Consider the following 72,089-nt stretch of genomic DNA (forward strand, 5'->3'; position numbering starts at 1 on the left):
AACTATTTGTACAGCATCTCTAACTATAAAAAGTATCATCATACATAGTAATTTGCTACCTACAGAGACCAGGCTAATGCCTCTATAATCACCACACACACTCTAATCACCATTCTCAAACAGTGGTTAAATTAGAGTTTTCCTAAAGTCGCTAGGTGCTTCTCCTTTTTCAAGTCATATTCATAATCTTCAGTAACTTATTTCTAACCTCATAACCACCATATTTAAAAAAATTCATTCACCACACTATCAGCACCTGGGGACTTAGCATTTTTTAATCCTTTTAGTACTGTCACTAATTCTTCATCACAAAACTAATCTTCCTTCACATCCAAGATACCACAAAACTTTTTCACTTTCCTGTACATCTTTTCCTGTAACTCTATACCGGTTTAGCACATTCTTAAAATGTTCTGCCCATATTTCTTTAATTCTCCTCTTATCACTATTTGTGGCTCCATTACTATATTTAATTAGGACAAGTTCAGATTGACTACCCCCTCTCAATTTATTATCATACCAGTACAATATTTTACTATTATGCCGTCTAGGTGCATCTTCCAGATCCCCGACAATTTTATCCATGGCCTGAACTTCACACCTCCTTAGTTCATATTTTAATGCTTTCTCCACTTTCTTTACATTCCACTTATTTTCACATGATCTATCACTCAGATATTTCTTGTACAAGCCACTTCTCTTCTCTATTAAACATAAAGCATTTTCGCTAATATTCTTAGCTGCGTTCATAACTTTCTTCCTTAAAACACCATCAACAACTTCACATATTCTTTTCATAAAATTATTCCATTCATTTCTACATTGTCAAATTTTAAACTCTCCAATTTAGTTTTCAAGTATTCCTGGAAAGTTTCTATCAAATTTTCATTCTGGAGTCTACCAACGTCATACTTAATATACTCCTGAATCGTTATTCAGTTAATGAGCAAAGATAATATTATACTAGACATTTTTACAAAAAAAAGCTAATTTTAACACACATCAGGTACTTCTGAAGAAAGAAAATAAGACCAAATTTGATTAGAAATCTTCGCCATTAAATTTGATCTGACAGTCCTTGAGAGCTTCGCGTAACTGTCTTAGTGTCTTCTCCTTTTCCACGACGCCAGGCAAACCATACACCAAAAGCTTTTGAAGGCTCCTATAATTAACGAGAATTAAAAGATAAAATCAAAAGTAATAACAACGGTGAAAAATTGAAAGGTGTAGGGTAGAACAGGTGAGTAGCTTTCCCCCAAAAAGACCAGTAATAATTTTAAAGCAATATTTTGTATAAGTCTGACATTCTAGCAACACAAGCTGCCAAAACCTTTGACCTCCCTCGAAAAACTTCACCATAAGCCATTGTTAATATAAAAAGGTATATTAGCTAAAATGGTTCACACGTTTTAAGGAAAGTTTGATATAATATACAAAATCGAAAATTGTCGAAAGCTCCACCTTATTGGTTTACTGAGCTTAACTCGCCTACAATCACACGCAAAATAGATGCAACAAGTCTAGATCCTTGTCGGAAGGAGAGACCCAGATGATTTTTCTGGGGAACTGTCATAGTATAATCCTTTAGAGCTGAGTTATGGCTTTTATTCATTTGAGTATAAGCTTGTTAGTAGAACCGTTCTTAATAGTGAGACTGTGGAGGCCTAAGGCCTACACCACAAACAAAATTAGAACCACATTATCAGGGTTCTTGCCCCCCCCCCCCCAGAAAATTTTCATCACATGCAAATTAAGCAGCCAAAGAGAAATTTAGACAAAAAAAAGGATAATTGAAATTCTATCTAAGTTATAAAATATATGCAGATTATACAGTGTAGATCAGACAGTTCATGATAACGAACTGTAAGTAAGGAGCGATTTGAGCCACTAGTAAAAGAACTTTAAAAATTGGATAAAAATCAAAACATCAAATGATATGGCCATTTATGCTTCTTCTAAATACATACAACTCAGTAGCCTTAAAGTTACACATCACAGGCCATGAGCTCAGAAAATTTGCCTGAAAAATGGGGAAAACACTCCCAGAAAGGCAAATGATCGTAATGAGAATTAGACCAGTCGATTCAGCATATTAGAAAACCTAAATGAAGAGGTTTCAAGCTCATTTCTAGAAAAATGTGTTATCTCTGTGCACTTTCTTTAAACTTTATGTTGCCCTGCTATGATGATTCAATCCCCAAAACTCGAAAAACGCATTTATTTGATTAAAAACGTAAAAATAAAGTCTATAGGATATTATACACCATACAATCTGCCTATATTTTAGAGTATAAGCAGAATATTCCAGAATTCCTTCTGTTCTTCAATATTTTATTTATCACACTTTCTGTTTCGCTGCTCAATTTTGAATCTCAGGGGAACTTTCCACGGAGAGAAATTTTCCAGATTAATTTTGTTCGGTTTATTCTTGACTTGATTGTCCATTCTAATTTTTATTTGCCCAAAATTGACTCGTTCATTCAAATTTACTTCCGTCCATTTTAAGTCCCATCCCATTTGCATTTATTTCTGCTTGGTTTGGTACTACCCTGCGCTTTAATTTTCTTCGAAACTCTTTAAGCTTGCTTTTTTTAGTGTAAAAGGCTGTAATATATATATATATATATATATATATATATATATATATATATATATATATATATATATATATATATATATATATATATATATATATATACATATATATATATATTTAAATGCATATATAACCGACCCTAACCAAAGATAGGCCTGTATTTAAAAAAAAAGGGAGAAGAGCTTTTCAGCTTCTTCTTTTTTATTATTCAAATAAACATATAGATAGATACATGAAAATTCTAAAATAGTAATCTATTTTTTTAACTTGCACGAATAAGCTGGTTTACAGTCCTTTCTTCTTTGACAAATGTAGCATTGCTTATTTCAGGTTTGCTTTATAGTTCAAATATGAGGGCTATCCAGCAATCAGATTACGTTTCGGAGTTAAAAGTAAACAAGGTACACGATAAAAATATACAACTTACAGTTGAAATCTACGCTTACATACTACTTTTCAACATAGTCACGACTCAAATTTAACCACTTATCATAGCGATGAATGAGCTAGGCAATTCCTCCCTTGAAAAATTCTTCTGTTTGGGTCTTGATTTTTTGTGGGTTTCTGTTAAGATTTTTGGTACCCATCTTGCACAAAACTTATGGTAACCGAGCTTATCAGTGATGACTTCGTGCAACGAACTTTGTGAATTTTGTGGAAAACTAAGCGATAGTACTGTTATTGTGAGGCTTCAGTCTCCTTGGACTTTGGGACAAAGTTGGCAGTCAGTATGCTGGGTCTTCCACTTCACTGTACATCATGAACATTTGCTCAGCCGTTTTTAAACTAAATTGACGTAACGCATACCATTGACGTAATTCACCTTCACTGGGAATGTTGTCCCCATAACTTCACAAAGCTGCCGATAGATTTCTTTCCGTTTATTTACAGACAGAAACCTTAGCACTGCACTGCACTCACCTCAAAGTTCGCGGCATTCACAAATAGGCAGATATTTCAAAATGTCACTGTAGCTCAATGGATACAACACAAACTTGTCACTAGCACGGCTAGATGTCGACTGAACGGTGAAACGCCCAGGCTCCAAGGTGGCCAAGCCAGACCTGCTCCTGAAGGGTGGATACGAAAATGTAATCTACTTTCTGGATAGCCCTTGTATAAGCTAAACGTAACACCAAGTAGGAACATAAAACAAATTTATTTTCACCTTCATACATTGCAAAAGAAAAAAGTAACATATAAAGTCAAATGAGGTCTATTACACCTCATCCTACAATTAACTCTACATCTTCTTATCTGTTAAAGATAAAATTACATTATTAAGTTTATTTTCAATCTTATGAGGTAGACTAAGAAATACATGAAATTTAATTTTATAAAATCTGTTTGTTTGTTTTTTTTTTTAAGAAAAGCTCTAATTATGAAAAAAAATCCAACTGCCCCAAATGAAAAAAAAAAAATAAAGCGCTAATTATGGAAAAAAAAAAAATCCAACTGCCCCGAATGAAAAAAATAAGTTTTCAGCAAAATTATACCTAATGGACAATATCTAATCAGTTATTAAAATCAGCCGAATAAGTTCTATCAAGATCTAACATTAAGGATACAAAAAGTACAAGTTTGTTGATTGGTTTTCAGCTATTTTTCACAAAGCCCCATTCAACAGCCAGTTGGCATGTTAAATCCCTAAAAGTCATCAACTGAAGCAGGATAAAAGATAGTTGAATGCTCTAGCATAATGTCAGGTTTATTACTGGTGCCACAAATCTTAGATAAATAGAGGGTTGGTTACTTACTTCAACTCTTTCAGATACAAAAGTCCAGCATCGGTTATACTACCGTTTTCTGACACCTGTAGTACTTCCAGAGTTTCTTTCACGCACTTCAGCTGGTATAAGCATGCGTCGTCAACATAGGGTGCTTTATTGAGGACAATCTTCTTCAGATGCTTTAAACCTTCTGGAACAAAAATTCACAATAAAATGTACCAATACAACAATAAAGGCCGAAGGGTAAAGAGTTTTTGAAAATATTAAGTATACAATGAACAAAGATTATCTGCACGAACGTAGGTAGACAATAAAACTAAAACTAGCAGCCAATGCACTGGTCCCTAAAAAGCATAATGAAGAGCTAGCTTGAAAAAAAGAGAAAAAATTAAATGAAAAGAATAACATTAAAAAACGACTTGGCTGCACACAAATAAGACTTCAATAATTCTTAAATTATTATTTAGTATTATTTTTTTATTGTTTATAAATACATTGAAGACGGGAATACCGTCGCCTTCTCTTAGGCTAAAGAATTTTCAAATGCAAAAAAAGAGAAATGAGGAGAAACAAGCTAGGAATCATTGCAATCACAAGGACATACTGCCAAAATATTAAAAATTAAAAGAATTTGATTTTTTTTTCCCCCAAGGAGTCTTAGGTAAGACACCAGAAAGTTTGTGTATAAATACAAAGATTTTCAAAAAATCCATGAAACAAGAAGTCCTTAAAAGACCAATTAGAGGAGGCTGAATCTTTCCAGATAAAATTGTATGGCAAGTCCAGAGCCCGGAGCACCAAATGCAGCTAATTAGTCAACAAACAATAGAAATTTAAATTGAAAGTAAAGTCGACTCTCGATAATTTAAACGTCGATAATTATAACTTTTTTCGCACTCCCTTGAGAAATACTTGAGAAATTGAAAAAAGAAACATCTTGATAATTTGAATTAGCAACGATGGCATGTTGCTAGGCAATACATTATAGAAATATATAGTTTCTGCTGGATAGCATTGTAAAAGTAAAATGTCAAAAAATAAGAGTTTTGACCTCTGTAGTTAAGATCAATAAGACCTGGAAAAATGTTAAATCTACCACCCTACATAACTACTTAAAAAAAGGAGTTTACTAGGGAAACAGAAAACCGTGTACAGTTATCAGAGTCACAAGATTTAATGGGAATCATCCCCCTAGACACAGAGTGAGGACTTCTACCCAACTGTGATAAGCTTACCTTTGGGGATTTCGTTCACGTGGACGATGAAATTGTTGTCCATCCTCCATGGTGCAATAATCGATGGCGAATTGTTGACTTTTCAAGTTAAGGAGGAGGATAAAAAGGAAAAACACTTACTCCAATCACATTAATCAAGGCAAGATTATTCATCAATTACCTACGTTCCTAGCTCTCAGAACAGAAATAAGTGATAATTTCTTTACAGCTCTCATCATCATTGAAAATGAATGCAAGATGGAAGTCGTTTCATCAAAAAAAATTATAGATTACTTTGTAAAATTGTTTTTTTGCTCGCGTGGTTTTTAACATACTCGATTTACATTTGTCATTAAGAAGTTGAATAAAAGAGTTTATATGGTATGTATGTTCATATTCGTGTTATGCATTTTCAATAAAGCACTTGTTTATTTACAATTCTTCCTTGTTCCTTCTTGATTATTAAAACTTCTTTTTCTTTTGAACATCTCAGTCATTTGAACTTTTCCTCTGGTCCCTTGAGTTTCATATTATCAAGAGCTCTTCGAATGAGCATATAATGATCCAACTAAGGAAATTAAAAAAGGCATAGCTACTGAAAATTTCCATAGCACAATTTGATAAGAAATATGAGTCATGGCCATCAAACAAGCCAATATTTAACTTCAATTCTGGTTTTTCTAATTTGAAATTATAGCATGAATACACTTTTTGACTTTTAACTTTGCAAATTCATTCCTTAAAGTACTAAAGATAGTAAAAGTGAAATCTGATTCTTTAGGAAAACCCAGTAACTAAAATTTTAATGAAAAAGACTTCCATATCCAGTTATGTAGTTTTAGCACTTAGAGGGGACCAAGTCAAAAAAAAAAAAAAAAAAAAAAATACGGAATGTGTGTGAAAAATTAGCTGAAAGTGAGCAAAAAAAAAACGAAACTACAGAAAGTGTAACTTTTCTGATTGCTGTAGCAAAAGACAAACATTACCATTAATATCCAATAAACAGGGTTAAAAAAACAGTAATTGATGGGAGATAAAATAATTTTACAAATAAAACCCTGGTAATTGTAACCAAAAAGGAATTAAAAAGAAATGTACACATCATTGAACAGCAAGAATCATAGCTATGCATTAATATGGACGTTGTTAAAATTATTTATGGTTAAACGCCTCAAATTACTTAAATAATTGATTTACCTACAAGAACATCTTTTTGGAAAGATCATTTGTCTTGTTTTGATATATTTATCCCTTTAGCATTTCAACTTTATTCACATATCGATACAATTCGTATTTTCTTCTTATTCTGAAAATATGACTTTTATAATTTAATCTTTATTACAGAAAATTTACGTTCTCAAATTTAGGCTACTAAATTAGTTTGCGTTTATTTCTTTTTATGGTTCAGTGCCCGTGGTGAAACTAAGTGCAATGCTTGTAAATTTTCACATTTTCATACCAACCAAAAGAAAAAATCAAAGAGAATCATGGTTCTTTAGCATAATTGGACCTAAAATTGAGGCGGGGGGCAGACAAATTTTCATTTGATGTCCTTGATACTTCAAAGATGTGGAATGATACACTAGGATAAGAAAAAATAACTTTGACCCCTTTTTTTTTTAATAATTCGTTTATATGTCAGATAGAATAACTCTCAAATGCACAGAGAAGAACAACCGTTTCAGCTTTTTCCACTCAAGGATTCGTAAGAAATAATACATCAAAACCATTTATGTGTCAGATTAGCAGGAAGTCTTCATTAAATATTTCAGAGAAGAACGGGCTAGCCAACAAGATGGTTTATTTGAAAATGACAATATAACCTACTTAAGTGTGGGAAACCTCTGTGCATTATACATGAATTGGTTGCATCAATTTCTTCAACATAAGTCTTGGTGCCTTCAGCTGGTAAATGATTGTAATCATGCAAGAATGTAGTTTGATTAGTCCATCTGACTGCAGCTCCACAACGAAGAAGCCATTCAGAACAAGCTCTATCAGGCCCAACTGCCTTCACTCTATCTGGATCATATCTAAAAGTTTCAATCAAAATCAGCACAATTGCTCATTCTTGAATAAGACGTGCAGTACTAATAGAGAAAACAACTGCTCTTAAATATACATATATGCTTGGAACAAGCCACTCAGAACATTAAGACAAAGGTCTATCAGGTCCAACTTCTCTTACTCTATCTACATCATCAAACATATTTAGTTCAAAATAAATTATGACAGTTGGTCATTCTTCAATTTGCAACTTTTTTTTTTTACATTCAAATAGAAAGAAAAAACTGATAAAAGAGTTTTAAGCAAAAAAAAGAGGGTAGACTGTCTTCACAGAAGATTTAAAGCCTCGCAATAGAGAAAGTGTTGGAGATATGAGCTTAAAAACCCTTTGTGTGCCCTAATTTGTGCCATTCTTCAAGGTTTATTTAAATAGCTCACTAGCTTTCCAAATTGGCGAAAAGCCATTAAACAGCAAAAAAAAATGTTACAGGACAGGAGATGACAGTCTTATCTAATCTTCTATTCCGGTAACAATATTTTTACAATAGACAACATTATTGTTCATGCACAAAACATACACATGATAACTAATAACTAATAATATGATAACTTTGTCCGGTTGATATTTCTGAATTGATGCCTAATGACTCTCTTACAGTTTTCCATTTGAATTGTCGGGGACTGCAAAGCAGTGCAACATATTTAAATGAACTTTGTATGTTTTCTGGAATTCAAATATTAGCTCTAACTGAAACTTGGTTACAGAATCAAAATTCTAGTTTATAAGAAATAGGTAATTATCGATTGTGTCTTAAGAATATGGAGACTCGTCAGCATGGTGGACTGGGTGCTTACGTTAGAAAAGACTTGCTAGTCAAACAGTTCGTGGTAACGAACTGTAGTAAGGAGCGACCCGGCTCAATAGTAACCAAAACTCTAAAAAATGGAATTTTGGTAACAATAGCTACATCAAAAGAACCGCATTTTAATGCTGATTTTAAATATACAAGTTTCATCAAGTTTAGTCTTACCCATCAAAAGTTACGAGCCTGGGAAAATTTGCGATATTTTAGAAAATAGGGGGGAACACCCCCTAAAAGTCATAGAATCTTAACGAAAATCACACCATCAGATTCAGCGCATCAGAGAACCCTACTGTAGAAGTTTCAAGCTCCTATCTACAAAACTGTGGAATTTTATATTTTTTGCCAGAAGGCATATCACGGATGCGTGTTTATTTGTTTGTTTTTTTTTTTACCCAGAGGTGATCGTATCGACCCAGTTGTCCTAGAATGTTGCGAGAGGGCTCATTCTAACGGAAATGAAAAGTTCTAGTGCCCTTTTTCAGTGACCGAAAAAATTGGAGGGCACCTAGGCCCCCTCCCACGCTAACTATTTTCCCAAAGTCAACGGATCAAAATTCTGAGATAGCCATTCTATTCAGCATAGTCAAAAAACCTTATAACTATGTCTTTGGGGACGACTTACTCCCAAACAGTCCCCGTGGGAGGAGTTACAAGTTCAAAACTTTGACCTAGTTACAAGTTCAAAACCTTACTACATATAGTAATGGTTATTGGGAAGTGTACAGGCGTTTTCAGGAGGATTTTTTGGTTGGAGGCAGGGGTTGAGAAGAGGGGGATATGCTAGGGGAACTTTCCATCGAGGAATTTGTCATGGAAGAAGAAAATTTCCATGAAGGGAGCGCAGGATTTACCAGCATTACTTAAAAAAAAACAATGAAAAAATAAATATGAAAAAGTTTTTTTTCAGCTGGAAGTAAGCAGCAGCATTAAAACTTAAAACGAACAGAAATTATTACCCCTATGAGGGGCTCACCTCCTCCTAATACCTCGCTCTTTACGCTAAAGTATTTTTAGTAATTTCAACTATTTATTCTGCGGCTTTTGTGATTCAGGGGTCATTCTTAATGAATTGGGACAAAATTTAAGCTTTAGTGTAAAGAGCAAGGTACTGACGAGGGGGCAAACCCTCTCATATATGTAATAAAAACATGAGAATACAAAAGTTCTTTACGTAAGCTAATTTATAAGTTACGTATATCTTTTACTTATAAAAAGATTCGTAAAAAATTAGAAGTTCTAGTTGCCTTTTTAATTAACCAAAAATCGGAGAGCAACTAGGCTTCCTCCCCCGCTCTTCTTTTCTCAAAATCATTCGATCAAAATTGTGAGAAAGCCATTTAGCCAAAAAAAAATAAATATACAAATTTCGTTTGAATTATTCCTCTGCGGAGAGCCAACATCAAAACATACATTGATCCAAAAACGTTCAGAAATTAAATATAAAAAAAACAAGTTTTTTTAAATGAAAGTAAGGAGCGACATTAAAACTTAAAACGAACAGAAATTACTCCGTACATGAAAGGGGCTTTTCCTTCTCAACCCCCCGCTCTTTACGCTAAATTTTTTTACTGTTTTAAAATGTAGAATTAAGAGAAAGAGTCAAACTTTAGCGTAAAGAGCGGGGGGTTGAGAAGGAAAAGCCCCTTTCATATACAGAGTAATTTCTGTTCGTTTTAAGTTTTAATGTCGCTCCTTACTTTCATTTAAAAAACTTGTTTTTTTAATTTAATTATAGAAAGAGATGATTTAAGGGTTAATAGAGAAATGGTATTTGAGAGTTTGGTATTAGAGGTTAGCAAGGAAACTAAGGTGTTTTATTTGGTTGTTGTTTATAGACCTCCGTCGAGTAATATTAATGAATTTCTTATGTTACTAGAAAAACAGTTGGACATGATTAGGAGTAGAAACTTACCTATATTTGTGTGTGGTGATTTCAATATTGACCTAATGAATTTGTTTATTAATACAGAAGTTAGCCAGTTTTTAAATATTATGCTGAGTTATGGGTTGAAGCCTACGATTACAGTCCCAACTAGGGTTACTATGAATTCAGAATCGTTGATTGATAATATTTTTGCTAATGTCAGTTATCATAATGCAAGTGTGATAATAAATGAAGTATCTGACCATTTTGGGATATTTTTGAGTGTTCAAAATTTTTTAGTAAAGGTACTAGGCTTAACTCAAATTCACAAAATAGATACAAAAAAGTGATCATTGATAATAATGTGCTCATTCTTTATAAAGTAATGTTAGAGAAATGTAATTTTGAATTTTTAAAAGTAATGAACTAGATATTAATGCTAAGTTTCAAAATTGGTATTCAATTATAAATAGTTTATTGATTGATTGTAGTATTTGTAAAAATGCAACTCGTCGTAGAGAAACTCCAAAGAAACCATGGATCACCCGAGCTCTTTTAAAGGCTATTATTAGAAGAAGATATTGTTCAAAATGTGTGCGGCTAGTAATAGTGTAAGTGATAAAACAGAATACAAGATTTATAGTAACCAGTTAAATACACTACTTCGTAAAGCCAAAGCTGATTACTATCGTAATAAATTTAAATCTTATGAAGGTATTCCTAGAAAAACATGGCAAATTATAAAATCCGTCGTAAGTCCTAATAATGATGGTATATTTCCTGACGGTATACATAATGATAGTACAATTGCTGATAGAATGTGCCGTCATTTTGCTAATGTGGGGAAGGATTTGGTCCAAAGTATAGTTATTTCTGAGCATGAAGGTAGTTTTAAGAAATATTTATCGAATGCAAGTGATGTTTCAGCATATTTGAAGCCAATCGACGCTTCTGAGCTTTCTGAAACATTGAAAAAATTAAAAATTGGAGCTTCAGGCTCTGATTTTGTAACAGTTAAAACTTTGAAGTATATTTACCCTGTTATTTCCGGTCATTTAGTGTATTTATTTAATGAATCTTTAAGGACTGGAGTGTTTCCAAGTTGTTTTAAAATTGCAAAAGTTATTCCTGTCTATAAAGGTGGAGATAAAAATGTACTAGGAAATTATAGGCCCATTTCTTTATTACCAGTAGTATCTAGATTGTTTGAGAAATTGATAGTTAAAAGAATGGTTGAATTTTCGGAGAGTAAGTCATTTTTTAATCCAAATCAATTTGGTTTTCGGAGGGGTTTATCTACTGAGCATGCTCCTTCTTCTTATGTTTATGAGGTCTGTGGATCATTATGATGTCCATTCACCTCTTAGACGTTACAGGAAAAACTCCACTGATTATTGAAAGCTTCTGGCAATATTCCTAGAAAAAAATCTGCCGGTTGACAACAAGCAACGTGTTGCTAGTAATAATGGCGTCTTTCTAGGATTGATATCATAAACCTACAAATAATAGCTTCTAATTCATGTGACAGGGAGCAATTGATGAGAGCATCAAAAGTTAAGGGGATCTTTAATTGATGGCAGTAATTCCTCAGTCTCCTGGAATCATTATCTCCTGGGATGCAATCACATAGCATATGTTGAGCGTCTGTTTCCACCGTCTGACAGCATTTTCTACATAGTGGGGTGTGGTGGATTCCCCATTTAAAAAGGTCAGCGTTAAGTAAAACTGTTCCAGTTTTTAACTTATAGTAGATCATATTAAAATCCTTAGACTTGAAAGGAGGGTACAAAAATCGCTGGTAAGTAATATTTGTTCTAGCTCTAACCACATCTCTGTAATTCTTTGTTCTCAAATTTCTTGCCGGAGGGATCTCAGCGGCCTTATTTGCCAAATTATCTGCCATTTCATTATATTTGATTTCTTTATGACTAGGAATGTGAAGGAATGAAATACCACATCCCATCGAGAACAGATATCCAATCTTTTGGCGTATATTTTTCAGGTCATAATCATCAGCTTGATAATTTATCTTGCTGAGAAGATGAATTGATGAAAGGGAATCTGACATGAACAAGACATTTCTTGAAGAGGTCCCAAGCTCACTTAAAGCATCTAATGCGAGTCGAACTGCAAATACTTCAGCCGAAAGTACTGATGAATTAATTGGAAGGGGGGCAAAAATATTCAGGTTTAGATCAGGGATACAGGCAGCTGCCCCAGCTTTAGAATCTTTAACAGAACCATCAGTGTAAACATGCATATAATTGGGAAAATGTGCATTCACATAATTTTTAAAAATTATCTCGACTTCCTTCGCTGAATAGCAGGATTTATTCTTTTAGCATACTCATGTGACACTCAATATGGGCCATCTCACATGGTGGGGAATCCACAAAGGGAAAAGTATCCATCCACTGAGAAGACCACTCTGGAAACTCCTTTACAAAAGTATTCCAGGTAGATGATACCGAAATCATAGAGGGTGTGTTATGAAAGACTTTCTGGTATACATAATGTTGATTACCATATGCTTGTATTCTGGTGAAATATCTTCTTCTCTGAAGCAAAGCTCTTTCTTCCAAAGAGGTGATCCCCGACAGGTTTCTCATTTTAATTATTGGAGTATGCTTATGAAATCCCATAGCAATACGGATTGCAGAATTTTGCAGTGACTCCAACAAGTTAAAAATCTGTGGCAAGCTATTAGCAAAAAATTGAATACCATATTCCATTTTTGCCCTTATATAAACTTTATAAAAATCTATCATTGTTTTAGGTGATGAACCCCATTTTGAATTAGCGAGTCGTTTAAGTAGGGTAAGTTTCTGGATTATATCCTTCTTGAGTGATTTGATGTGATCATGCCATCTAAGTTTGGAATCAAAAACAATTTCCAATAACTTCACTGAAGATTTATAGTTTATAGTAGAGTTATTCACGACTATATTTGGTATGGTTGAATGTCTCTGTCTGGTAAATAGGATTGCTTTGGTTTTGGAAGTGGAGATAGACAAACCTAATGCTTCTGAGAAGCAAGAGATTATGTGGATATCTTGTAGAAGATCTTTGACTAAATCAGTGACGTTTCTGCCTGATTTCCAGATTACTAGGTCATCTGCATAGAGCCCAAATGATGCATGTTTTAATTGAAACTCAGATATATATATAGTAGACAGTATAGGACTAAGGATGACTCCCTGGGGTAAGCCTTCTTTAATAGGGTGATTGTGGCTCCTACAATTACCAATTTGGACAACAAATGTTCTATTATTTAGAAAATCATAGATTAGGTTAGCAATGCCAATAGGAAAGTCAATATTCATTAATACCTCCAGCAATTTTTGGTGAATGACATTTCCATATGCATCAGCCCAATCAAAAAGTATGGCGATGGTTGAATGTCTTTGGTTAAATGAGTTGGATACATCATTTTCAAGGCAAGCAACATTGTCCAATGAGCAGTGCCCTTTTCTGAATCCTGTTTGTTCAGGGGGGTAGAGGTTGTTAACTCCTACAATTCATTCAATCCTATTTAAAATCAGTCGTTCCAGGATTTTTCCTAGTGTTGTTAACATTGAAATTGGCCCGTAGGATTTAATATTGTTTGAAGGCTGGCCAGGCTTGAGAATGGGATTGACTATAGCTATTTTCCAAGATCTAGGAATTTTGTGATGGGCCCATATATGATTGTCAATGTGCAAAAGTGCATATTTAAATAAATCTGGCGTTTTTGTAATCCAATTTATATGGATATCATCGTGTCCAGGAGTTGATTTTGGATTGCTAAGGCTGATGGCTTGTTTCATTTCTTCAAACAGGAAGGGTTTTTCAAGAGAAAGTTTATATGAGCATGATTTTGGCAGAACACAAAAGGGAGGTCGTCTTAGGGACTGTCTTACGATGTCTTTTTTATAATGCTCTGCAAACAGTTCAGTTTTCTCTTTGTCACTAAGAATATATCTGTTATTAACACATACATCATATTTCCCATCATCAATGGGTTTATTGTAACCATTCAGTTGGCTGATATAATTGTGGACTTTTGTTAAGGCTGTTTGGGAGTCAATCTGGGAGCAAAACCTATCCCATGCTATCTTTTTGGACTTTCTGCATATTCTTTTGAGCTTTGCTATTGCATGTTTATACTCAAGATGTGTGGTAGGTGAGGGAATTTTCTGAAAATGCTTTCTGGCTTTTTTTCTAGTTTGTTTTGCTAATTCACAGTCATCATCCCACCATGTCTTAGGCAGCCACTTAAGATTTAGCTTTTTCTTATTACAATATTTTGGAATGGCAGCATCAGTAGCAGCAACTAACCATGATGATAATTTCTCAACTTTTTTATCTATATCTAGTAGGTTATATACCTGTGAGTAATCAAAAGATACAAGTATATCTTGGAAAAGTGGCCAGTTTGCTTTTTTGGTATTATACTTTGGCTTGGGATTTGTCGACATAACTTGTGTGTTGCTTAATGAAGTAAGAATGGCTATATGATCTGTTCGCAGTTCAGGGACCTTTGTAATATTAATCATTGCATAAAGATATGTCGGGCCAATCTGGAGATCAATTGTGGACAAACTATTATACGAGAATCAAATCTGGTCTGGAAGTTATAAGGAGTAAACAAAGAGAGATTAGTATCATTTATCAGAAGTTGTTCTATACTTTTTCCAGCCTTATTTTCATAGGTAGTTACTTCCCATAATGGACTGTGAGCATTAAAATCACCAAGTATAAGAGTTTTTCCTCCAACTGTTTCTTTCTCAAGAAAAATCAAGGATATCTCTTTCACCTCGTGGGTTATAAAAGGATTTAATTTTTATATTATATATTTACCATTATTTAATTTGATAGATACTCCAATCACATCTATTTCAAAATCGTAGTAAACTGTAGGCAAAGGGAAATGGATAATATTACTATCTATAAAAATTGCTACACCACCGCCTTTCCTTTTTGTACTTTACGACAGCACTTATAACCAGGCAGGGTAATCTTTTTTAGTCTATGTAGATTAGTTTCTTGAAGACACACAATATTAACATTGTTCTGTGTTATGTAATCAGATAAGTCCACTAGTTTCATTGTATTAATTAATGCACAATTCCACTGGAGTATCTTTAAAGGGACAGAAATATCATTAGTCATGTATTTTTGTGAGATAATGGAGAGCCTGACATTGGTTGAGGATACTAATAACCTCACTATCTGTTTCTTCATCAACAGATTTAGAAAAATAGTGTACAGCTGTTTCTCTCAGAATGGTGGCCTTCAGATGTTTTGGTATATCTATTTGGGAAATAAAGGTGACTGAGATCAGGTACTGTATCAGCTTGGATAGAGCAATATGATCCTTTGCAGATATTGCAGAATTGGGCAGTACACTAGGCATGGGGGCATTGTTACTTTTTTGAGGCTTGGAGTCATTATTTTTAGATTTGTTACTTCTTCCTGAAGGGGTGAAATTTAAATCAGCCAGAAGAGATTTAGGGCTAGTCAATGGAGATACAACACTACTTGTTGAGTATCTTTGCTGTGGTGTACTAATTATACTAGGGGCCCACTTCCATGGAATAGTCTTAGTACTTTCCTTTAAAGTAGGAATGTTTTCCTTGAGAATACTGCTGTATGATTTTGCAACTATTCCCACTGGTAGGTTTTCTTTCCTGGCAATTTTCAAAACTTGATGCCTTTCCAAATATTTGGGGCATGCTCTTTTGTCAAATGAGTTGTGATCTCCTTTACAATTGGCGCACTTAGGCTTAGAACTGCAGGATTGGCGTGAGTGCTCTTCAAGACAAATATTACATTGGGTCTTGGTGGACTTGCAGTTTTTAGAGACATGACCTAACTTCATGCATTTGGTGCACTGTATAGGCTTTTCTTGGTATAATCTAAATGGCTTTGGCTGGCCAAAGAGGAAAATTTTTTCTACCATTGTTGACAGAGGTAAAATAAACAAGACACTTTTGCTCGATATAAGTCCAGCTTCATTTGGCCTACCCAGTCGGAAGGCCTCTAGCACTGGTATTTCTTCACCTTTGGAGTTCATTAGCCCTTCTTTAAGATCTGCTAGTGGGATTTCAGGGGGGACATTGTAAATCACAATTTTCTGTTGTTGTCCTGTTTGTAATGTTGATTTTAAACTAGCTGTCACATATATGTTATTGATGCAGCTAATTTCTAGGGCTTTTTCGGCGTCTTTACCGTCCAGTAACAAAACATCTAGGACTCCATCTCTTGTAATATTTGCAATAAAGTTGCATTTCAATATTTTGTAAAGGTGCATCCTGATCTTTAAAATATCTTTAGTTGTGAACATCTCTGATTTGTTAGTTGGGGTGAAATGCACAAGAGGTTTGGGTAGAGGGGATCTTGTAGCTTGTTTCAGGTTGATTCTCAGTCCTTCTGGCTTAGGGGTAATTTCAGGAGGGGTATTGGAGATTTTCTTTCTCTTTCTGCTTTCAACTAGCTGAAAATCATCATTGGAGTCTGATTGACTACTAGTACAAGGTGAAACATCTTCAACAGCTAATATCGTGGCTGTACTATCATCATGACTGGCTTCATCATCATCAGAGGGATGTACATCCCCCCAGGGCTGGCCCCCTTCCAGAAGGGGGCCAGGCACATCTAGTTTTGACATTCAGTCAAGGAAGGCAAAAGGAGAGTAAACTATGTACGAGGCACTATAACTTATATATATATAGAGCTAGAAAATACTCGACCAAAAAGGATATTTAGTCAGCTTCTTCCTCCCTGTACTACAAGATTTATGAAATTTCTCTAGTACAATGATTGGAAGCACGTGCTGAAAATTTGAATTCAAAGTGTCACGATACCCATGCTGTTTTATTTTTGACAACTTTTGTGAATGATGCGTTGGATAATGGTATGAAAGTCACTTCTGTTTTTCTTGATATTGTAAAAGCTTTTGACTGCGTTGGCCATTTTATGCTCATTGCCAAATTAGAAAATTACAGTTTTAGAGGACCATTTCTTGAATTACTGTCCTCGTTTTTAAACGAGAGAACTCAATATGTACAACTAGGAGATAATGTTTCTTCAGTCAGTAGTGTTGAATTTGGAGTACCTCAAGGATCTGTTCTTGGTCCCCTGTTATTTCTAATTTTTATAATATGATTTCGTATGATCTCGACATTGGATGTGACGGGGAAAAAGTAATTGTTCCCAGCTTTGCGGATGACACTCATATAACTGTGGCTGCACAAACAGGAATTCAGCTGTTGAGTCGTATTAGTTCTTGTCTGGAGTTTGTACAAAATTGGATGAAGCTTAATAAGTTAAACTTGAATTATAGTAAATCTTACTTTTTATTGTATGGTAGGAGCTCAAATTATTACCCTTGGATAGACAGACTTAATATTACTGATGAGTATTTTAAGAATAAATTGTACAAAATATCTAGGAGTTTTAACTGATGAATGTCTCAGCTTTAGAGAACATATAGATTATATTAGTCTTAAACTCGCTAGGAACGTTGGTATTTTAAGAAAGTTGCAGTATATTTTCCCAAGAGATATTTTAAGAACACTGTATTATTCCTTAATCCACCCTTATCTGCTATATTGTTGTAATGTTTGGGGTAGTACATTTCCTTCTCATCTCCATCATGTTCGGGTTTTGCAGAAAAAAGCGCTTCGAGTGTTATGTGGTGTAGGTTTTAAAGACTCGGTACAAAAGAGGTATATAGAATGCGAAATCTTGCCTTTAGCAGGACTTATTACTTTTTATCGAAGCCTGTTTATATATAAATATTTTCAAAATTGTTTACCAATATGTTTTAAAAGTATGTTTGAATTAGGAAGTGATATTCATACACATTCTACGAGACAGTCCGATATAATTCGTCGTCCGCTTGCTATTACCTATAGATCTCAATTTTCTATTCGGCATCTAGGACCCCATGCATGGAATTGTTTACCTACGACTTTGAGAAACATGGATAGTTTTCTTGAATTTCGGCTGGAATTAAAGCTATGTTGCCTTAATATTTATGGTTTTGATAGTTGAGTGGACCTCAAGTGGAGCCAAGATATTGGTTTTGTTTTTGGCGATACTGGTCAAGTGGTTTTAGTTTCTTTTTGTTTTGTCTCTTTTGAAGTGTAATTCCGTTTCGATTGAAATGCAGGGTAATTAATTTTTTCTTCTTCTTTTTTCTTTTCCTTTCCTTTTCTTTTCTTTTTTATTTTTTCTTCTTTTTTGTATTGTTTTTATTTGTATGTGTATTGGGGTTGTAAGCCCAAACAAGCTTTGCTTCGGGCCATTTGCTTGTTTTGTTATTTATATTAATAAACCCATCTTTCTCTCTCTCTCTCTCTCTCTTTCTCTCTCTCTCTCTCTCTCTTTCTCTCTCTCTCTCTCTCTCTAAGCATTTGCAAGAAAAAATCCTTGAAGCCTTGAAGGCCATTCTAATTTCTTATTTCAACTGGAATTATATCCCATACACAGGAGTCAAAATTTCTAATTACAAACGAAGCTCTGGTCATTTTTATAGATAGGTCTAGCAGATTTGATGCTCATTGTATATCACGACGATGGAGATTATTATAAATGGAAAAAAAATTGAAAGAAGAGGGAAGTAGATTCTTGAGACCCTTATACATGTAAATAATAACTTGATCGATCGTCACTAGTTTTGAAATATCAAGAAGTTGATTCTTATCGTAAAGTTCATTAATATATGGATAATCAAGGTTTTAGGTGACACAAAATTACTTGTCCATATAGAGCAACCATTTGCAATTAAAAAATTACAAAATAAAGCAAACGAAGAATTTTCTGTGAGATTAGGTTTTTAACTCAACAAAGCACTCCCAGACATCTTGACAATTTTGAAATTACAGTGTTTTGAACATATTTTCTGGAACAAAACCACAGCCCATAGTAACCAAAAATAAAAACATGTTAAAAAAATGGCAACTGAGAAAAAGTTGTCTTCCTAGCTGATTAAGGAATGGTAACCACTATCTAAATTAGTCTTCATAGTAAAATCTCATTTGAAAACAAATTTAAGGGAATTTTGAAAAATAGTTTAAAACACTGAAAATGGCATCAAGATGTACAGTCCCCTAGCTTGAGCAACAAGGGAAATATCTTTTTGCATAGGTAGCAATGATGTTAAAAGCTGTTTAAAGGCTCATTACTCATAAAAACTACATAAACAGTACCCTTACTTTTTTTTTATTTGACTTTCATTTACTATCAGTTACATTAGTTTCAATACTGGGTGTCCAAGAAAATAAAGTGTAATTGGTTTTAGCATAATCTAATGTCAAAAGATATGTCTGTTTACGCAACAATCCCAACTAGTTCCTTTCTCATTAATTAAAAAAAAAAAAAAAAAAAAAAAAAAAAAAAAAAAAAAATTGGTGGCCCAGCTACAAGTAAATAATATCACCTTCACAATGTATTATGCAAAGTCAAATGTACAGTAGCAGTGATAACCTCAATGATTTGAGATAATCAACCTATTAATTCTTTTATAAGAAAACTAAATTAAAACACTTTTTTCTGTATGTGCATAGTGTCTTTTTAGAATTTAGAAGTCCTTAGAATACTGCAAACTAGCAATATGATATTGAACAATTTCTTGACACTTCTTTGAGGGCGCTTGATGCATATTATTTCACTATACCAAGATTCCATACCCTTTTGACAATACAATTGGTCTTTCATTTTTGGTCATGGCTGTATTGTAGCCACAAATGTAATAGCTTTGAACTGCTGCCAAGCTAAATTATAAAATAGCATTATTTATATGATGCAATACTACTTCAGCCTAAAGGGTGTGGGTACCTTACAAGAGTGGGAACTGATGCTGGTGTTGACAAAAAAACTCAATGCTATCTTGCATTTGGTGACAATTAGCTTTTTTTGTGTAACAATAAGAATAATCAATTTAATTTGTGATTCCTGACAGAAAAACACTTATAAAGCTATAAAAAATAGAAAGTGTTGCCAAAACCTAGATGGCGCTTATGTTGCTTTTTTTGCTATCACTAGCACCAGTTTAACCTCTTGTGCGTTATTCTTTGCTTCAGCCAATGATATAAACATGTTTCATACAAAGAATAGTCTTCTCATCAAATGTCATAAACCAGATAAGGATTAGGTAAGAATTGAAATGAAAATTTTGAATGTAGGACAAAGCTTCAGAGGAAATACTAGTATTTTATTGTTAATCTGGAACAAGGACCAAGTGCAAACTGAAACCATTTGAGGTCATGATCTGCTTTTTCAAGTCTAACCCTTTGCTCTCTTTACACAAACATGTCACCAGATACCCACTATTTGCTAATCAAACAGTTCGTGGTAACAAACTGTAGTAAGGAGCGACCCGGCTCAATAGTAAACAAAACTCTAAAAAACGGAACTTCGATGCTAAAAGATATATCAAAAGAATCAGATTTTTATGCTGATTTTAAATATATAAGTTTCATCAAATTTAGTCTTTGTCATCAAAAGTTACGAGCCTGAGAAAATCTGCCTTATTTTGGAAAATAGGGAGAAAAACCCCCTAAAAGTCAAAGGATCTTAACGAAAACCATACCATCGCATTCAGCGTATCAGAGAACCCTATAGAAAAAATTTTAAGGTCCAATCTACAAAAATGTAGAATTTCGTATTTTAGCCAGAAGACAGATCACGGGTGCATGTTTATTTGAGTTTTTTTTTCCCCAGGGGTCATCGTATCGACCAAGTGGTCCTAGAGTGTTGCAAGAGGGCTCATTCTAACGGAAGTGAAACGTTCTAGTGCCCTTTTTAAATGACCAAAAAAATTGAGGGCACCCAGCCCTCCTCCCATGCTCAATTGTTTCCCAAAGTCAACAGATCAAAATTTTGAGATAGCCATTTTGTTCCACATAGTCAAAAACCATAATAAATACGTCTTTGGGGATGACTTACTCCCCCACAGTCCCTGGGGGAGGGGCTGCAAGTTATAAACTTTGACCAATGATAAACATACAGTAATGGTTATTGGGAAGTGTATCGACGTTTTCAGGGGGATTTTTTTTTGTTTGGATGTGGGGTTGAGGGGAGGGGGCTATATGGGAGGATCCTTGGAGGAATATTTCATAGGGGAAGAGAAATTCAATGAAAAGGGCGCTGATTTCCTAGCATTACTATTACAAAAAACAATGAAAAAGTTTTTTTTCAATTGAAAGTAAGGAGTAGCATTAAAACTTAAAACGAACAGAGATTATTATGCATATGAGGGGTTCTAAAAATACTTTAGCATAAAGAGCAAGGTATTTAGGAGGAGATAAATACTTTGCTCTATATGCTGAAGTACTTTTAGTAATCTCAACTATTTATTCTATGGCCTTTCTGATTCAGGGGTCACTCTCAAAGAATTGGGACAAAACTTAACATTTAGTGTGAGGAGCGAGGTATTAACGAGGGGACAAATCCCCTCATATATATATAATCAAAAATATAAGAATATAAAAGTTTGTTACGTAAGTTAAATCTTAAGTTACGTATATTTTTAAAATATACGTAATAAAAACGTTCGTTAAAAATTAAAAGTTCTAGTTGCCTTTTAAAATAACCGAAAAATTGGAGGGCAACTAGGCCTCCTTCCCCGCCCCTTATTTCTCAAAATCGTCTGATCAAAACTAATAGAAAGCCATTTAACCAAAAAAGAATTAATGTGCAAATTTCATTTTAATAATTTATGTACGGAGAGCCAAAATCAAACATGCATTAATTCAAAAACGTTCACAAACTAAATAAAAAAAAACTATTTTTTTAACTGAAAGTAAGGAGCGACATTAAAACTTAAAACGAACAGAAATTACTCCGTATATGAAATGGGTTGTCCCCTTCGCAATCCCTTGCTCTTTACACTAAAGTTTGACTCTTTGCCAAAACAATTAAAAACCTTAGCGTAAAGAGCGAGGGATTGCAGAGGGGACAACCCATTTCATATACGGAGTAATTTCTGTTCGTTTTAAGTTTTAATGTTGCTCCTTACTTTCAGTTAAAAAAACTAGTTTTCTTATTTAATATCAGATGTAAAGCCAGGCCTGTTTTGCCAGGCATATTTAAAGTGAGACAATTTGTGTTTATTTGATTAACTTCCCAGATCAAAGATCTTTGGGGAATCCCCATCTCAAACAAAGTAATTGCTGCTACTGCTTTGGGAAAAAAATTTGTTGGAATTAAAAAAAGAGCTTGGTGACGTTGGGTAGAGTTTGGTAATTGATGAAATGGATCCGTATCAATCCTTAGATAACTTTTATAATATATTGACTGAAAAGCTTGATCAATTTTGCCAGTATAGACATAAAAAAGGAAAGAGGCATACACCAAGAAAACCATGGGTAAATGCATCACTTTTGAGGTCCAATAATGAAAAAAAAATCGTTTATACAAAATCAAAATTAAGTATCCCACTGAAATATAAATAATACGTTTTGAAAACTGTAAGAATCTGTAAGTAAGTATTCTTAGAGAGAATGAAAGTGTTTATTATGAAAATTCATTTAAAAATTCTGATTTTCCCCGAAAAATTTGGAATTTAATTAAGGATAAAATTGGAGAAAATAAAAAGTTATCACATCCTAATGTATTATCTAATACAAATGGTGTAGAATTTAGAGGATTGCAAGATGTTGCTAATATGTTTAGTGATCATTTTGCTGGTGTCGGGCAATCAAATGTTTCAGCAGGAATAGATTGGTCCCCTTGCAGGTCACATAAACAATATTTACCTCCCACTGAAAGTACAAGCATATTTTTGGCCCCTGCTAGTTTTGCAGAATTCCAAAAGATCATTAAAAATATAAAAAGTGGCAATTCAGTGGGACATGATGAACTATCAACCAATTTGTTAAAGAGCATTGCCAGAGTTATTTCTGAACCACTTATCCAGATTTTCAATTTTAGTATCAATTCAAGTATATTTCCTAGTAGATGGAAAATTGCCCGAATAATTCGATTGCATAAACAAGGTGATAAATTTGGTGTAACTAATTGTTGTCCAATTGCAATTCTTTCGCTATTATCTAAAGTGTTTGAAAAAATTTTAAAAGAAGGGATTTCTAGCTATTTATATAAAATAAATTTCTTTACCAAATATCAATTTGGATTTAAGGCAAACTGTTCAAAAGAACATGCAGTTGCAGCTCTTTTATTAGAAATAAATGATTGTTTAGATGATGATTTCCATGTGGCTACCTTTTCTGTGATATAAAAAATCATTTGACACTTACCATGAAATTCTTCTTGACAAAATGATAAATTCCAGCATAAGAGGGAAAGGATAACAAATTATTAAATAATACCTGTGTGACGTAAAATCACAGTAGATGTTGGTGTCCCCCAGGTCTCAGTATTAGGTCCACTTTTATTTTTGACTTATATAATGATCTTCCATGAGTTTTGCAGGAAAATATTAGCCATGCAATTCTATTTGCAGATGACACAGCTATACCATTAGAGCATACCATTAAAGCATTAAAGCTAGGGATCAACATTGACCAAAAACTTGATTGCAAATGTTACCTCAGTTTATTGATGGTTTGTTTCCAATAATCTAGAACTGAATTTTACAAAAACTTCCATTTTCCATATTAAAAATAATCTACCACTCTTTAATTTCTTCTTATTTGAATTACTGCTCATTGTTTATCTTAATACCCTGTGGAAGCATACAAAACCCTTACAGGTACTACAAAATAGGGCAATAAGAATACTTGTAAATTTCTTACATTGACTTCAAAACATGAAAATGTTTTAGAAACTAATATGTTATTCTTTTTCTTAAATTTGTTAGTTTTAAAACATAAAAAGTATTAAATGTTTCCATAATATTCAAATCCATTTTCAAATCCAAAATTTTAATAATTATTTCTATGATAAATCTCTGTTAATTCTACTTCCTCGTTTGGATTGTCAGTGGGCTAGGATGTAGCAAATTCCTTTTATAATTTCTGAAAGGTCAAGGTTTTTGATTGGGTACCAAACAACCTTCATTGCTAACAATTATAAGCTGAATGACATGATTTTGTTTGATCCATCCCAACAATCTCAGCTAAATTAAAAAACAAAAAATTAAAATTTGTTTGCTAATGTTTGATGGAATATTAAACTATTTGATATTTTCTTTCTGTGTCCCTTTGTTTGGGATGGCCTCCCACGCCCCTCCTTCCTCATACTTAGTTATTTATTTATCCTTGTTACTTTTCTTTTATGTTTTTTTCTATTTTGTTTGGTTTTTTTTTCCATGTTAATTTTTGGAATTATTAGTATGATGAGATGTTGGTGTTTTTTCTAAGTCTTTGTACTGTCCCAGACTTATGAGCTCTGCTCTCTGTTGGGGCATAATATTGTTTTTGTATTTTTAAGTTGAATAAAGAAAAACAGCAAACAGTAAAAACATTAAACTGCAAATTGTATTTTGAACCCTTTATGTGACATTTAAACCAACCAGACATTCTCCTCATCTGAACCTTCTTCCAAGTCTACCTCAGACAGCTCTAACCTTCATGATTCTGGACAATGAAGGCTCTGATCCAAGAGGGTATAGATTTGTAAACTAGATTAATAAAATGATGAAGGAGCCCTTTTAGCTAAAAGCTTTGAGAGAACCAGAAACTAGAACTGGATTGCTTTGGGACTATAAGCCCATTATCCTAAACTTCTTGAAAGAAGCCTTGGAAGGTGAAGGACTCTGGAAGACCCCCTTCATACACATAATAGCTTCGATTTGTTTTAATTTTTAGTGTTGCTCTTTACTTTTGTTGAAAAAGCCTGTTCTTTTTTTATTTGTTTAAGGTTTCTGTTCCCTATATGAGTTTTTGTACATTATTTTCTTGTAGTCCTACAGTCTTAGTGCACCAGATTAAAATGAAATGTTGCTATAATTTTATAGCTGAGATTCAGCTTTATTCATCTACCAAATTACTTTTTTTTAAACTTGCCTTGAGTTTTCTTTTAGACTGAAAAATAAGTTAATAAATCCTTGAAAAGAGGAAACTTTTTTCCTATTTTTGACTCAAGTTTAGTTCATTATCAAAGAAAAACTATTGAATGTCACACTCCTGGCATGGTGAATGCATAGATCTGAGACCAATGATACAAGTATCTGGACCTTTTGGAGCAATTTATAGCTTTAGACTAGATGCAAAATCGCGCATTTCACAGGGTATATAAATCTCAGTTAAAATTAGAGCCAACACTCTAGTATGGTTAATAATAAAGGGTCACATGCCTTCCAATATTTTTTTTCCACTCAACTACTTTTTACAGAAGGGATGGCTGTAGACTATAGAGGGTGCTCATTTGATTAAAGACTGAAAGTTTTAATGCCCTCTATAAGAGTCAAAATTGACTCAAGAGCAGCCAGCCCCCTTCTGCACCTTTTTGGCTTCCTGGCCCTCTGTCACCTTCCAAGGCTTAAAATCAAAATTTTGAGATAACAATTGATTAAAAATAGTTTAAAGGCTCAATAAACATGCTTCTGTAGATGGTATGACCCTAGCAGCACCTGGAGCAAGGGCAGTAAATGATACAAGTCTATTGTTTACACACAGGTGTAAAAATGAAAAAATGTTTTTTTTTTGGATGTCCCATATATAAATGGCCCAAACTTTCTGGGATTAGTCTCTAGGTCATATGGATAAAACAGTTTATTACGATGGGGGAGTAGGGGGCCAAAAATGGGTAAAATACCTTAGTGTCTCTGATCAATCTTAAAATTAGAGCCACCAGTTCTTGGACCAAAAGGGACTTAATGCACAAAAGATGTCCTGGGCCATGGTCCCCCTCCTTTCCCTTAAAAAATTATGTTGTTTTTCCAGGTGGCACAACTTATATATTTGATTCCTTTGGGGGACCTCAATTCAAAAAGACAAATAGAAAAAAAACTATTTCTCTTCCCCCCTTCCAGAGCCAAATGTCTTTTTCCTTTCCACTTTGTATGGAAAAAATGGTATTTGAAACTTAAAAGGAGGCTTATTCAATTGAAAGTTCTAGCACCATTTCTAACTGCCAAAAGTGATTTAAAGGCAACAAGTCTCCTTCTGCTGCTCTTATCTGTTAACACCCCTCCTAAACATGTATCAATGATGTTGAACCAAAATTTTGAAATATTTTTTTTCTAGAAATTTTTGTTCAGCCCCAGGGTGATAGCCATAAATTATGAAAATCATCCAATGTTCATAGATAATATTTGGTAGAAAAGGCTGCCGTGTTGGCTCATGGTTGTCCAGTCACCTAGAAGCTGTTCAACATTTTTTGCTAGGCCAAATTCACAGAATTTTCCAAGGGTATAGACTGACTGTGGGAACAACAAAGGTACCTATGTAAATCAAAATACGCTATGTGCTCTCAGGTTCAGGGAAATCAATTAAAAAATTGTGGGAGGGGGACAAGGTTTTTATTTTTTTTTAATAAAGATACAAAAACATATTTAGGTGGAGTTGGGGATCAAGTTGTTGTTTTTTTTTCTTTCTTTTTTCAACAAAATGCTGAATAAGTGTTTTCCAAAATCTAGAGAGAGGAGGGCAAACAAATTTGGAGGTTACTTGCCTCTCCTCTGACAGTTGATGTCCTTTTCTAGTTTATTATAAAGCATATCTGCAATATCTCAGAAATAGCTTGTTGAGTAGAATTGAGACTGTCAAAAAGGATAACAGAGGAAAGAGTTAGGGGGACATGAGGACTTTAAATTCTGTAATGTGGGTGGGGGAGTAGCTAACATAGTATGTCTCCAGTCTGCCTAAATATTTTGCACTATATGCCCCTATGGGAATCAGAATTCACATCTCAGTAGTAAGTTAAATTAAAGTACATCATGGGGTACAAAACCATCAATCTAGCATATTTGTGACATCTTTGGAAGGGCTTGAGGTGTCAAGTTGAAAATTTGATGAAGTCTACAAGGGGCAGGGGGAGGGCAAGCAGTCCTCAAGTTTGTTTTGTTTGGGAAGTAAGCAGGTTCTCCAATGCACCTAAGCATTTTTGCAGCATAAGCATCTATGAGACCTATGATCTATTCATATTTAAGCTGTAAGGTAAATAAAAAGACACCATGCATTTTTGGGTGATCAGAAGATTGTATCTGCAATTTTCTGCGAACAGCTTTATAGATCACATTTAAAGTCTCAGAGAGTGTTTTATGGAGACAAGGATGACAAGTTAACATCAAATTTTAAAATGGGGTAGAAGTTCAAGGGATAGGGTCAAAAGTTTTAGTCTCCAATCTATCTGAAATTTCTGGCACTACAAGCATCTGTTGCAACTACAATTTTCCTGGGTAGATAATGATGCATACTCAAAGAAACCACATGGTCCAAGTTTGTCACAATACTGTATCTTCATTATCTCAGGAACAGCCTGTAGGACCTAGTTGAAATTTACAGTGGGTGTTTGAGGGCCAAGTAGACCTCTAGTTTCTACTTGGGGAGAGGGGTTGAGGTAAATTCTTAGAAACTATGCATCCTGGTTAGTAGAATAGCATATCTGCAACATCACAGGAACAAAAGGTGGGGTTTTATCTGAAACTTTTGCAGTGTAGGAGGGAGGCAAGAGGACTTACTTTGCCTTAACAGGGAGGAGAAGAGGACCAAAAGGTGGGCATTTTCAATTCATCCAAAGGTTTTGCCACAGTTAGCCACAGTAAAACTTTGAACTTATTCACATTGAAGTTTTAATAAATGCTAAACTAAAAATAGTTCCAAGAAAATATAAAATAAAAGATTCTTTAAAAAAATTGGTGGATTAAGAAACAAATAAATTCAGGAATGTCTACAGGATGGAAATACAGGTAACTACAGAAATTTTTTTCCTGAATAATAAAAACTCTGTCTAACTTTGAATTATAATTAGCCTACACATTTTAATTCTTAATCAATTAGCTCTCAATATTCCCATTTGGCAACACATCATCTTATTTTGCACACAAGGAAGTAGTTTGGGCAAGTTTTATGTTCACTATAAAAATCTACTGCTAACCAGCAACTTTCTCAAATTTGCTATGCCTTGAATTGGAATCAGATGTTTCTGGGATTTTCTGAAGAATTAACCAAAAAGTCAGTTTTTGGGAACCAACAGTTTTGGACAAAATAGCAGCAAAGGTGAGTGTTCTAATAATCTTGGTTTGGTGTTTTAGAACACCAAACAAGTAAATATGTGCTATGTATGTGAAATATGTATTTAAATATCCACAAAGTAAGGATACACAAGATGTCTTACAAATCTGTAACTATTGGCATATTTTATTGTGTAGATGGCTCCTGGAAGGTGTGTATCTATGAAAGAAGCTGTTTCTACACTATACAAACTAATTAATAACAAGAAAGAAATTGCTATGCCTGTAATTTCCCTATTTGTAAAAAAAAGCCTGCAAATAATATAAAACTTTAAAAGAAAAAAATCTGGAAATGATAACCAAATTTTTACTTTTGACTATAATATACAGTCTTTTATGAATTTTGTTCTGGGATTGCTTTAATTTTAATCAACTATTTTCTGAATTTGAATATTATATATAGCTTAATTTTGCCTTATTAAGAGATGCAGAGGGTATGCCTTTACAGTAAGAAGGTTATATTTAGGAAAAGTTCTGAATGATAAATCTGATTTTTTTACAGTTTTTTTTTATTATTTTGTTTTATCTCAGGATTAATAACTGCTCAAACATTAGAAGTTGTGGAGGTAGGCCTAGCTATTAAAAAAAAAATTCCAATGCCCTAATTTGAGCAGAATATCAATTCTGTAAAATTTCATTCACTTACTTAACAACTTTGATAGACCATAATAAGAGGTCAATGTTCCTATTATCTGAACAATTGTTTAGGGTCATGAAACTATTGTTAATAGATGCATTTTGACTTTTGGAACATCTTTTCTCTCTTGCCAAACTACGACAAATTCACCATTATAGAGTTATTCTAGCCCAAATATCCTGTATTTACCCATATAGAATTACAATAATTTTGGTTTTCATTGATTAGATATTTGAAATTGCAAATCTGTAATAGTTTAGAAACAAATTTGGGCTATATATTTGCACATCATGGGGGTGGTGTAAAGCATAGCATATATTAAATATGTAAACTAACCATTGCTGTATTTTATATATGGTATGCTTTACCCCCCCCCCCCCCAATGTGCAAATATATAATAACTCCATAATGGTGAGTTTTCTGTAATTTTGCAAGAGAGAAAAGTTGTTCCAAAAGTCAAAATGCATCTATTAACAAGTTTCATGACCCTAAACAATTGTTCAGGTAATAGGAACACTGACCTAATAAGATGCTAGACTGGAGTTGAACCACCCAAACATGGATGCCTGCTGAAAATATTGAAGGGTGAGGGCACAAGAGTAGCAGTTGTAAGGGGAGAAGTAGTGGAATATATTTGAAGATAAAAAGTTATATGCAAAATAAACTTCTCAGGGTAGAAAGAAAAGCACTAAATTTTTACATACCAAATGAAGCAAACTTCAACAAATTTTGAAATGGTGAAGATTCCTGGCAAAAAGATCAATGCCTTTAATTGGTACTTATGTATTATACCACCATCACTCAGGAAGTGAAGTTAGGTTAATACATATGAAAATTTAATACTTAAGAAACATATTTGGGATATATATACTTGCACATTACAGGGGGGGGGGGGGTTAGCCTGACCTTAATTAACCTAACTGTCACCTCTAGTTTGCAAATATACACCCCAAATTATATGATTCTAATGTATTCTATATCCTGAAACTTGTTTTCCATTGAATGTAAGCTGATTGTTTCTTCATATAGACACATAAAACTGGTTTGTAGGCCTAGTTGTAGCAAATATATTTGTAACTAGTCAATATAGCCTAATTTCAACTGGACTCCCCCAGCATGAATTAGCCAGTTAGAACCTCACAGGTTGACTCTAGTTTGGCATTGTGGAGTGACATGCATGAGAGGTGTAACATAAGTGGGAGATGGTAACAATGGCAATGAAGGGGGTAAAATGAACCATGACTTGATGCCCATTTAATTGGACTATCTGCCTTGGCTTTTTCTACAATTAGCCATGACTTGACTGGCCAACACTACAACTATTCTATTTTTAATTCAAAAATCAATGATTTGAATTTTGAATTAAAAATGGAATAGTTGTAGTGTTGGCTAGTCAAGTCATGGCTAATTGTAGAAAAAGCCAAGACAGATAGTCCAATTAAGTGGGGATCAAGTCATGGTTCATTTTACCTATTTGAGCTTTACATAGTGTAAACTTGAGTGTTAGTGGTATAATGCACAGGTACCCATTAATCTGCATGAAAAATGTGCTAACTATAATTATTCTGCATATTATAACAAAAAAAAATGTTTTTTTTAGCATGTTTCATTCTCAAGAGCCCCTGTTTTAGGCTTGCACCATATATAACATAGACTAGCCCAAATTCTATATTATTCCATGTGTTTTTCATTTCCTGATTCAGTCAGCAGCCTATTGATTGAACTCTTGGGTACGTGGGTTGAAACAAGAGTGATGTATTGTAAGAAGAAGGGAAATAACCAATGTAATTTGGGCTATACATTTGAATATTAGGGAAGAGGGGGAAGTAAAGTGGAATTAGCATACTTTCAAACTTGTTAATTGTAATATTTCAGGATAGAGTAAGTATTTTAACATTTTCTCATGCTTCCTTATCAGGAACTTTTTAATTTTGTAGTGTTTCCTTCTCAACAGCCCTAACTGTACACAGATACCATATTTTAAAAGACCATAGGCAGAAATGTCATCTTGGAAATTAGGCTAATATAAAAACAATGAACATACCCAAAGCAGTCTATGCCTAGGTGCTATATTACTTTTTCAATTAAATTAGCATTATGTTACTTGTTAAAGACAACATTCAGCCACCCAAAAATCGATCGTCTGGAGGTAATTTCTAGGCTTAAAATATTTTTTATAGAGAGCATTTTTCATCTTTTTCTTCGATGGCGTCTGCGCAATTATTAGGCTACTTCCTTGCCGAATAAGGCAAATTGTAAATTAGAAATGATGTGTTGAAAACGCGCATAGGCTTTGCAGAATAAGTATAAATGTAATGCAAAAATAATTGAAATCGCCATTGTCCTGATCACTTATTTCCAAGATATTCCAAGTCACTCAGGTATAATTGGTAACCATTAGGCAGTTGAAATTGCGAAAGATGCTTCAAATATTGACCAGACAAGTGGGAGAACAATCCCCATTAGAGATATTTACCACTGGGGACTACCAGAGGTACTGCTAAATAAGAATAATCCAACCCTATCAACTTTCCCCAATAAGCCCCTTTCTAAGATTTATTATAGAATTCGGTTTGGCTCAAATAGGCTAAATTTTCAGGCGTTTTCATATCAGTTTCCGAATTCATGTGGCAAAGTTCTCTCTTCCCTCCTTTGCAGGTCTTGTAATCTTAAAACCACTGTAATCTTGTACCATTGCCTATTTGAATGTAATAGCTGACGTCTGCACAGTATACCCTGCAATATAAAATGTTAGAATGCTTTAAACACCACAAACTCTCACTATCAGCCAAGAGTCTAGCTGACCATACCTGCACAAAGAAAACAGAACTCAATGTATATCCTCTTATAATTCAACTCCTAGAATCTAAAGATTTACTGCGAGAAATCTTAGCAGATTCAAGATAAATAAGGACAAACCACCTCAGCAGCTCTGTCCATCTCACAGAGTGAGTGAAAAGGAAAAGGATTGAATAGTCTCGACTGAAAAGCCCGCGTCTGCTGAAAAAGAAGAAGAATTCCAGCCAATCAGAGTTTAAAAGAAACTCTTGAAAGTCGTTATTAAAATTTCGTGAGAGGCTATGGATATGGAATTTGATAGAGCGACAAAACTAACACTAGAGGAGCTAAAGTTTATTCTTAAAAGAAGGGTCTAAGAACAAATGGAAAGAACCGTGCTAAATTAACCAGACACTCAGAAAACTTTAGGTTCTATCACTATCTTAGCTCTATGACTATCTAACTTGGTTCTACTGCCCTAGGAATGACGCATGGACGGATAATAGATAGACATATCTAGTAACAAATGAACAAACATCCTTTTTATACAATCCTAATAAGGGGTGATTAATGCCAGAACTGCCTCTTACACAATTGGACTATCTGTCTTGGCTTTTTCTGCAATTACACGTGACTTGTGCCCACAACTATTCCATTTTAATTCAAATTGGGAATGTGCTACATATCAGACTGATAAAATTAGATTGTTTTTCGAACATTATTTTCGTTAAAAATATCTTGACCATCTGGTCAGGTAAGACGGTTACGGCGGGAGTCTTACATTTATGGTAATTTCTTTCCGTTTCAAGTTTAATGTATTTATTCATTTTAATCTCTGTTCGATTAAGGATTAAATAGATATTCACAGCAGTATTTAATATCTTCTCATTCAATGAGATTATTCATTTTCATTTCTGTTTGTGTTTTGGTTTCATTTGTTTAATCCGGATAATTACTATTCGTTTTAAGTTGGATTAATTTTAAAACTATGGAATGGAACCATTACATATGGAACCATGTGTAATGGAACTTATCAACAGCAGCAACTTTCAGGAGTCAGTGAAAGCTCTCCTGAAAATGGAAGTTATTAAAATGTTCTTTGGTCCTGACATTTCCACCTCTGCAAATAATATGTTTCAAGAGATGACCTCAAAAGCAAGGAACTTGGATTCAAACCCATCCATAAGCAGTAAAAAAAGTTTCAGTGACTCCACAAGCAAAATGGCTCAGAATAATGACCAATTAAGCAATCACCCCACCACTTCCAAGCCCTCAACAAGATGGCAGTCAATAAGCCTGCTGTCAAAGATTCAAAGTCTAAAAAAACCCTAACAGTTCTTCAATGGAACACGATTTCAGCAGATAAAAAGAAAATATCTCAACTGACACAAGTTTCAATAAAAGAAGGGTGGATATAATCTGCCTGCAAGAAACAAATCTAAAAGAAGCCAAAAGATTGGAAATGCAAGGGTATAAAATTTGCAGGAAAGATAGGAGCTCTTTAAGAAGGGGAGGAGTTGCTATTCTTATCAGAGAACACCTCAAACATAGTAGCCTTATTAATATTAATCTCACCCAAGATAATGATGTTGTTGGTATACTTGTAGAAAGATATGATGGAAAAAGAATAAAAATATACTCGTATTATAACCCAGATGGAAATTTAGACATTTTTAGTATTATTGAAAAGCTAGTTACTTCAGAAGATGAGCTATTAATCATTGGGGATTTTAATGGTCATAGCAAACTTTGGAGTGAAAAAAAAGCCAAATAAAACAGGAAAGAGCATAGAAAAAATTATTGAAGAGGGAGCAAATGTAATGGTATATACCCCAAAGAATTTAAACACATATTCTTGCCCAAGAAGTAAAACCATTTCCACTATTGATCCCCAGATTGGAAGCACCTCCATAGGAGATACTATTACAATTAAAAGAATTGATAAATTATTCGCGAACCACTACGGGGTATTAACATCCATTTATGGGATAGATAGCATTTTAGAAGAAAGCCCCCCTCAATTCCAAAACAGAAAAGCAAATTGGCCAAGGTTCCAGAATTTTCTGGGGATGGATAATTACAATTACCATTAACAATAACCATTCTGAAAGCAGCTGACTTTTCTATACCTAAGACCAAAGGATTCAGAAAGACAATAGAAAACCATCCACCAAAGCCTTGGTGGAACAAGGATTGCGAAGTGGCAGTCAGACAAAAAAGAGTGGCGCTAAGGAAACAGAACAGGTCTCCTTCAATTGAAGGTCTTATAATTCTCAGAAAGGCAAAGGCTATTGTTAAGAGAACCATAGGAGAGGCAAAGAAGACAGCATGGTCCAATTTCTCATCTAACCTTGACCCGAAACTACCTCCAACGAAAATTCAAAACTTTATAGCCCGCATGAATGGCAATCGAATCAAAAGTCAGGAACAAGGTTACCCTCTGGAAAAGGACGGAGTGATTTTGCAAACTGAGAAAGAAAAGGCTGATGCCCTTGCAGATGCTTTTGAGTACCCCCCTGAAGTTTCCAACTCCAAAGTACATAGAGGAGAACAACAACCCAAATCTTTTCCTTATCAAGATGACTTACCGAAACCCTTCACAAAAGATGAATTAAATATGGCAATACAGAATTTGAAAACTCCTTCAACGCCTGGAATCGACAAGATAGACAACCTGTGGTTAATAAAAAGTCCTGAAAAATTCAGAACAAGAATATTAAGGGTATTTAATCGGTGTTGGCTTAGAATGAAAAAGAAGAAGAATGAAGAAGAAGAAAACTTCGTTTTTGCTCGTTATAGGCTGTAATTTGCCGTTATAATTTGCTTCACATTTCATAAAACACATTATCGAACATCTGTTTGTTTTTTATGTGACACAGTCCTAATAATTGGCAATTGTCAAGATATTTGTAAAGTTTTGAATGTTCAGTCTTAAGGGTTTCGTCAGCTGCCGAATTGTGTTGCTGTCACTTTTTATTTATAACAGCTACAACTATAAAATTTGGAGAAGAAGGAGAGAGGGATATTTATTCTTATGGTTTGAACATTTGTGAAATCTCTGGTTTTCTAAACGTCGAAACCTATCCTATGGATCCTAAAACGTACGCGTATTTTAATTCATTATTTTGTTAAAATTATATTATTAGTTTTTCTAAAAATATTCAATATTTACTTAAGAAAAACTATTTCAAATTTCAAGTAACAAATATTGCCTTGCGCTACAAGACAATCAACAATAAGAACCCATTTATACAGTCATGCCGCGTCGCCATATCACGGATAAATTTGGGCATTAAATACCTAAACGGTTGACTTTTTCTCTCGAGCGTAAAAGATTATTACAAAAAGGAAGAAAAAAACTTGGAGCGGCACAAAAGGACATTTAAATAATAATCATGACAAGCTTAGAGAGTTTAGGAGTAAATAATTGTTTACAATTTTATCAAATGTTTCGCAAATAAAAGTAACGAGCCAGAGAAAATTTGGAAGGTTCTTCAAGGAGGGACACCCACCCCCCAAATACCCAAGAGATAAGAGCTCATATGGCATTTGTGACGAGGTCGGAAGAGCCAAAAGCTCACATGGTATGAGCTCTAGCAACATTCTAAGAATCAAAAGATTACCTTAAAAGGAAAATCAGAGGCTTCATGCTGGTCGGGATTTGAAGTAAGAGCTTTGATTCACGAGGTCCTTCGATATATCAAAATTCATTCAGATCCGATCACCCACTCGTAAGTTAAAAATACCAAATTTTTCCTCTCCCTTCAGCCTCCCAGATGGTGGAATCGGGAAAAACAACTTTATCAAGTCAATTTGTGCAGCTCCCTGACATGCCTACTAATTTTCATCGTCCTAACACGTCCAGAAGCACCAAACTCGCCAAAGCACTGAACTCCACCAAAGAGAGCGGATCCAGTCCGATTACGTCAATCACGTATCTAAGAAATTTATAAGCGTTTTCCAAGATTTCCGGTTCCCCCTCTAACTCCCCCCTATGTCAAAAGATCTGTTCGGGATGTTTTGAAATATCAAATTTCATTAAGATGCGGTCACCCATTCTTAAGTTAAAATACCACAATTTTTCCCAAATTAACAACCCCCAGCTCCCTCAAAGAGAGCGGGTCCGTACCAATTATGTCAATCTCGTATCCATAACTTGTGCTTATTCTTCCCACCAAGTTTCATCCCGATCTTTCCACTCTAAGGGTTTTCCAAGATTTCCGTTTCCCCCCTCCCGTCCCCGGATCCGCTTCGAATTGAAAATGGAGCATCTAAGACATAAGATTCTTCTATATATCAAGTTTCATTAATATCCGATTTTCACGTTTTCAAAGAATTCTGGTTTCCCCCTCCAACTCCCTTCAATATCACCGGATCTGGTCGAGTTCTAAAGCACAAGATCCTTCTAGATACCTGTTCGTAAGTTACAAATACCTCAATTTAAAAAAAATTCCGAATTACCCCCCTCCCCAACTCCACCAAAGATAGTGGATCCGGTCCGGTTATATCAGTCACCTATCTTGGACTTGTGCTTATTTTTTCCACCAAGTTTCATCTGATCTCTCTGCTTTGAGCGTTTTCCAAGATTTCTGGTCCTCCCCACCTAATGACACTAAATCCGGTCGGGATTTAAAACAAGAGATCTGAGTTTCGAGGCCCTTCTAAATATGAAATTTCATTAAGATATGATCACTCTTTCGTAAGTAAAAAATACCTCATTTTTTAGAATAAACCCTCCCCCAAAGAGAGCATATCCCTTCCGGTTATGTCAATCCCGTATCTAGGACTTTTTCCCCACCAAGTTTCATCCCGATCCCTCAACTCTAAGCGTTTTCCAAGATTTTAGGTCCCCCCCCAGCTCGCCCTTCACCGGATACGGTCGGGATTTTAAACAAGAGCTCTGAGACACGATATCCTTCCAAACATCAAATTTCATTCAGATCCCTTCACACGTTCTTAAGTTATAAATACTTCATTTTTTCCGAATTAACCGACCCCCCCACTCTCCCTAGATAGTTAAATCGCGAAAAAGACTATTTCTAATTTAATCTGTTCTGCTACCTGATATGCCTGCCAAATTTCATCGTCCTAGCTTACCTGGAAGTGCCTAAAGTAGCAAAACCGGGACAGACAGACCAACAGAATTTTGATCGCTATGTCACTTGGTTAATACCAAGTGCCATAAAAATCAAACCATCAGATTCAGCATATAAAAGTCCTGTTATAGAGGCTCGACTTAACAAAAATGTGAAATTTTGGATTTTTTTGCCAGAAAAAGATCACGGAAGCATGTTTAATGATTTGTCTTCGCCAGGAGTGGTCAAATAAAACTAGTGATCCTAAAAGATAGAGAGGGTTTATCTAATCGAAAATCAAAAGTCCTAGTGGCCTTATTAAGTTACTAACATTACTTGAAGGCAGCCGCCCTCTTACTCTAGCATAAACATGTTGTACGTGTTATGAATCGCAATCATTCATAGACAATTAGTAGCATAAATCGAGAAGGCAAGCCCCCTCAGCCTTTACCCAGATGATCAAATGAATCACAACAAAGAGTTGGCTGGTCTGTATAATTTTTAGTATGTATATTTCAAGTAACTAAAGCGGACAGATAGGGTCGAAGAGCCTCTCCTGATTATGTAGGTAGAATCGTGATGTACCTTCACCCTGGAAAAGGGCCCTTAGTTACGCAAATAGCCCTTGGCTTCGAGATGAAAATAAAATAAATTATTTCCAAACTAAATGATTTCTTCCACAAGAAAGTAGCATTTTCTGAAATTTAGTGAAAAATGTACTCTTTGAGCCTTCTCCCCGTTCCCCTAAGCAATGAATCGCTGTCAATTCTTCAGATATCAAATTCGTAAATATCCACTAAAGTTCTCAAGCTTACGAAGTATCGAGTTAATCACCTTAGTTAAACGAAGCTTTCAAACAAATTTTGGCAGGAAAAACCTAAAAAATGAGGGCGGGGTTTGGTAGGATCCCCGCTCCTAATACTGTAAATGAGGGCCCCAGTGATGTGACCTTGACATCCTCCAAAATTTTACCCCATGTAGAGACAGTAAGTTTGGTTCTTTAGGGAAAACGAAAAGTTATATGACCAATATTCCTTTTATCAGCCAACGAAAAAACCCATATCAATTAAAAACAGGAGCTTAGTTGAAAAGCCATCCTTTTTTTTACAAAAGGAGTTATGAAGATCTTTCAGTGTATCAAAAAGCGAATGTATTTGTCGCCTATACTACTCTCTGTTTTCTGCCAATCTGAGAAGACCAGGGAGCCTTCAGTCGGAGAAGTTCTCCTTCCACCGCTTTGGGGAGTGAAAAGCGTGGATTCGACCTTCGAAGGCAAGTTTCGGTAATTGGTCGTTGCGCATGCGCTGGACATGGTCAAGCCACCTGAATTGTTGGACACGGACCCTGTTCAGGATGGTAGTGTTATACTGCAGTTGTTTGAGTAGGTCGGCATTTGAGACTTGATCTACGTATGTTATACTAGCAATTTCGACGCAGCAGCTTTGTCTCAAGCGCGGTGAGTTGACTGGACTCATCTACTCTGACTATCCCAAGTTTCACAACCGTAAATAGCTACAAGAATATTGATGGAGCAAAATAGTTTAAGTTTTAGCTTCATGGAGATTCGATTTTGCCTCCATATTGGCATCAGAGCTTTGAATCTGGCGCTACCCAGAGCAAGGCGTCTTTTGATATCCACTGAGTAATTATTGTCGCTCGTGATCTGGCTCCCCAGATATATGAAGCTATCTACCCATTCTATTTCAGCTCCATTGAGCTTTATTTTTGGTGGGGATGGGTTATTGAAACTTGACACGCACCTGACTGTCGTTTTATCCTCGTTGATTTTCATTCCGAAGATTCCTGTAACTACTTCCATGTTATCTGCTTTGGTTTGGAGTTGAACAACGGATCCAGTGAGCATGTCGATGTCGTCTGCGTATGCCAGATAATCGATTACGATCCCTCCTATCATCACCCCATTGGTTGCTTAAACATGCAAAATTACACAATGGAGGAAGAGATTAAACATATGATGTGAGGGGATGCACCCTTGCAAAACACAAAAAGAAGTTTGGAATTCTTCGGTCGTTCCCTCAACTGTTTTTACTTGGCTTCTGAGCCGCTCATACATGTTATGGATGAGTGATAAGATATTTGACAGGACGCCATAATGCAGCAGTACATGCCAAAGACCTTCTCTCCAAATTAAGTCGAAAGCTTGTTACACCTCGAAATATGATCAAAATGCAGGAACAGGAGAGATAGCACTTAACGATAATAACAGTTAATTGTGTAATTTCGTACATTTAATAAAATAAAACATTCCTATCACATGATATACGCTAGGAATGCAAAAACATAACTAAAGAGAAAAAAAAATATCCGAATAAAAATGGCTACATAGTTAGTAGCAGATGATAAACCCAGACTATCTAAGTAAGACGTTAGATATTAATTGATAGCGAAAATAAAAATCATATTCCAAGCGGATGGACTTGTACGAGTCCTCCATTCTCACACATTTCATTAGCTATTTTTGACATAAGTTGGAAGTTTTCTTGCTGAACTGTAGAGCGGAGAGCGTTCAAATTTAGTTGAGTTCGGTCGCAAGCCTGAAAAAAGATTGAAGAAATTTAAACTGAGATACAAAAAAACTTACAAATAAGGCGAAAAAAAAGTCAAGACAGATAGCTAATTGTTATAAAATATGTGAGCAATAGTAGTTTTGTAAATTTATTGAAATGTGTCTCTAGTTCAGGGGGGAGGGAGGTGGTATTTCAACAATAAAAAAGACTTACTGTTCAGATTTTCCGAGAATCCTTTCGACCGATTATGTGTCCCGATGTGGTTACGAAGACTAGGTGCTACTTTTTATAGTTTTTTTTTTCAATCATTGTTAGATTTTACTTTTTGGAGCAGAATTTTTACTTTAGCATCTTGCTTCAACATTTACGTTGCATGTAAGCCACAGGAATAACTCTGAGATATTGATATCCTTTCTGCTTCTTTTTCATTGACATAAACCTATGATAAACAAAAGTCAAATAAAATGACTTGAACTCTTGCCTGGCCCCTGTCCTTCCTTTCTTGTCTAAGATAAATCGACTGCAGCAAATCCTAAAATGTTACGTTAAACAGCATTAATTTTATAGGAGGGTAAACAAACTGAAACACATGTTTTGGGCTATTTGACTCTAATTCACGGACAGATGTCTGCAAATGAAAGTTTTTTTTTTAAGCACAAGATAAGGCAGCTAAAAAATCTAAATATTTCTGGGATTAAGCAGAGAAAATAAAAAACACTTAAAAATAAATAAAACAACTATATTAGTATCAATATTAAGAATTAGTCCGCAAGGTCTTGCAGATTCTAAACACGCATTAATTTATAAGGGATTCTATTTGAGTTACCCTTGTAACCCTCTAAAAGGAGATGTCCCTTTTCTAAATATGAAAGAGTCGTGAGAACTTTTGAACAAGTAAATCTTTGCCTTGAACAATATTTTACTTCACTTTGTTTTTCCTCAGCTCTTGGCTTTTGCATTATGCTTTGGTTGCTTCTCAGGCTTAGGTTACTTCGAGGTTTGAATGTCGAAGACCCTTGATAAGAACACTTTCATAAATATATCTTCAGCTAAGACTAACTTCTATTTTTTTCTGCAGGCTCCAAACACGTAATATTTTATGTCAGTCACCCTAAAAAATTTTGGAGTAGGCCCTGCTGGAATAGAAGGAAGAGGAAATGGGGGTCCCTAAAAGCATGTCATTATAGTTCTTTTATGCTAGATAAAAACTGAAAATTACCAAGACATTCTTTTTGTTAATAAATAGGTGCCAAGATGATAATTTATCAGACTTTAAGCTGGCCATCCTGTAGATGGTGATTGACAACTTTACAACGAAAGGTAAAAATGCCCATGTGACTCGATAAAGTCCAAACTTACATCTTTTACTTATCAAATCAGTCCCAAGAACTGCATTTTCCCATTATTAATGATATAACAATAGTTTTCTTTTGATTATTTTCATTCTATAAATTTCTTAGAAAATAAATATTTATTTCTTATTTATTGGATTATTTTCCAAAAAAACACTCAAATAATAATTTAAACTAATAAAGAATGACACAAAGAATAAATAAAATTATAATCAAGAAAAAACATAAATAAAAAATAACAATGAATCTTTAGGAAAATGCGAGGTAAGTGTCTGAGAGGTCAGACACTTTAAAAATATGTCTGATTTTACAAATAGTATATGAAATTCGACCCACATGCTAATAAGATTAAAATCTGCCCACTTAAAACACTTTAAAGTTTCCTATTTTTTAGAAAATTTTCGAACAAAATAGTAAAAATGCCCAAATGATGTAAGTAACAGGTCAAGGGTTTGGTTATGTTTGATAAGTAAAGAGCACAGTCTCATACGGAACAAAATACTTGAAATATAAGAACAGATATTCAAACACTCAACTTAACTATAGTTCATGCGCTTGCATTAGAAAAAAATCTAACAAATTTCAAAATTTTCTGACGTCAGTGTGTGGTTTTATTTTGTCTAAACTTTAAATAAAATTCACAGAAATCTATTTAGCAGACAAAGCGTAAATTTCTCAGCTACAACCTTGTAAAAATCACCATGAACATTTTTTCCAACACTGCATATAATTTTTTTTAAGCAAAAAACATGGAATGACTTAAGAAACTTCAACAGAAGATAGATAAATGACTACAAGTTAACTTACTTCATTTACCCACACACGGGCAAGCATGGCCTCGTGCTCAGCGGAGGGGATGTTGTTGGCCAGGGCGAAAGATGCGCGCGACAGAACAACACCACTAGCGTAAAGGTCAATAGCAGCGTTTGCAACACGGTTCAAAAGAAACTGCTTCTCCAAGATGTTCTTTCCATATTTGGCCAGAAGACCTTCAACGGAAGCACCAAATCCTTCGATGGCCTAGAATACCAAAATTAGCAACTATTAGCCTTCTTTGCGTAATCGTTTCTCCCGCAACTCTTGTCGGAGCACAGTCATAGAAAATGTAGTGTTTACAATTTTGTCAGAACCTGACCTCTTCCACACCCCATAACACCTATTGACTATGAGGAAAAATACTCAATTGGCATCAGGTACCCGTCGCATGAAGTCCCACGATCATTTTCAGACATAAATAAGTGATTGGTTGGGAGTTATCGGTATAACCAAATAAATAAGTAGATACCTGAAGTCTGACAGGAGGAGAAATCATACAATTCTACCAGTGTCTACTCCATATTCAGAGTGCTAATTAGAAAGCCATAAGCAAGACGTAGTGATAATAATTGACATAAAATACAATATCTGTTTTGAATTAATAAAACCGTGCGATAACAGATGCCTAAGGATATCAAGGCAAATAACAAGTTTCAAATTGAAGTCTCTTCATGATTTATTGTAACAATATGGACCAAGGTTATTGCTCACAGGCACAAAAAAGTGTGTACATACTAACAGAACTTAGTTCTTGAGGAACAGCAAATAACTGTGGGTAAAACTACAACTTAACTAGACATCTCCCATTGAATGAAAATAAACAAATTTCCAGCGTTTTTCATAAAAATAACGAATAATACAGTACCTCATTGGGATTGTATCATTAGTGTCAATATGATACCGAGATCTAAATTTCAATTAGTATCCCACCATCTAGAAACACTAATGCAATTCGATATTTAATTTAGTTCAATATTTAATCAATAAATATTTAATACGTAGACCATAATGAAGTATACAGCCAAGGTTACCCCTTTAATCCATCTCATGGTCAAACCTTCTCTTTTATTTCGTTCAATTAGAGGAGTTCCGAATATAAATCTACTCAGAACAACAATTTATTTATTTGTGCATGTTTTGATAAAAACTAAACACATATGACCAAACTTTTACAAACCGAAAACAGCTATTACTCTAGGCTTTCGACAGCTAGTAGATATTCTGAAAATTAAAAGACTAAGTTATAAGTCCTGACTAAAACATACTGTTTTTTTTTTATATTGATTTGAAAATGGCTGGTTTGAAATGGCTGAAGTAACGCAAAAAAGAGGGCAACCAATAGGACCATGCTTCTGTTAGGCACCAAAATTCATCAAACAACCCTATCGTAGATGTTCCAAGCTCCTATGTACAAAAATGTGGAATTTTGTATTTTTTTTTTTGCCAGAAGAAAGATCACGGATGCGTGTTTATTTATTTATTTTTGTTTGCTTTTCCCAGGGTGATCGTGCCGAACCAGTGATCCTATAAAATCAGGAGAGGGCTCATTTTATCGGAAATTAAAAGCTCTAGTGCTCTTTTTAAGTGACCAAAATACTGAAAGGCAGCTAACCCCCCTCACATGCCCCTTTTTCCCTCAATGTAGTTCGATCAAATCTTTTAGAGCCATTTTGTTCAACATAGTCAAAAGAATTAATACTTATGTCTTTCAAGATGACTTGACCCCCACAGCCTCGGAGGGAAGGGCTGCAAGCTATGAACTTTGCCCATTGTTTACAAACAGTATTGATTATTGGGAAGCATACATATATTTTAGGGGGTATTTTCTGCTGTGGAGGGGTGTTTTCTACGGGGAGAATTTTATGTTTGGAGGGAAGTTTCCGGGGGTGAGCTTTCCAGAGGAAATTTTACACGGAAGGAAATTTACCAGAATTCATATATAAAATTAACGCGGGAAAAAAAATGACCAGAAATTAAAAAAAGCAAGTGTTTTTTCGAACGAGAGTATACTAAGGAGATTTTTTCAGGTGGGATCGTCAGCAAGAAACTTTTTGGGGGAATTTGCTGTGAGGATGGAATTGTACGGGGTTAATTTCCCGGGAGAGCTTTCCGCGAGGAAATTTTAAAGGAAGGGGGGATTTACATGGAGGGTGAGGTGACTTCGCACCATTATTTGAAAAATGATCAGAAATTAAATAAAAAAACAAAGTTTTTTTTTTTAACTGAAAGTAAGAAGCAACATTAAAACTTAAAACGAATAGAAATCATTCCGTTTATGAGGGGGCTGCCTCCTTCTCAATATCTTACTCTTAACGCTAAAGTTACACCTTTTGTCCGAAATTCTTAAAGAACGAATCATGAAACACAAGGACCGTTTAGTTAGCATAACTAACTTATTTAAAGTGCTTAAAAACTTTAGCATGAAGAGCGGGGTATTGAGGAGTAAGAAGCTCCCATCATATACAGAATGATTTCTGTTCGTTTGAAGTTTTAATGTTGCTCTTTACTTTCAGTTGAAAAAACTTATTTTTTTATTTAATAAAATACAGACATAACTGAAATTATGGCAAATACTGAATTGCAATATAAACTTCCTGCAGTTCTACTCTGGGGACACCAAGTGGGAGGAGGGATATCTAGAAAAAACCTTTTCTTTTGGTATTCTTTGAAAAAAATGGGAAAAGGCTAAATTACCCCCATCCCCCTTAACAATTTAAAATGTTTAATAAAATTGAAAAAAACTTGTATTTCTTACATTTTCGTGAATTGGCAACCCTCATCTACTCTCCCATAACTAGGAAACGTTTAGCTTTTGCCCCCACCCTCAAAAAAGAATACTGTTTCTACCCGAATCATTTACTGTTGATTTAACTTTTTTTAGCTATTGATTTTCCACACATTGGAAGAGTGAATTGAAAATGAGAAAACAGAGATGCAAATATGGTATGCAAATAATTATATTGACACATTTTCTCCGTTTAAAGTTCTTCTGGCTGATTCTTATACAGCTAATTATAAGTCATTTAATAGGGACAGCTACTACTTACATCGCCCCTTCTTTAGTTACTATTTATCATTAACTGTCTATGCAGAGCCGATACTAAGTCACAAGGAATTCATTATAATTTAAGATATAACACTGACATTACACCCGACAACTCTGCCCTTTGATAAGAACATATGAAAATTAAGCAGTACTCATTTTTGGGGCTTACTGATAAAAATGAATGTTTTAAATGTCAGACAATAAGTCATTTCCAAGAATTTTCAAGTAAAAAAGGAAAACTTAGTGTTCTAAATTTGAACTTACTAAGGTGAAATGAAATTGTTCAACTGAAAGATATTTACATTCCCTAAAAAAAAACAAAAAAAACAAAAAAAAAAAAAAACGCGCAAGCGACATAGGTTTCGTCAGTCTCTGTAAGAATACAAAATATTCAAGGAAGATTTTTTTAAGAAAAGCATCTGCGGCCATCTACCACCCTACAAATAGCTTATTCAACCAATTCTTATGCTGACCCGCGTTTTTAAGACAAAGGCAAATTTAAGAACACAAATCTTATCCTCTCACGTTCTTTTCATATGTTTTACTAGTTCAGCTTTTCATTTTCAATGCTATCTGAAGTGTTATTTCTGCAGTTTGATACATTATATCCAAAACCCATTGGTGGGCAGGAGATCATTTGATGATTCGAGAAAATTTCAGAGGAACTTTAATATACTTTGTAGAGGTCAGCGGGTGCCACGAATGTACCCCAGGACAGACATGTCATGGGTAGCCTTACAGATATTTTCTTTTTGAGCAGCTCAAACTAATTACGTTTCATTAACTAAAAGCTGATATACAGACTTATTTCTAAACTTTACCCTTCTGAAGAAAATGAGAAGTAAATGCCACGTTTTCGATAAAGTTTTATACTTAAAAAAAGGAAAAAAACTAAAACAATCCACTTGGTAATAAAACGGAAACTCACCCGAGAAGTAAGCATGGCAGATTCAGCGAGACTTGGGTGTACTTTATCGGCAAGGGCACCTGAATCAGTCATGCCAACAGTTCGTTTAGCCCGTTTAGTTGCTTCGCCCAAGATAACACCCATATTTGACATTGGGCTGCTCAATGCCTTCTGAAGTTGACGTAAATGCCCGCCCGCAAATTGCATGCCTTGAAATGAAAAATCTTTAACTTAACGGTCACCTTTTGCATGTAAAATGAAGGACAAAAAAGCTCTTAATAATGAGTAACATACAAGCGAAATTGTAAATAAACAATAATAAAACATCTATGTAAGAACAACATATAACGCTTGAAAAATGTAAGAATAAACGCTTGAACAAACGGAGAAATACTAAAGGGAGAACTAAATAGAAAATTGTGGTAGAAGTAAATACAGAAAGAGTAAATGCAATTTTTTTTTGTCAAAGTAAAAATTGCGCGATACATCTTTTTGGGAGGGGGGGAGGAAGGGGGTTAATTTTCGGCCAAACTTCCTATTTATTCGGGAAGAAATTACTTAGAACTTTAGCCTTTTAACTCTTTAAATTTTCAACCTTTCCCCATTGGTTGTGCTTCTATAGTAAAAATTTATTGTGAGTTCATAATAGGGAATTACTTCGTATGGGGGGGGGAAGAATATTCAACAAATAGCTTAGTTTTGAGAGCCTTATTCATTTTATACCTCCTTACTATAAACCAGACAAAAAAAAAAAAAAAAAACAACCAAAAACAGACTAAAACTGTCAAAAGCCCTCTACCAATACAAAAACCATAATGGTTGCAGTGATATATTCAACCTAGTAAATATCGAACCATTGCCAATAGTAACCAGAAGTTTAAAAATTCATTAATAAAACTGTCTAGTGAGAATTATTTCGACTACTATCCGATTAATATTAATAACAAAATGTTATTTTAAAACAAATTTACAGGGATTTTGAAAAAGAGCCTAGAAATCCTTTGTGAATGGCGTCGGACCAAAACGAAAAGTAGAATCGCCATTGTCGAAAAACCGGCAATACTGGAAACTTCTGTCTTCCACCTTGAACAACACAGAAGATCACTTTTTTGCTGGGGTAGTACTGATGTGTCCTCTCTTTTTTTTCTGCTTCTTCTACTTTTTGACCACTAATAGCGAGCTCTTTGAGGTCTTATTTAAAAACTATTTTTTTCCATATCTAATCACTTTTTATAAATTAAGACACCATTTACGGAGTGTAAAGACTGAGAAGAATGAAAAGGGTACTATCATAATCTCCATGGTTGAAAATCCTATGCTTGAACTTTAGTCCCCCTCTTCTATATTCCTCCCACCCAGCCCCATTAACATTGTTTATAAATCGTCACTGACTAACAAAACTAGCAAGCTATTTCAGCATCAAAACAAGCTGTTTAAGGTTTCATTAAAAACCCATTTTTATCAATACAAAACCAACGCAACGAAACATGATTAGGAGCAGAAAACAACAACCCTACAGAAAATAAAAGTCTAATTTATTGGGCTTTCAATAATCTTTGACAAGCCATGAAAGCAGTAAATTTTAGTATATAGTTTTGATTCTATCACAATCTCAATTAGGAGTGGTTTTCAGTGAAGTGCTGATTTTTCAGAATTCTATAAATATAGAGAAATATCAAAAGTCAGTTTATTTGAACCAAAATTGCATATGTATGTTAAATAAACTGCGAAGCAATGATTTTTTTTTTTTTTTTAGTGTTTTAAGGTTCATCGTAGCTCTGTAATTGCATTATAACCCTTTTTTTAATTGATATATTCTAACCTGGTAATCTAATGCTTGAAGCGTAATTAAATTTCTTGGCCGCAGAACTCCTCAATAAGAATGAATAATTGGGCAATAATCTGGCCCTACCAAGAGTGGCAATAAGATTAGATGTTTATTTCAAAAGATTTTCTATCTCAAGTTCTAAATGGCTGAACTCGAATTGCGGAGTATAAAAAAAAACAATACAAGCAAACAAAATCATAAAAAAAGACACGACAACTAAAAACTGGCCAACAATGCCAAACAACAATGTCAGAAAGACTAATTATTTCCTTAGTTAAAATTATTGAGCTGCAAAATGTCACTAGTTAAAAAGATAAAAAAAGAATTTAATAGTAAATGCATTAAAAAGGTTTATAAAGGAACATATAAAAGGGGGAGGGAACAAAACAAGCAAACAAAGACAAAACCTGAAAATCACCAGTACCAAACAATAAACAACGAAAACTAGCGACAAGCGGTTTATTTTATCTGTAATGAAGGGGACAAAGGTCTTTTTCATATCTGGAGGTAAAGCGTCGAATGACCGGGTTCAGAAACAATCCGAGGCGGGCAGAACCTGGGGGGGGGGAATGTCTTTTTGGGAAAATGTTTCCGTGCGAGGGTTTTCTACTGCATTTCTTTTGCAAAATGGAGACACAGCATGATTGTCTTTTGCTCAAATGTTTCTAATCGGCCTTTTTTTTAAGAAGAGAGTATGGAATCTTGACTTCATTGAGAATTATTCGCAGGGCTCTTTTTGAATGAATTCAATTTCACGGGTGATGCCACGATGCCAAACCGGATAAGCATACAAGATGCAGGTAGAAACATGGTGATGACTGAATGACAGATGGGTCTCATCGTTCTTGCTTTTCTTTTTTATTGGGGGAGGGGGAGATCAAACTAAGTCAAAGTTCTGCATTGTGATCGAACTGTCTAACTTCCTAGACAACCTTTTAACCGTTTAATCGAGAAAATTAATGATTTACCAACAAGTAATCCCTGGCACAAAAACCTGCCACATAAATAAATTGGTCAATTTTTATCTTGTCTGCATGCAATAGAAATTGGGTTTCAGTCATTAATATTCTAAATTTAAACCTAGATATTTGTTTTGACTCAATAAAGCATCGTAGACCTTCACCTACAAAATAGTAGGTAAAAACTAAAACAAAAAACAAACAAACAAAATAATGTCAAGCCTAAAAATGGTATAGATGTAAATATAGTCTTAAGCTGCGCTCACTCTAAAATGATTGAATGGTGGAAAGCCAAAGATCAAAGTGATACATTATAAGTATATCATGGGTTAGGTTTTTTTTGTTTAAACTAATTCTACGAGAGAACAAATCATAAGACCTAATGGTGATATTGAGCTAAGCAATCAAATACCAATTTGAAACAATTCAAATCAAATACCAACCACTGATAAATAAACCTTTAAGTTTCACAAGGAATAATCATTTAAACAAAGGTTAAAACAGTAAACCAGTATTTTTCCGTGTTTTAATGAAGAGTTTGATAAATACAAAAAAAAAATCAAATTTTCGAACCCACAACTATAGATTTTCTGGGTTTTTTTCCCGTAGCTTCGAAAGTTTTGACGATTTTACTCTGGAAATAAAAAAAGCAGAGGTATTCGACTATAAATCACAGGTCACACTTTTTTATGTCGTCTGAGAATTTTCCTCGAAGACGGTTATAAATGGACAGTGGCTCACGTTTAAATTATGGTGCACAACAATGCTAATAATTAACATGCACAAAATGTCACTTCGGGTACTCATCCCATATTTTATTTTATTTTTTAAAGAACACGTTTATTGGCACAACTAAGCATAGAAACAAACTTTTAAAAGGTCACAGGAAGTCAAGCAAGAGTTACGAAGACCATTTAGAAGAGGCCTTGAGAATGCGATGCGCACTATTGCTCCCATCAGAGGGATGAATATGAAGTAAATGAGAAAGCTCATGCCGTACATAAAGGTCTATTCATATTAAAGTTGTTAATAATATCAGGATTTGGAGCTAGGCCCTAGTTCAGGAGCTAGGGCCAATTTGAGCCAACCGCAATTTTTCACCCAATCAGAAAATTATATGACAAATATGATTGACCAATTAGAAAATTATAATCTTATTCAATCAAATGAACGCGAACCAAATCTTGGTATCAGTAAAATACTCGTTATTAGTCACCATGAACAGATCCTTTTGACTAGAGCTATTATTGTAGTGAAATAAGGCAGGTTGTGTTAGTGAATAGGTAAAAAAAAAAATGCTTTTCAACGTGTACATGCCTACTTGGCGTTTTCATACTTCCAGCAACATTTCAACTAATCTTTCTGTCGAGATTTGCGCTATAGTACTATCATTATTAGGATTAACTCTCTATTCAGTCAAAAATAGAGTCACTAAGTAGTAAAAAGTCAAAAAGTTGATTACATTTTGTCTTAACGATTACGAGTCCCTACATTTAAGAATATATAAATTTAGAGTAATAATACCTGTCAGAGCAACGAATAGCCGAAGGATATCATTGGTGCCTTCGAAAATTCGGAAAATTCGAAGATCTCGCATAACCTTTTCGATACCATTAGATTTCATAAAACCATTTCCACCTAGAACTTGAATTGCTTCATCTACAACATTCCAAGCAGCTTCCGATGCAAATACCTTTAAAAAAAGCTTTATTTTAGAATTTTTTTTTTATACATTTTATATTTCTAATACTAATTGACAACAGCAAACTATGATGGAGGTGAATAGCACAATGGGCATGTACTAATAGTCTTTACTAACTATTATAATGGGCATATAAAATCCTAATCATTGTCTGTTATAGCACGACAAAATGTTTTCCTAAACGAATAATAGAAGCTTTATCTTAAGATTAAACTTTAAAACGCAAGAAAAAAACAAGACACTTTGAAGAGGAGAGGGGTGTCCCCGCCTAAACGTCCTGCTATCTAAGGCTGCCGCGTCCAGGCTTTCGCTATGAGGGCTACCAATCCCTAAGCCTCTGTTACTTTCTTTGAAGTTTTGAACCAAAAGATAGGCACATTGCACTTTGTTCTCAATATGTAAGGGATTCTCGATCTCAGTGTATGTCCGAGTCTAATCTGCAGACAAACTCAGTTTAAAAGTGAGCTGAGTCGTGACTGGTGCAAACATGATTTAAGGCTTGGCTTAGTTTATATACGGGCTAAACCTAAACTGCTCTTAATCTCCTCTCTCCCCGATCCGATTTCTTTTTAAAAAGGTAGGCAAGTAGCACCTTTTTCAGATCAATGGGACAGTAGTACAAGAGATGTTCCCCCTTTTTCAAAAATATGGAAAATTTTCTCTTTCTTTTGATGAGCAACACTAAACTGAATGAATCTTGTGTATTTGGAATCAGCATAAAAATCCAATTCTTTGATGGGTCTATTTGATGTGAAAAATCTGTTTTTTAGAATTCCGGTTACTATTGAGATATCCCGGGACGCACAAATCCACGATCGCTTACAATATCATCAGTCGCGTACCTTTTCTACTGCACCTCGTATACGACTAGTTTCAGATTTGTTTTTTATCAGACCGGCTATTACCTTCTCCGGCATTTGCAACGTAAGTCCTTAAATGAGGTTGTAACTTGTGAGAAAACTACCTCCCCATTCAACCTGAATCTTTCCATGTAAAGAACATTAAAAATCTATTGCGCACAACTGCAGCTGATGGAGAGTTTCGACTGAATAATTAAACTTTTCGTGAAAGTTAAATTACTAACCATCATTTCAGTTCATATACAGAAAAGCTTAAAAAGAAAACTTAAAAATACTCCTTCACTTGAAACTCGATTCAATTATGTGAATTAAAGGAGCAGAAATCAACTTTAAAAATGTAAAAAAAAACTTTTTCGACTGGTTAATAGCGATGTAGAAACCCAAAATTTAAACTTATTCACTCGTAGAGGCGCTAAAAAAAAAAAAAAAAAAAAAAAAAAAAAAAAAAAAAAAAAAAAAAAATCTCGAACAGTTCTCCTTTAAGATGTATTTCGTGTTTTCCTCTTCGTTTGCTAGTAGAACTTTCATTTTAAATAATGTCTTACATAAATTTATCGTCTTAGGACTACAAGTTATTTTTCGTATTACAACTTTTGTTTTAAATACGATAATACGGTATTTCAGTTTCACATACGGCTTCATTGATTAAAAAAAAAACAACTTACCTTACTAATAGCAGCTTCAACTTGGAAATCTGTCGATCCTTTATCCATGTTGGCACTAATCATATAAGCCATAGATTCCGTTACATAATGAAGCATTGCCATGCGAGCTAGTTTTTCTTGAATCGAGCCAAATGAACTGATAACTCGTCCAAACTGGGATCTCTGTGTAGCATGGTCAATGGCTTTTCTTGTGGCAGCTCGCATAGTGCCGGATAGAGCTGCAGCCATACCAAAACGTCCATTATTTAAAATATGCATAGCAACCTATAAATGTAAAAAGCTCTGTAATTTTCGGTGATTATGGACAGCACTGAAAAAAAAAATCAGTTCAAGAAAGTTTCTTTGTGCGTCTAATGCGAATTTTCCCACTGAATTCGAAAATTCAGTCAGTGGTTCAATTACATACGGCTCTAGCGTAATAGATCGTGTTATGGAAGCAATATTTAAAATTTATCCTATTTCAGTCTAACTTTTTTTTCAGAAGATAAATTGTCAATGAGCCACATTTTTTTTTTATTTTGAGGGCCTAAGAACTGCGGCACTCAATCGATTGAAAAAAAAAAATTTAAGTGCTGCTCCTGCAAGACTTTCGTCGTCGAAGTTGAACAAAGGTAGCAGCAATATATCATGTTGCCATAGCAAAATTGATTACATTTATTCTAAGTAGCAATTTGGGTGTTTCGGATGGATACTTTTCTCACACCGTTTCGAGTCAATGGCTTCATACTTTAACCAGATTGCTTTCAATAATAACCAAAGTCTATCACATAAGCATTTCTCTGAAATCTTTCGACTGGACTTGTGGAGGTTCAGGCAAAAAAAGCTTCAAAAATATATGAATGATAGAGTTTCAGACAAAAATAACATGTATAAAAATAGTTATAGCCTGTTTAAATCAGAATCCTAAGTCTATGGTTATTAGACTTAGATCGCTATTAACAAATTCTGTTTGTTTCAAGTTTAGAAATAAATATTTTTTCTAGCAGCAATTAAATTCAGTTCACATACGGGAGCAACAGCGCAATAAACTTGAAGGATATCAAGTCCAATAATGAGCTTTTAGGAATAAATTTCTGAAAACAGCCCAACAAAAAGTAAACTAGATTTGCGGTGGCTGCGCATTGTGAAGTGTTGCAGCTACTTTTGGTCGGCTTCTCAGACGCTCCAGTTGTCAACCTATTGTAACTTCACAGATCATAATGCTTCAAGAATAATTTTTTTGAATTTAATTTAAAAAAGAATGAAAACAAGTTTCAAAAAAATAATTCAAAGAAAAGTAAAGAGCAATTAAAACCCAAGAGGAGCAGAAATAAAATCATATAATAGTCAAACAGTTCGTGGTAACGAGCTGTAAGTAAGGAACGACTGGACTCAACAGTAAATAAAACTCTTTGAAGATACCTGTCAAAAGCACGAGAAAATTTTTCCTGATTTTCAGAAAAGATCAAAAGGGGGAAAACCTAAGATGGGAAGTGATCTCGACGCAGATTACACCTTCAAATTCAGCATATCAGAGAACCCCAATTGGAGGTTTTTAAGCTCCTATATATGAAATTTTGTTTACATTTTAGTACAGGCACAAAACAAGGAGGGGGGGGGGAAGGTTTAGAATCATGCCGTCCAATATCGATATTTTTATTATATGTCGTTGAATTTCTTAAGTTTTCAGCATAATTTACCCAATTTCCCGTTTTTAAAAGTGCCCCCCTCAAAAAAAAAATTTATATGAAATAAATTAATATGTAGATAACATTGGTCTAATTCTTTTGTAGTTCCATCTTATCTACTTTGTTTTCTTTTTTATCTAAAGACATACCTTGAATCCTTGTCCAACTTCACCAAGGACATTTTCAACCGGCACCTTGCAATCTTCAAAATAAACTTCCGCTGTGTTTGAACATTTGATACCCATTTTTTTCTCAGCAGGTCCAGATGTAACACCACCAAATGATCGCTCAACAATAAAGGCAGTTACTTTGTCTTTTGTCTCTCCTAATAAAGAATCCATTTCATATTTAGTAACAGGTTGCTTTCCTTATTAACATATTCTAATCAAATACACAAGGAGGGAGCTCAATTCCCATTCCCTTACCTCTCAAATTTAAAAAAAGGACAAATCGAGATATCTAGGATCAACCATCAAATTTCAGATTGCAACTACGTAGACATGAAAAGTTCTTTAAAAATTTAAAATTTTAGCAAACAAACGAACTTAGGGAAATGACCGTAAGCAATTAAAACTGATTCCATAGAGCTTGTCAGAATAGAGCCCCGTACAGAGGGAGTAGGGTTTACCATAGTTTCCTAGAGATTTTTAAGAATTCACTTCTTATTTTTCAATTCTTTTCTAAAAAGTCCCATATAAAAAATATTTTTTTTTTGCTTGAATTTACAAGTTTTGTCGTATCAGACACAATAACAGACTGTCAGAGAGAATAGTAATACACATAAATAACTGATCTTAGAAGCCTCAAATAACACTGGCAAAACATTAAATAAAGTGATTGAAATAATCGGTGGAAGATATTTATAAAAACAGACTATAGTAAAAGAAAAAATTTAGCATAAAGTAAATCAACGAGTTCAGCAATTATGATCAATAAAGGAAATTTAAAGGGGAAAAAGGCATGATAAAGCTTAAATCTGCTTAAAATTATTCAGCTTTTTTTAATCTCCCTAACATTGAATGAGGCAAGTTTTGCTCAAATGAGAAGGTGAATTTGTTTTTCTGTAGAAATAGTTAGTTAGGCATCAACATCTATTTTGTCCCTTTAAAATAATCCTCCCTCGGATGTAAAACACTTGTGCTGGTCCTTTTCCAATGTTCAAAGTACTTTTGGTATGTACTTTTATGCATTGCCTTGAGCTCTTTCAGCAGCACAACAGTGGCAAATGGCTGTCATTTCAGCAATTTTCAAACAATAAAGTCGGAAGGAGTCAAGTTTGTGCGTATAATGGATTCGATATGATAACAATTGTTTCTGGGTAAAAATCACTAATGTGTAACAATGTTGATGCAACAGTACTTTTCCTCGTAATTCCGCACTTAACGATTGTATTCATCGTCTAAATACTTCCATTGGTTGTTGATGGGCTGGAGCCTCCAGGACGGGGATGGTCATTAGCATCTTCAAGACGTTCTGTGAAGAGGTTGTACCATTTATACACACTTTTCTTACTCACTTTTCTAAGTGCCACAGTAAATATTTAAAATATACTGGGCCAATAGAATATTTTTTACACAAAGTTTAATGCAAATTTTTTTTATCCATAGTATCAAAAAAAAAAAATAATCGTAAAGCGCACAAAAACAGGTAAAACCTTTACAAATGTCAAAGACAACTATAACTAGGCCATCTTGCCAAAATATATTAGGGATAAGATTACCAACATAAAACAAAACAAAATTCATAGTTACCTTAATAAATTTGTGACCTTTCTTAAAATTCGTAAGTATCCTAATAAATTTGTGATAAGTATCTTAATAAAATATATGATGAAAAAAGATAATCCACTTCCTCTTTATGTTTTCGTATTTTTATGACTCATATTTCTGCTTCCACCTTTAAACATATTTCATTTTTATAGTGGCCAGCTTTGGATTCCTATTTTCTTTTCTTTTTAAGCTTTTTATTGCCTGAAACAGAAATTCAGCCTTTTTAATTTGCGAGTCATTCTTCAGCAGGGGACAACATTATCGCCAAAAAAGGAATATCGGTGAATATTTTTTCGAAAGGAACAAGTAACGTTTAATTTGAAGACTTGCCTTTCCGTTTTACCGCAAAACGCCAGTTTGTGAACGTTGCAATCTTGCGGCATGGCCTTTGTCACGTGCTTATTCGAAAGTTAAAAAAGAAAAGAGATTGAACGGAAGTGAGCTTACCAGTAGCAGGGTCGGTGACGGGAGTTTGTGCAAAGACAGTGAATACTTCTGCAAAGCCACCGTTACTAATCCAAATCTTACTACCATTGAGGATATAGTGCTTGCCATCTGGTGACAACACTGCTTTAGTTCTAATGCTTCCAGCATCTGAGCCACTGGCTGGTTCTGTTAAAGCAAACGCAGCAAATTGTTCTCCAGATGCAACTTTAGGAAGGTATTTCTCTTTCTGTTCCTTATTTCCAAATAGAGTGATACCCTGAAATAAGTAAAGGAATGCTTTTTATCTAAGCTCCCGAAGCATATCATTTAGGTACCAAAACAGAAGAGATAATTTTACCCCATTAATCTTGGAATTTGTTCATACCATAAAAAGTGTCGAGGATAACAATGAAGTTTACGAAAGGTACTTTTATCTTATCTAGTAAAACAGCCTACATCTCTTAGTTTTCCCAATAAAACCAGAAAACTAATTATTTAACTTTCCACCTTGTCTCCACATGATCAGCCAGATAAACAACGAAGGTATCTTCTGAGAAGATACCTTCAGAGGCTGCATATGGCCAGCATAAATATGTCTGACATATACAGAAACGACTACTCCCGGGCACCAAAACCATCATAAGCTGACAAAAGGTAGTATCACTCGACCTCTAACTTGTCTAATTCAAAGCTGTAGCTTTGGCTACCATTTTTGTTAAATTTAATTGCCTGTCCCAGTCTAATCTTCTCACTATGCTTTTCGTGTATTCCTTTGTAAGCTACTTAGTAAAAGCATCAAGGCCTAACCGGCCTTTCAATAAACAATAAACATACACCATGAGACAAAAAAAAAAGAAAAGAGAAAAAGCGTAACAGATCTACAAAAAAGAAAATCTACACATAACTTGGTCACATTTGTACCATTAAGCCAAATTTTTCAACGGCAAAAAAATAAAAAAAAAATACAGAAAAAGAGAACAGAGAGCCAAGGCTTCAAATTTAAATGAAAAATTTTGTTTACAGTTTCTTAAATCAAAGCAAAAGTGACACAGTACACAATACAATAAATTTTATACTTATCGGGCAGGTATTGACTATAATTAAATGGCTTACCTTGAAACCAATTGACTGATGCGCTCCAAGAACAATGCCAATGCCAAGATCATATTCACCAACAACTTGTACTAATCTAGCATACTGAGTGTTGTTCAAGCCAACTCCACCCAGCTCTTGCGGGACTTGAAGTCCAAATGCTCCTAATTCACGAAGGCCCTGGAGAGTTTCCGGTGGAACCTCAGCAAGTTCATCATTCACAGCAGCATCATTCACCTCCTTTAAAAGAAAAACGCTTTCTTATACCTTACTTTATATTTCATAATCTGGTAAGCAAAGTCATTGTTTTCGGCATAAGTTTTAGAAAAATAATAATGCCTATGTTTTTTTCGCATTTTTTTGGCTTAAAAATACAAAGAACAAAAGAGGAATAAAAAGACAAAAAAAGTCAAGTTTCGACAGTTAGAGCTAATACCTAAAAAAAAAAAAAAAAAAAGCCTTAAATAGTGTCTACTACGAGCAGAAGAATCAATCCTGATTACAGCAGGGGTAAGCCACAAACAAATTTCCTTTATAACTCTCTTCAAAAAAAAAAAAATAAAAAAAAATACTGTTTTTATATGTAAATCCACAGCAACATATCAAAGCCGTTTTCCATTTGTATATTTTCATCTGCAATTCACAGATAAATTTTCAAATGGAACTGATAGCGGGAACTCAGCAACAATGTTAATCTGGGCACCATTAGGTTGAAATGGAAAAAAAAAAAATATTTCTCGCATAGATACAAATTTAAAACACCCCAATAACAAAAATAACTAGCACAAAATAAATGGTCACTATGCATTATTCAGCAAGTTTAGATGTAACAAATATCAAGCGTTCCATTAATTTTTGCAAAATTCCTTTTTACAAAGGTTAATTTTGCCCGAAATCTTTGCAGAGCTTGCTCAGACGATTCAATTCGAACCCACATTTATCAGCCAGCTATAACTTAACACAAGTGGAAATCGAACATATTTTCGTGTTTGCTCAGATATTTTACCAAAAAAACGAAACAAGGACTCAATAAAGTTGGGTAAGTGCTTTATAAAAAAAGAAAACATTTAATTAATTCCTCCATCTTTGTTAAACAAGCACATTACTTGAATTTGACATTGCACTTTTGTTTCAGATTGTTACCAAAATTGTAACCTAATTGTAGGTCTTATAACAGGGAGGGAGTGGATGTACATTGTTTAGACATATAGCCACCGAAGTCGTCAAGAAGTACGACTTCATGATCTGGAAACAAAATTTATAACTTGGTTCTCAAATTTTTGTTTGTTCAAGTGCGCTTTCCTTTATTCTTGTAAAAATATTCCTTAATTCATCCGAATTCTTCTTCATCCCTTCTGTGCGGGAGTGGGGTAGCTTCCTTGAAAACTAAAATGTAATTTTTCGTTTTAACAACTCACTGCCCTCACTTTCTTTATTAGACCAAACTTAATTTTGTGAATTATCTAAGCAATTTCAATGATTTTTTTTAAACGACCTTTGTCGCAGGTACAAAGTTATTCCCAAGAGTAAATACAAAACCTAAGTTTAATTTATTATTGTTGACTGAAGTCCAAAGTTATAAGTGATTGGATTAAGTCCAGTAGTTTCAGGTAATCTATATTTATGGTTTAATGTGTGAGTTACATCAAATTATACCAATAGCCCCCAATACCAATGTACCAATAAAAAGAATTTAAAAGCATGTATTCAAAACAAGTATTTAACTACAGTATCTTTATCTGCTTCAAAATACGCACTTAACAACATTTTCTTATGTGTACTTTAAATACGTATTGAAATACATTTGTTTGCATTCGGAATACAAAACACTTTTCAGAATACAAACTACATATATCTTTGCTAAATGCACCATTTGCATACGGCCCACTTTTGTCTCTGCTAGGTATCACTACTTACCACTGATTTGGTCTAAGGGATTTCAAAGTTTGACTCGTTTCAAAACTAGAAATTAAAACGGAATAAAATGCATAGTTTTGACGACTATTCGTGATGTCTTTAACGCCAAGAAATTTTACAAAAAGGGATGTTACTACACATCATTAGAGGTGCCAGACAAGGAGCTCAAGTGGAACCTTCGATCCGCCAGCCTTTTTCACTTGGTATATCACGATAAGTGAATCAGTACTCGAAACGGCTACAATCTTGTACTTCCCATGAGCCCACTGACCAAATGGGATTAAATCAATATGAATACCAAGATTGCAACCATTTCAGAAACCAGCAAGCTTACCATATATTATATCTGTGTTATAGTAGAGTAGTTTAGGTACATTGGGAAAGTGGGATGATACTCGAAAACCCTGACAGCTTCAAAGTTGTAGTTGTTAGAATTAGAAACTACTCTAGATTGGAATCTAATTCCCACTAGAGAAATAGTGAGAAATCAGCTTTATTTTCCCAAATAGCACAGGTTGGGATTCAACGTATGATGCTGTAAAGCAATTCTTAGTAGTCAAGGAAACAGATAAAATGATGAAAGGGTATGATGAGCTAAAGATGCCAAGGCTAGAAAGCACTGAAATTGAACTGTTGGCTGAATATGTAAAAGCTTGGACAAGCTTTAGATAATCTGCAATGTAATAAAAACGGCTTCTTCAGCACAGCATTGCATGTCTTAATAAGAGTGAATAAGAAGCCGGTAAAAATAAAACATGGTCATGCTCCAAAATATACAAGTACTCTTGTGGACACAATCATAACTGGGGTTGCGAGTTTTTTCATGCCTTTTCTCCCTAGACATAAATGATAACACATCCAATGAGTTCACCATGGACAGTCGCACTAATAATACCAACAATACTTATTTATTACCCAATTACATCAAGAAGAGAATAAATATCAATTTATTTAACAGTTGGATAAAACCATAAGCCGACAAGCCCCAATAGTCCGCCTCTGACAGCCTGTTGTGTTCAGCTTCTCAACAGACAAATAACCAAAGGTATTACAATACCAAATACGAAGATGAAGCAGAAAATTACAGCAAGAGAAATAAGAAGATTGAATGTCAGAGCTTTTTTTTTCTTTTCTCTTTTTTTATTTGCTTAAAATAGATTGCACAGAAGATAACTCATTGATAAGCAAAGCTTTTTAACAGAGTAGAGTACAATTGTAAACAGAACAATCTAGGCGTACCTCAAACTTAATCTATAGATAACAGACATAAGATATGAATTTAGCTAATTGCTGTTAATTCACAAATTCCAAAAACCATTATTACTTGCCTAGCTAGATAGTGCTACAGGGAAGGCTGCCCCCTTGAAGGTTGACTCCCATTAAAGTCAAGTGGGTGTTAAACTGCATGGTAGCAAGGATAAATTTATATCTCCATGGTGCATTTTTTCACAGAGGAGCACACTTTTGAATTTTTTTTCTTTGTTAAATAAACCTGATTAATTTTTTAGAACAACATAAAATTTATCAAAATTGTTCAAGATTAAACTGAAAATCCTTTTTACAAATTAAAGATTAGTCATTTGCTGGAAAATGATTCCACTAGCAAAATTACTATAGATATCACAAAAAACGTGCAGTTTCAAAAAGGATTAATACAATTCCAAAGGCATTAAAAAATAAAATACACGTCTGGATTAGAACAAGGGCAGCTGGGTCACCAATAAAACTTTTCAACATAAAACTAAGAAACCACTTCGTGGATTTCAAGAAAATTTTCTAATAGATGATCATCTAGAGGTTATTGCCCACTGATCCCCTAAAGGTAGTTGAGCCCCCTAAACCCGGCCACAATTCCATTAAGTGGCAAACTTATGGAAAGCAATTACAGTCCATTAGACTAGATAGATCAGACAGACACTTAGATAGGCATAAAGCCAATTTTGATGTCATAAACCCACATTGTTACTTGAGTTACAATGTGACATTCGCTATTATTTTTCTTGAATCCTTTTCTATGAAGAAGACATAACTTTTAACCTAGACAAAATAACAAACTCAAGATTAAGATGAGCTTAGAAGTGATAGAAACTTCCCTAATGGATCTTAATCCAATGGTTACCTTTACAGGGGCATGCCTACTTCATGGGAGGGGGGAGGGACAGACACCATGATTGGGACAACAAATATAGAAGTATCTTAAATTCTAGACTACCAAACAAAGTTTCATTCAGCTCAATTTTGTTCACACAGCTGTTCAGCTCCATGGTAATTTCAAACAGTTTTTCTCATTTAAGTCCTCAAAACAAAATGTGCCTGTAAAAAGTTTTAGCCCTGTAAAAAGCTCCTTTTAGTTCTCCTGTAAAATGGTCAGAATGTGAGATACATCCTTTTTTTTAAGCACAATGATGTGTCTTTTACCCTTAGGAAAGGACCATAGGTAGAACAAATTGATAACACAAGCACAAAGACTACTATATTTAAATGTTCAACTGAATCTGAGAACTTTAAGTAAAACAAACTAGCAGCTAAAGCTTTATGTACCTGAAAAAACTTGTAAGTTGGATCAACAAGCATTTCCAAAGTCTCTTTTTGATCTTGACTTAGACTTTGAGGAAAGGGGAAAGCCTGGTCTGTTCTAATTTTTCCAAGGAACATATTCATTGCAAACGAGCTGGATTCTACAGGCTTCTTATCCAAAGATCTTTCTTTTCTTCTTGAGTCCTTTGTTGCTGGTCTTGCAGCAGTTGCAAGGCATCTACAAGAATAACAAAAAATATATATATATATATATATTAGAAATCAAAAATAAAATTCCTTCAAATCAAAGTTGCATCCCAGATCTAGAGCCCTGGATCCACAAGTGTTGCATCGTGACCAAATCTAAGAAGGAGGGGGGGGGGGCACAGGTTACACATAAAATAATACCATCTCATCAACAGTGGTCTTTGCCTACTCAAAATATACAGCTCTCATGATCTTATCATGGCAAACACTCACTTACAACCTAAAACTATCCACCATTACAAATGTATAGTACTTGTCACACAAAGAGGATGACCAACTATGTCAGTAATAAGTGCTGGTTATCATTGCTGAAGAAGTATAGCAACTACAGATTAGTAGAAATTAGTACTACAAATGATTGACTTCTATGTCCTGAAGTCCAGCTTTGCCTACACGCCCGGCAATTGGAAAAACTACTTGTTGTAGAGGATTTTGGGAAACTGAAAAAACTAGTTGCTTGCCTCAAACACAGTTTCAAGATATCAGATGGTTTAGAGCTCCTTGGTATACTTTTCAGCAGCGAAGATGTCTGTAATTACTTCAAATCATAGACCAGCAAAGCAGCACTACTAGTGCTTGGGAAGAGGAGTTTCCCAAAGTAATCTTAGTTGACTAAGAAAAAGATCGTAGGTCTTAGAGGGAACATGGAAGCAAGACTCTTAGAGAACATGGGCACTTACAGAAAAAAAATATCCAACTTTGGGATGTGTCCTAGCCATGAATGACTACGTTCTTTCTGATGAAGCTTGTTGCTTTAAGTTGTGGAAGGACTATTTCAACTCCCTCCTCAAAACACTAGCTTGCCTGTACATCCTAGTGTTTCTCCCAGCCAAGCTAACTGTCAAAAGACCTGAAGAGGATGCTCATCTTGAAAAGCATTTTGCCCCTCAGAAATTAGGAATGCAGTTAACATATCAAGAACAACAAAGCTACTAGCATTTATAAATAAAGCTCAGAGCAGCTATAACCCTGTTTCTGCCCACCCTGTTCTTTATAACCCAGCAAACTGTAAACATTCCTGAAGACCAGTGGAAGGGTATCATCATTCATTTATGGAAAAAGAAAGCCTACCAGAAAACTCTTCTATATGGTCCGGCTTGATTGATGACAAATACCACTTGTAAAATCTGACAACCAGAGCAAGCTGCTTTTCTATTACACTAATGCATTAGTAGAAAAAAGGCATTAAATTATCAACAAGAACATCTTTTGCCTTACTTAGATTTTGATCTGCCCCAAGTATTTTGACACATGTCAAACCAGTTTCAGACTTCATAAAAAACTGTTAACTTTCTTGTTCTGTTAAATTTGTAGGTGAAAATGCTCTGATTTAAGAAAACCACAGTTTTCACACTTTTCTAATAAAACTTCAAACTTCTAATCAAACAGTTAGAGGTAAATGTTTAGTTTTGTTGCAAGCTGTCTAAAGTGGAAACAAGTTTCAACAAGTACCTCCAAATAATGGAAGTGTTTTCAAACAAAATGAAGTGGTACAACTATTGGTGCAAACTATGACTTTGTTGATTGAATATTTGTGCTTTAATAACCCCTTCTCCAAATTGTTGTCATTTTCCCAATATAGACAATTTAGAACTGTTACACACCCCTTAAAATTTGAAAACTGGTATTTTTCACATTTCTAAATCTCTTTTATAGGGTGGTGTTCAGGAAATTTTCAGAGGGGAAGGAGTATTAAAGATTTTTTGAGGAATGTTTATAAGAAAAACTATGAAACACATGAAAGACTTGTTTCTATTCATTTTGTTATGTTTTTATGAGTCAGAAAAAGGTTTCAGATGGGGGGTTCATACCCTCTAGCCCTCTTGGATACAGCTTGTTTTTTTCCTAGCCTATTTGAATTTAAAGGGAAAAGATTGTATTAATTTTCTCACAACCTGAATTGAGAGATCCTGTCTAAGACAGTGTCAAATCACAAAATTTAGGAGGTGTAAAATGCGTTTTGAAAATATAGTGGGGGGGAGAATTTGTTGTTCTTTTTTAAAGAAAACACAAATAAAGGCATTTTCAATGAAATATAAAAAAAAAATCTAGAGTGGGAGTATGGGGTGGTTCCCTTGTCCCTCCTGTAATTGACACCACTGGTCTCAGATTTCTGTTTTGCCTCTCTTCATGTTTCTAAGAATCATTATTGGACCTTCTTGAAGAAATGGACTTTCTATGTGCTGTTATGATTTAAAAAATAAATTTTATTGACACACATATAACATAGAAACTACCAAAGCCATTGGTATTTCTATGGTAAGCAAGGATTTGAACTTTTAATAGTAATATAGGATCAAATTTGACCAAAATATAAGCTGTAATGCACAAAAAGCTGCATTATATAGAGGAGGAGGAAGGGGTATAGTTAGGGACCTCAAAATAACTTCCTGGGATATACTTTAGCCTGTAGACATATCCCTGTAGATCACTGGTAATTTCTGTATAGTAGTTAGTTGAAAGACAATTAATAGACTTAGACATCCATCAATGCTAATTATCTACTTTCACTATTAAGCTGAAACTAGCCAGTGAGCTGGTGAATCAGAGCAATTAGTTAAATATTATGTTTATGTTCTGTTGATTTGAAGAAATGCCTTATGACACAATGGAGATTATATGGTTTTTAAGTTCAAGATTAAAGTTGTTTGAAAAGACTGTTTGGCTATGGGAAGGCTTTGGTGAAACAGATTTGGTTGAATAGTGATTCTTGCAAGAAAATATTACCTATAGAGCAAAGCAAATTAGTCCATGAGCCCTGTGGGCAGTAGAGTAAGGTCTGTATTCTATATCTATTGAATAAATATTTGGCCTGAAGCCTGAAAGAGCAAACAAAAAGTTGGTCATATATAACTAACAATTTAACCAATCAGAATAAAGGCCTTGCCCTGCTGCCTGCAGGGCTTTTGAACTAATTTGCTTTACTCTATTGATAATATTCACTTGCAAGAATCACTATTCAACCAAAATTTGTTTCACCAAGGCCTTCCCATAGCCAAACAGTCTTTTAAAACAACTTTAATCTTGAACTGAAACTGTATAATCTCCATTCTGTTGGAAGGCATTTCTTCAAAACAACAGAACATAAATGTAGCATTTAACTAATTGCTCTGATTCACCAATTCACTGGCTAGTTTAAACTCTAAAGTGACAGTGGATAATTAACATTAATGGATGTGTGAGTTTTTTAATTATCTGTTGACTTCCTACTATACAGAAATTACCTGTGATGACTGGAATAAGTATTTTGAATACAATTTTATTCACATAGTACAACCCCAACATTTCCCTTGGCTTAAAACCCTGCCCACTTTACACATTTTTAGTTTGCCTTATAGATGAGGAGGGTCAACCAGAAATGGATGCACTTCTGTAATTAGCATTTCTAAGTTCTCTAAACTGGAAATTATGCTGTTTCACAGCATAGTTTCCAGTTTAAAAAGCTTGTGATGAAACTAGACATTTACCCAGATAGATTCCTAGATTTTTTTCCCCCTAAATACTGAAATCCTTTTCAAACTGATAGTCTTTAAATTAAGCCTTCCAGAGTAGACAAAGTGTTTTTTTTTTGTAAAATTCTAGTCAATTGACTTCTTGCTATCTCAGAAATGGTTTAGGTTAGGAAAATGAAACTTTCAGGGATGGTTCTAGAGGCTAAAGTATGTCCCAGGAAAGTATTTTAAAGTACCCACCTCTAATCCTTCTCCCTCTAGAGGGCCCTGAAATTTGTCTACATGACAGGTCTGTCTATTGAAATTTTGACAAAACAACATTTTACCTTAATTTACAGTTACTAATTGCTTTTTCTCTGCCTTTAGTTTGGAAAATGCAATTCCTGTTATTTGAGTAGAATTTTGACCCATATCAATGTTGTTGTTTTTTCAAAATTTAGGAAATGTACTTGCATATCTTTAAAACCTTATAAAATGGAATTGAGCAAAGTTATAAAGCTGAAAACAATTTTGTTGTACTTCAATTAAGCAGAAGATCTATTTTGCAAGGTTTCACTTTTATAATACACATATTTTTGAAGGTCACCAAAGGTCAGGGCCCTCTAGAGGGAGAAGGAGTGGAGCTGGGTACTTTAAAATACCTTCCCAGGACATACTTTAGCCTGTAGACCCATTCCTGAAAGTTTCATTTTCCTAAACTAAACCCTTTCTGAGATAGCAAGAAGTCAATTAACTAGAATTTTACCCTTTTTTTTACAAAAATAGTCAAATCATCAGTACTTTTACCCTAGGGACAAGGTGAACATAGCCTACCTAATTACTTTTTTAACATTTTTTTCCAAATGTGCTGTTTTCCTGAGGGTCCTATATATAGGCTAGCCCTAATATTAATGTAGCCAATTTCTTTACTAGCTTATATCAATAGTCATACCTTACAGCTCTAAAATTTACCTGTTTAGCTTTCCAGTTTGCAATTTATCTCTGTCTTTGATTGATTGTGACCTTACCAAATATTATTTGAAATATTTTGTAGTGTATCATAATACAAGGAAACTTGATAACCTAGGCTAATCAGAATCATAAGAACATCCTGGGATATTCTGAAGCAAGAATTTAGCTATTATTGTGTTCAGATATGTCTTGGGCTATATGAACAGCCACCAGGAGGGAGAGATGCATTTGTAAGTGAATTAATAAGCATATTTGGGAAGAGCATAAAAAAATCAAGTAGAATGCTTACCTTTTCTCTTTGTCAGTTATGGAATCTTACAACCATTGGCCAAACAGGCCCTTAGAGGTATCCCAAGGCAAGAATGCAAGCCTAATATCTTTTGACAAGCCTATACTATTAGGCATATGTGATTGATAGCAAGGTCTTGAATAATTGGTCAAGGAAAAGACTAGCCTAGGTTACCTTGCTTGATGCTTAAACTGCAGCTGAGAAAGAAGTTTTTCTAATTTCACAACGTATGCAGAAGACATTTCTCAACTTAGATTTGGCCACAGAAAACACTGAAAGAGAAATTCCAGTTTTGTTGTATTTGCCAAAAAGTTACGTAAAATTAGCAGCATTGTCGTCACATAGTGCTGCCACATTTATTTAGCCGAGAGTGTCGTTTTCAGCCAAAAAATGTCGTCATTCATAAATTCAAAAAGTGCTACAAAAAGTGTAATCTTTGAAATGTTGTTTAACATAAAAATACTCAAGCCATTGCAAAGCTGAGCACATCCTGTCTAAAATTTGACATCTGATGTAATCTTAAGGTACCATTAGTGACCATCTGCATTGGCAACGTCACTACTACGACTAAGACTTAAGGTGCAGTTACATGATGCGGAAAGCTGCGGGATTTTCCAGGAGGATTGGAACATTTTATTTGCAAATTAAATGACAATTTTACGCATGCATTTGGGATCGAAAAATGTTTATTAATGTCAAAAATACAACATTTTTAGTCAAATCCAAGCAAAAACTGCTCAATTTTCTTCTTTTAGTCAGGTTCGCATGAACCACCACATCGTTTCAACATCTTGCATTAGAAAATAAATTATGACTGGAAAAGAATTATATTACAAATATTTTCTTTTGAATGCATTACAACATTGAAAATAAAATTAGTTCCTAGTTCCTTTCATGACTGTCCAGGAAATGTATAATTTTCAAACAAAAGTTCGGCTACTGTCTGTTTCCCTTATGACAAAAGCACAAGACCTACAGCGTATTTGGCGCTTTACTAAAACAAATCATATTGCAAATTTTTTCACTCGTACCTATTATAATATTAATAATGAAATTAAAATTACAGTGAAATAAAATCTTGAGCTGAGGAGCTTCCAGCAATTAATGTCATTATAAATCAAAAATTCAGTTTAGTTTTATTGATTCTTGCCAAGACTGTCCAAGACACACAAATATTTCAATCAAATTCCAATGACACAGTAGGCCATATGCTTTTACATTTAGGGAAGCAGTAAGTAGCCAAACTCGTCTTTGCAGGGATTTTCGTTCGTTTAGGCTTGATTTGCATATTCATTGTACGTTTTACGCTTTTTAAAATTTATTTATTCATTTATATGCAATCTGTTTCCTGTTTGTTTGATTGTTTATTTAATTTCTGTTTGTTTTGGGAAAATTATTCTTTAATAGTAATATCTGGTCATTTTAAATTTGAATTATTATATATTTTAGTTCCTGCTGATCTTAAGTTTGATTTAGGCTTCGCTTTTCTTTGAAAAACTGGTTTTTAATTAGTTTTCTTTATTAACTTGTGCTCTTTTTTGATTCCTGAAGTCTTATGATTTTAAAATTCCTTTCTCAATGTAAAACTCTTTTTTGGCATCGAATTTTCACCAAACATCAAAACTAGCATTAAAATAACAATATCAATGTGACAAAGTATCAAAGTCAAAAAAGTATCAAAGCAAACGAAGTATCAAAGTAAACAAAGTACCAAAGTAACAATAAGAACTTACATGACTTACGCCCTTGACACGTAAATCAAAGTTGCCCCGTAAAAAAGTGAATCCATGTATCAGAGTAAACACAGTATCAAAGTAAAAATTAGGCAGCTTGCATAACTCACAACCCTTTCCCTGGTGGCTTGGAGGGGATTCAACCCTGGAAGCATAACTATTTTGCCTTTGGACTATTTTGAAAAAAAATGGTCATTTCAAATTTCGACCAGAAGCCATAGAGGAAATAAGAGTGGGGGGCATATTACCCTTTGATATTGATCCGTGAAATAAATTTTGATAACCAATCGAATGAACCTCCTCCGAAGTTTATATGACTACGCCTTCCATAAGAATAGTTAACGAGGGGTAACTAGCATAATTTATAGCCATTTCTCTGAAGGCTGGAGGGGAGCTCGAACTTGGAACAATTGTTAATTGTTACTTGGACTATTTAGAAAAAATGTCTATCTAAAATTTCGATCCGATATATTTGTGGAAAAGAAAGTACGAGGGTGGAGTGGGGTAAATAGTTCCCCTCTGATCACTACTGACTCTTTAAAAGAAATCAATACTTTCAATTTTCAATCGAATGAACTTCCTCCAAAGTCTATACGATCACCACGTTCTGAAAAACTTGATATAACCCGAGGCATAACTTACACCCTTGTCCTGGGCTCTTGGGACTGTGTAAGCCCTTGGATGAATTGTTATATGATCTAAGGGCTATTTCGAATAAAATGGCTATCTCAAAAGTTGGATTGGATGCATTTGGGGAAAAAGAGCACGGGGGAGGGGGAGTATTTGCTCTCTAATCACTTTTGAGTTTTTAAAAAAGAAATAGAGCTTCCAATTTACAATCTGATTAGCTTCCTTCAAAGACTATAAGGTCACCTTTTTCATAAAAATCTTTTATGCCCCCGGGGCACAACTCAACCCTTGCCCCAAGACTTTGGTGGTTGTATCAGCCCCAAAGACATTGTTTTATAACATTTGAACTATTTTCAAGACAATGGCCATTTCGAATTATCGATCGGATGTATTTCGGAAAAAGAGGGTGGGGGGGTGTTACCATCTGATCACTTTTGACTCTTAAAATACAGAAGTAAAAATTTTCAAAAAAGCCTTCTCCAAAGTTTATACGACCATCCCTTCCATAATGAACTTTATTTGCCACCTGGGTATAACTTACAACATTTGCCCCCAGGTTCTAGGGGTTGTGTTGATCCTGGAGTTTTTTTTTTATCTGATCTTTGAACTTTTTCTTAACAAAATGGCAGTCTAAAATTTTATCGAATGTATTGAGAAAATAGCGCGTCGGGGGAGGCTAGTTACCGTTCAACCCCTTTTGACTCTTAAAAAGGGCAATAGAGCTGCTGATTTTTGATGGAATGAGCCCAGTCCAAAGTTTATACGACCACCTCTTCCATATGAAGTTCAAATGGGAAAAAAGTGATGATAAACAAATAATAAAACATTGAAGCCTTACGGACTTATGACCTCAAATTTCCTTTGGAAATGACTGATTTTTAATTGCTAAAACAGACGTTTTAGCTCGAATTTCTAGAATATGCCTAAATTAGTGTATATCTCTGATCCTTTATTGTTTTAAACCACTTTTCCATCTTTCCACTCCAACTTTGACTGTTTGAAGATTTGCGTAGCATACTTACATTATTCTATAGATATTAAATTCCCTTATAGATTATTCTTTCCTCAATTTAAAGTATGATTTTTACTTAATTCTCGATTAACATTTGCTCTCACTTAATTTTAATGGGTCCACAATTTGATTTCGAGTAACTTATTTGATAAATGTCTATAAGATGTCTCTATTACCGTTGATGTTAATGCAAACACAAATGAGAACTTTCCGCGTTAAAAATAAATAGAAATTGGTGGTACTTAAACTTGAACAGACAGAGATTTTGAGACAAATCGTTGCTAAATATCAGTTTAAGCATGGAGATAAAAGGGCCTTTTAGTCTGGAAAAAGCATCCTTGCCCAGAGAAAACGACACAATTAACCATTTTCAACTAAAATAAGCTTTGCTTTTGGAGTTAAAACAAAGAAAGGTTTTTCTTTTACAAAAATATTGTTTTTTTAAGAATTCCAGACAAATAAAATTTTAAATATCAAATTTCTTCAAGTGAAACTTTTATAGGGCATAGCTTTTTGATGAGGCCCCTTCAAAATAGACAAGGGAATGACCAACAAATCTAGCACAGACAAGACAAACAACGAAGCAGCGTAACTAAACATCACAAACCTTAACTTTCAAACAAGGCCCTTCGAAATAGACAAGGAAAACCGTGACAAACCTAGTAAAGGCAAGTTAAACTATCCTAAACCAGGAAACTAAACAGCGTAACTAAAGATTGTAAACCATAAGTTTCAAACAATACCCTTCAAAGAGACAAGGGAAACACAAACAAACCTAATACGGACAATGCAAACCATAAAACAGCATAAATAAATATGGAAAACAATAACTTTCAAACAAGGCCCCATCGAAATAGTCAAGACAAGCACCGACAATTCTAGCACACATGCCAAAACCTATTTTCATTACTTTCAAGCAGATATCTTTAAAACTAATTATAAGGAAATTCAAACTCCCGCCTCAACACAGAAATATTGACAAGAGTAAAAACCATGAAACGAGACAATGTAACTGATCAAGCCAAACCATACCTTTCAAACAAGTCCCCTTCAAATTAAACAATGAAAGCCCTGACAAGCATGGTACACTAAAGTCAAACCATGAAATAGCATAACTAAATATCCCTTTTTGTTACTAAAATACTGCATGTTTGCCTTATTTTAAAAACCTGAATGCGTTTAGAATCTAAAAATTTTGTGCCTTGGTTGTAGTTGTAGTAATAGTAGTTATAGTAGTAGCAGAATGAGTAGTCGTAGATGTAGAAGTAGCAGAAACAGTCATAGTCACAGTCTCAATTGCGGCAGTATGTAGCAGTAGTAATAGTAGTAGACAGGTTTAATAGCAAAAACTTGACAGCTGTCGCTGATTTGTGTTTCTTTACAACATATACAAAATCAAGCTACACTTGTAAATATAAATAAAACTATAAATATTAACTCTTATTATACATTTTGACGAAAACCGGGACGAAAGAATTACCATATCGGTTTATTCTTGCTTTAACGGGAACTAACTTATCTTGCTTTCTCGTTCTTGATGGTAGAGGTTGATCACCTAGAATGTCACAGTGCTGAGATTTAGAAAGCAAGTACTTTCCGAAACTCATTATCAGAGTTTCGTACCGGTTTTGGAGTGACGGCAGTCCTAGCACCTCCAAAGCCTTTTCGTAGGGGATGTCATGGCGGCCCAAGATGATCGATAACTCTCGCTTCTGAACCGATTCAAGCTCCTGACAAAGATACACTGTTCTCAGTGCTGAGGGCACCCAAACAGGACACGCATATTCCAGAACGGGGCGGACATACACTATTTATGCATACTTAATACTCTCTGTGTTTGCACTGAACCTACGCATACCGTTTAAAGTCTGTAGACTAGCGTTTGCACTTTTAACCACGTTTTCATTATGTGTGGCAAAGCTGAAGTCATTGGAAAAAGTAACTCCAAGGATCTTGATACTGTTTGCTAGAAGGAATGGAACATTTAGCCCCATAACATCACTTTTTAGCGGGTTAAAGCGCACTATCTTCGACTTGTTCACATTAATCTCAAGATTTAGCATACTACTTTTGTATCAATAGTAGTAACCGCAAATAGTTATATTCGTAAACACTCACGGTTGTAAGCAGTCGCAGTCACAGTTCCAAGTAGTTGCACTCGTAGTTGCAAGTAATCGCAGTTATATTCACTTGTAGTTTTAGTCACAAGTTTTGCAATTTGCAAGTAGTCAGAGTCACAGCAGTTGTACTGGTAGTGTTAGTAGTAGCAGTTCTAGCAGTAATATTAACAATGGTAGTAGTTGTAGTACGCATATAAACTGTGTTGGTTTATTTAAAATTCCCTGAAAGTTTCAATTTAATATCCTAAGCGGTTCCGCAGGAGGTCGTGACGGCCACTAGTGACGGCTGGTCAAAGACCAGACCCTCTTCCATCCTTGGGCCGATAGTAAGCACGGGTTTGAGGCTATTAAACAATATTACAAGATTAAACACGTTTATCATTTATTTAAAGACATGAAAATACAATTAGATAATGACTACTACGAACTCTGTGATGACGATGTAGAGTGTAACGTGGTTCATTCTGTAATTACTCTGTCGCTAGATTCTTTTGAAGTCCGGTGACTTAACCAAGTGTGATGGTGGAGCTTAAACTTGCCACTTCACCATTATTCCCATAAATATTTTTCATATCTTCAACCATTTTAAACATAAACACGCATGAAATGTTTAATGCCCTTTTGCATACTAGAGAGTGATAGTGATGAACTGATAATAGAACGCCTTCGCTTGCATCCCCCTACTGTTGTCAA

General features: G+C 34.5%; 2 protein-coding genes across 3 annotated transcripts; both read right to left on the reverse strand.

Annotated features, from left to right (window-relative positions):
• Positions 1 to 931: 931 nt before the first annotated feature.
• On the reverse strand, positions 932 to 31,252 carry LOC136037137 (ATP synthase subunit s, mitochondrial-like). Of its 2 annotated transcripts, none has more exons than XR_010619872.1 (4): positions 31,083 to 31,225; positions 7,368 to 7,573; positions 4,354 to 4,516; positions 932 to 1,162 (listed from the first exon to the last, which is right to left on the reverse strand). XR_010619872.1 is itself a non-coding variant. In XM_065719633.1 (4 exons), exons 1-4 carry the CDS (start codon positions 31,223 to 31,225, stop codon positions 1,042 to 1,044), a joined length of 573 nt encoding a protein of 190 aa, XP_065575705.1. In that variant the 5' UTR covers positions 31,226 to 31,252; the 3' UTR covers positions 932 to 1,041. The 2 variants fall into 2 exon arrangements, 1 of the variants encoding a protein (XP_065575705.1); XM_065719633.1 differs by having other exon boundaries at positions 31,143 to 31,252.
• A 7,870-nt stretch (positions 31,253 to 39,122) lies between these two features.
• Positions 39,123 to 66,259, reverse strand: LOC136037138 (very long-chain specific acyl-CoA dehydrogenase, mitochondrial-like). The gene is made up of 10 exons (XM_065719634.1): positions 66,076 to 66,259; positions 60,967 to 61,180; positions 56,530 to 56,748; positions 55,438 to 55,693; positions 53,371 to 53,546; positions 51,555 to 51,818; positions 49,852 to 50,020; positions 45,562 to 45,749; positions 41,579 to 41,791; positions 39,123 to 39,446 (listed from the first exon to the last, which is right to left on the reverse strand). Exons 1-10 carry the CDS (start codon positions 66,141 to 66,143, stop codon positions 39,309 to 39,311), a joined length of 1,905 nt encoding a protein of 634 aa, XP_065575706.1. The 5' UTR covers positions 66,144 to 66,259; the 3' UTR covers positions 39,123 to 39,308.
• Positions 66,260 to 72,089: the final 5,830 nt, after the last annotated feature.

The sequence above is a fragment of the Artemia franciscana genome, chromosome 16 (genome assembly GCF_032884065.1).
Source record: "Artemia franciscana chromosome 16, ASM3288406v1, whole genome shotgun sequence".
NCBI classification, from domain to species: domain Eukaryota; kingdom Metazoa; phylum Arthropoda; class Branchiopoda; order Anostraca; family Artemiidae; genus Artemia; species Artemia franciscana.

Bases quoted from the DNA above. Each gene is read 5' to 3' on its own strand.
- LOC136037137 (XM_065719633.1), bottom strand. From the start codon at position 31,225: ATGCTCTCTATAAAAAATATTTTAAGCCTAGAAATTACCTCCAGACGA. The intron at 7,574-31,142 runs GTAACATAATGC...TGAAACTTTTAG, and splicing joins CTGAATGTTGTCTTTAACAA to ATATGATCCAGATAGAGTGA. The intron at 4,517-7,367 runs GTAGGTTATATT...TTTTTGTTCCAG, and splicing joins CAGAGGTTTCCCACACTTAA to AAGGTTTAAAGCATCTGAAG.
- LOC136037138 (XM_065719634.1), bottom strand. From the start codon at position 66,143: ATGTCTTCTGCATACGTTGTGAAATTAGAAAAACTTCTTTCTCAGCTG. The intron at 61,181-66,075 runs GTAACCTAGGCT...TTATTCTTGTAG, and splicing joins CAGTTTAAGCATCAAGCAAG to ATGCCTTGCAACTGCTGCAA. The intron at 53,547-55,437 runs GTAAGCTCACTT...ATTCTTTATTAG, and splicing joins CGTCACCGACCCTGCTACTG to GAGAGACAAAAGACAAAGTA.